The sequence below is a fragment of the Capricornis sumatraensis genome, chromosome 20 (assembly GCF_032405125.1).
Source record: "Capricornis sumatraensis isolate serow.1 chromosome 20, serow.2, whole genome shotgun sequence".
In the NCBI taxonomy this organism is placed as follows: Eukaryota; Metazoa; Chordata; class Mammalia; order Artiodactyla; family Bovidae; genus Capricornis; species Capricornis sumatraensis.
Window position 1 is genome coordinate 48,123,718 of NC_091088.1, and position 72,089 is coordinate 48,195,806.

The 72,089-nt window shown below is 46.4% G+C and overlaps 1 pseudogene; it reads right to left on the reverse strand.

The window, feature by feature from the left end:
* Positions 1–25,771: 25,771 nt before the first annotated feature.
* Positions 25,772–27,027, reverse strand: LOC138096564 (UDP-glucuronic acid decarboxylase 1 pseudogene; annotated as a pseudogene).
* Positions 27,028–72,089: the final 45,062 nt, after the last annotated feature.

Below are 72,089 nucleotides of genomic sequence, written 5' to 3' on the forward strand. Positions count from 1 at the left end.
ATAGTTACAGAAGAAATTACTCTTTAAGAAAATGGTAAATGACTGACTGGATCATTTAACTTTAAATCTATACTTTATGTGGCAGTATGGGAAGGTCATTTGATTGCTATGCATAGAAAAATGAGAATTCTAATATGTTCTCAAAGTTTCACCTTCATAAGACAAAATTTTCATTATAAAATTTTATTTAATGGTGAGCACACAGAACTTCTGGCTCAGCTGTCCATGAGGACACTTTCATAACCAGACAGCAAGCTTGCCTTAGCCTTTTCAAAGACAGTAGAATTACATCTTTTAACCAAATTATAAAAAAACAACTCTTTATTAATATTTCCTCACAACTGGAGGGTGAAAGCGTTAAGTGTGGGGGATAAATACTAAGCAAAGTTGCCTCAAAAGGCATCTCTGGTTGGAAAAGGCTACAGAGAAGCACGCTTTGCAGACAAGCAGGGATGCTGAACCACTTGAGGGATGTGCAGAGCTTCTTGTTGGGACCCAACAGGACCTGTAGCTGCATAGACTCCCATGGGATATTTACAGCAGCGCCACTTACAGCTCTGACGAAGTGAGGCTCAGGCAAGATGGATGGGGGCTCAGCCACTTTACACCAGGAGAAGCCATGTGATGACAGAGATCGTGGCCCCCAGAGGTCTACCTCCAGAGCCCAGTTAAACAGAAAACAGGAGATGGATTCAGGAATAAGGGAAGGAAGGGCAGATGATTCCACCTAGGAGGGAAGAGCAGGGGGACTTTGCCTCCATCAGCTCAAGGAAGCTCGCTGACTCACGAGACCCTGAGACCTGGAACACTGCATAGGGTCAGGGATGCTGAAGAAAACGAGGAAGATGCAGATTGCAACAATGGAGGGTCCAGCCTACGGCAAAGGAGGAATGGCCCTGGGGGAGCTACATGCCCTGAGCTGTGTTCAAGACACTGGGGGAGCGGAGCTGCCTTCCTGTAGCCAGGAGGCGGATGTAAAGGCAGAAACTCACATCGGACAGTGGTCACCAACCCCATCGGTCAGGGGTCCACACCCTTCTGGTCACTTTGACCCAAAGCCTTGGTTTGTATGTGTTTCACACGTGGCTCCTATTTACACCCCTCCTCTCCGCTGGGATTCCCTCTGGAAGATTCTAGGAGGGAGTCCCGAGGGGCTTAGCTGGTTCTTCCCAGCACCACTCCACTTGGAGCCCTGCCAGCATCAGTCTCCAGTGGTCCCCACCAGAACCTTGCCCAGCCCCCCGGCCAGTCCCCTCCCCCAGCCTCCGTGGTGCCATCTGTAAAGCCAGGGCATTGAGCAAATGCACGGGAAGGTGGCTGGGGTCCTGAGTGCCTGCAGATGTTTGAGATCTCAGTCCCTGCTAGAGAAGAGCTCTTTGAAAACCCAGTGGGAGCAATGGACTTTCTCCCCAGGGGGAAAAAAAAGCTGGAAGATTGCATACAATTTCAAGAGATCCATGGACCATCCCAAAACTCTTGCACGGACCCCAGGCTAAGAGCCCTTAAACTGACTCAAAGGCAACTCTCTCATCAACATGAGTTTTCATATCAAGGAAACTGAGGTTCCAGAGAAGAGGACCAAGTGTCCCAAAGTCCCCCGAAAGTTGGTGTCCACACTGGGGTGAGAACGGTTTCCTCTGCACCCTCTCCCCTCTCAGGCAGTCTCCTGAGCCCCCAGTTTGCTATCTGGACACCACCATCCTTCCCACGCCAGAGCACATTTCCCAGCAAGGGCAGAGAGGTGGGTGGGTCAGGGGAGTGGAAGAGGTGGGACACGGAGCCAGAAAAAAGTGCCACAGTTCCCCAAATGCCATTGTCATCCAGCGAGCCCCAGGTTGTCACTGTGGGGAAGGGGGGACATGAAGGGATCACCTGTGCCTCCCTAGCAGAACAGGGGGCCCTAAGTTGTCTCCAAAAGCACATTTGCTATCTTTAAAAAAAAAATGTGGAGGAGGAGGAGGAGGAAAGGATGCTCAGTCTAGATAAATTCAGAATGATTTGAATACATTATTGTAGTTAAGTTTAGTACATAAAGTACTGGGGATGGCTCTGCGGCGCATTTCAATGAAGCCCAAAATAATGAGGCTCTGGCGGGCTGTTGCCGCTTCGTCAGAGCGATTCTCCCCTAATAAGCGGGAAGGAGGTGTCCACGGCCTCCTGCCCCTGAATTGTCCTCGTGGGATTGGACCCAGCCTCAGAGGGATGGCAAACTTCTAATGGGTGTGAGAGGAGAGATTGAACACCTGGAGTGAAGGGCGAGCCACGGAGGTCATTTTCAGACCTGAGGCAGCAGCCAGTCTGCCCCCTAAACCTTCTGGGGATCCAGGGTGGCTGGCATGCCGGAAGGGGAGGGCGGCCACCAATGCTTCTGCCAGCTCTTCCTTCTCGCCCTTTGCCCCATCCTAGCCTATGGCACCCACAGGAAATGGAAGAGTGGCATCAACCAAGGGGCTAAGAAGTTCCTTCCAGGACTTTTCAGAGGGAGGGGCTTAGGAGAGAAGGAAGGATTGGGGAAGAGGGGGAAGAAGCCTAAAACAGAGAGACAGTCTTCCAGCTGAGCCTCCTCCTTCCTTGAGTCAAGAGACACGAGGTGGGGTTTTCTCCAGCACTGCTGGGCTCAAACAGCTGAACCTGCCAGAGTTAAAGGAGAAAAGACTGACTCCACCACCACCCAATGAGCCACATGCTCCAGGAAACATCCCAGGAGTCAGCATCCGGGGACAGGAAGGCAGGGAAGGGTAGAGAAAGAATGCTTGAAAGACTGGTGACCATCTGTGAGGACTCTTCCCAGATCCTGTTTGTGACCATTCCATACTCAGAAAGCTAGAGCAGAAAGAGCCCGTGAAGGCACCAGGACCACCCCACCCCTCCACCTAGGGCAGAACAAGCTTTCCTGTCCAATCTGACCCCCACCAGGGAAGCTCCGAGCTTCCCGTAGGTGAGCCTAGCAGATGCTACAAGCTTGCAAATAAGGGGTGAAAGTTACTAGCCTCTGTATAAATGGAAACCCACAGACTGTGAGTCAACCACTCACTGAGAAAATATAAATAGTTAAATGGGTAGAATCAGCCTCCTTTTCTGTTCTCTGGATATAACTTGCTCCTGGACTTCTGTGAATAGTTAACTGAAAAGCTGTTGGGGTGGACATCTGTTGTTTTTGCCTGCCCAGCCTCTTTCCTCCTTTTACTGGAAATAGCATCCTGATTTTCCTTGAGGAATCACTCCTCCCCCATGCTCGATCCATGTGGTCCTGGGTGGAGCTGAACCCACCCGCAGCTCCAGGGATAGACAGGTGACCCAGACTGAGACAATGAGGACATCACAACCCACTGGCCACCGTGACTGGCTCAGAGGTGGGTGTAGGACATAATCAGGACCAGACTGACTCAGTAACAGGTGTTTGTGCACAGAGAGAATCTTTTCCCTACAATTCCTGAGAGGATAGATTGCTGGAAGCCATTCTCACCACTACAAAGAGAGTCCAAACTGCCTGAAAATGGAATCAAGGCAGAAGAAATCAAAGCTGAACCCTGCCAACAGTGTTCTTGCCCCTGGATCCAACCACACCTGAAGCTTGCCTTTTCAGTCACATGAGCTAAAATAATCTATGGTTTGACAAGCTCATGTGACTTGGGCTCTTCTGAAAGAGTCCCGACTAAGGTTGTTATTCATTGATCGACTAATGGGTATATAACATTTCCTATGAAATCTCAGGAATGATGAGAGGCTGAAGGCTCTCCATTCCCAGGGAACAAAATGCCTACCAGGTTCCCAGGGACTTCAAAAAAAGCACCTGCTGGCCCAGTAGCATTTTGGGAGACACTGTGACTGAAGGTCTCCTTCCCTGGGAATCTATCACGCTGTGAAGTATTCACAGTTTTAAAATTACTCATCAAGAGCTAGGTTTTTTTTTTTTTTCCCACTCTGCTACCTTAGTTACTGATTATTTCCAGATCCATCAGATATACAAACTCTTGTTTTTAAAATGCAATCAGCACACCCACACACCCATCTATAGATAGTAAGGAACAGGTAGCCGAAGGTCCTAGAACATAATGTCATCACACAGGATGAAATGGATAGCATTACAAATGTATACTCAGCAGGAAAATACTATTTAGCTGGTAATTCAAGCTGGGGATGAATAATCAGTTCATTTTGAATAATGAACTAAGAAAGCACTGCCATTTATAAAACTTGGGGTCCATGCTTCTCCTGGAAAGCCTGGTATGGCTGTGTCACTCTGGTGCAGAAGGTCACCGTGCCTTCCAGAGGCCCCAGGCCACGGTCCTCAGCCAGCAGGGTGGCTGGTTGAAGACCACCCAGGCCGACTTCTCAGACTCTGCGTTTTCATCCGACTCCAGGTCTCTGGGAGACCATACGAGGTTTCCCATTTCAGCAGCTCTGCAGGACAAATGGTATGTGGCTCTGTGGGCTCAGGACATATTTAAAAGCCCCATTTACTGGTTTCTTCCCTGTGCATCAGGTTCCCTCACCGATCTGCTCATGGCCAGGATCTGCAAGGTCCTTATGGGGAGGGGTCCGTCCAATTTTTCCTGACATGGCTCCAAAAACTGCTTGGGTAATGATGTTTTTAAGATAGGACCAGCTACTTGAAGCATATACCAGAGGAGCATCAGCACAGGAAAATATCTTAGGAAAAGGAACTCACAATACACTGCTTTATAGCTGACTTTGACCCATTTTGGAGAAAGTTGCTCCCTTTGTTGGTGTGACCACCATATGACATGGGTGGCCTACACTTTGATTTCCTTTTCAGATGTGGAAATAAACAGACACTCCTGCCCGCGTGGCTGAGTCAGCAGCTTTGTCAGGCAAGGGGCCTGCAGCCTCTCTTGTGGTTGTCCAATCTCTTCAGCCAGTAGCCAGAGATCTCATCCCATGACCCAGGACCTTAGCCTGCCAGGCCAGGGGTCTGAAAAATCCACACATTCTGGACTTTGCTTTGGGCTGAAGCCATGCCCTCTCCAAAGGATTCTCAGCCTCCATAAGAAGCTTCAGAACTTTATTCTCATGAAACACTGACCTAATCTTTGCATGGAGACTGCTATTTACATTAAAATTGGTCACATAATGAAAAAAAAAAAAAAGAGTAGTTCATTAATATGCTAAGAAGTGCTAATTTGAACATTGCCGAAAAGCAATTGCAAATTCCATTTTGCAACTTGCAAATGTGATGCAGTGCAAATTAAGGCTGATGGACTCATCTTCAGACATTCAAACTTCATCTGGATACTTCCTTAGCATCCAGGTCTCAGCTGCATCCACCAGCTTCAAGACCCAAAGGGGTGACTTCTTCATTTGGTAAGAAAGAGCGTGCCTCCAGTAATGGGAGGGTTCCACTATAAGCCATTTCTACAACGACATCTGGTGAGTCCAAGTAAGGGCATCATGAGGGGTGCTGCTGAAACGACCCGTAATGAAAGAATAGAATAACTCCCAATCTTCACCAACACAAATCTTCTGTAAGATGGAGCCATACCAGGTTCGCAACTTCCAGCTGGATCCCAGCCTCCAGCTCTCTTCCGACAGGTGATCTGTGATGCCCTGTTGACCCAAACTGGCTTGAGAAGTAGCCTGAGATGCCCTCTCTCTGCCGAGGAAACCTGTGGGGATCAGAGCCAGATTGGCAAGTGTCAGCCACTGTTCTCCCAGAGGAGCACCAGGGGCAACTCTGTGGATGGGAAATAAATCCCTGAGGACTATGTCACCCTCAGCAGTTCCTTCCATCGTCCTGCCACCCTCCCTGCTGTCTACACAGGCAGTGGAATCAGAACTTACATGGAGTGAGGTTCCCAAGTCAGCACATACAGGGACATCTGTGCGGCCCTCGGAAGACCCTTAAGACAGGATAGCATTGGACACCAACATCCTTCTCCTGGTAAGTGCAGCATATTCACTTTCCTCCATCTTTGGTCAGTTATTCCTTCTTCTGCCAAATACCAGATGAGGTGCTTGGCTGCCTTTGGGGGCCGTACTATATTTTTGGAGTGTGTTATCTACAAATATGTAAAAACTCATTCAACATAGCAAGATATCCCAGCTCTGAGAGGGACCAGTCAGGGACCCCAATACTCACTGCCAAGGCTTGCCACCTTGGCAGGGTCAGCACAGGCAGAAGCTCCTTGTCATTGCCCCACTCCAGGTGGTTCCCCTGGAGGATGAGCATCCTCACCTGCTGTCCCTTCAAGTCAGGAGCATTTGGTCCTGACCACATCCTCAGCTAGGCCTCAACTAGACTTTGCTCCCTTGACTTCCTCTCCACTGCTTCTCGAAAGGATGCCCATCAGACAGAAGGATGAAGTAGAGAGATGAAGGGACCTGGGCAAGGCAAGAGCAGAAACGCTAGTATAGAGCCAGAAATAAGCGTAATACGGAGTCACGTGAACATGCAGTGCCAAGAGGGACATGAAAAACAGCTTCCCCGGAGGCAGAGCAAAGAGGGAAACAAGAGGCGTGAAGAACTCTGTCCAGAAAACTGAAAAGGCTCTTCTGCAGCTGAGGGCTAAGAGAAGTTTCTCTGGTGGGTCGCCTTCAAGGGAATGGACATTGAAGCGGAACCCAGAAACCAAGCATTTGGCAGGTCAGCTCCTGAAATGTTGCTCAGAAAACACCCACAGCAATCTGAAAAGGCCGTTTTCCCAGGTTGTTGCCTGTCCCTGAGACACAGTCAGACCTGTATGCGTGTATAGGTCTGACTGTGTCACTCAGTCGTGTCCGACTCTTTGTGACCCCGTGGACTGTAGCCCGCCAGGCTCCTCTGTCCATGGAATACTCCCAGCAAGAATACTGGAGTGGGTAGCCATTCCCTTCTACAGGAGATCTTCCCGATCCAGGGACTGAACCTGGCTCTCTTGCACTGCAGGCAGATTCTTTACCATCTGAGCCACAAGGGAAGCCCCAGTGAGACCTGTGTCTGTTTGCAGAGGACGTTTCTACTCTAAGATGGACACGAAAGGGAGATGACAGAGATCTGGCCACACGCACCTCACGATGGCTTCTGGGCCCCCCATGCTTGTCCAGCGTGTTGGTGCCATGACACCTGCTCGCCCCTCACACCAGCCACCCGGGAAGGTTCGGGGGGAGCTTGGGCAAACTGATGCTTTCTCATCACCCAGGTTTCCTCTCAAATGCACCCTGCTCTGTGACAAGTCTGCTCAAGCTAATGGCGCCTTCCTAGCGCCTACCACCATCTGGAACTCCTTCCCAACTACTAGAATGTAAACTCCATGCAGGCAAGAACTTATCTTGCTCAAGCTAAATCCCAAGCACAAGGAATTTTGTCTGGTGCATGACAGATATTTAATAAATACTTGTGAAATAAATGAACTGTCTATCACACCCTTCTATATAGCATGTTCTATGGGCCAGGCACTGCTAAGCCCTTTTAAAAAATAATAGCTCTTTCTCCCTCAGAGTAGCTCTCATACGTAAGTTTTATCACTAACCCATTTCACAGATGAGGAAACTGAGGCAGAGAGAGGTTTTAAGTCATTTGTCTAGGGTCATACCACTAGTTGGGGATAGGACCTAGAGATCCAGCTCCAGAGTCAGAGCTCCTGATCCCACAGCTGATATGTGATGGGGCCAGGATGCCTGGCTCACAGCCAGCAGTTTTCATCCTCTTCCCTGAATTCAGAAACCTTCTTACACTCCTGCCCCTCATCCAGAGTTGCTGGGCACACTGATTCCAGAGATAAGTAGTCTAATCCATTTAAAATCTTCTTTTTTAACGTTGTTGATTTTAGCTGAAATGCAAAGTGCAGCACAGAGGAGCCCAGACGGCATCCACTGGAGAGTCTGGGATTAGTTCATTAATAGGTTCGGCTGCTGCCCATGAGGCAGCATAACATTAGGAGCTAACTGCTTCCGACCACGCGCCACTTAGAACCGCACATTTGCAAATCAGCCCGAGATGCAGATCACCGTGAGAGATGGCAGTGTGAAAGAAAGGCATTTTTCATTTGTTCTCCTAGTAATAGCTATTATGGAATACAATTGGTATAGACAATGCAAAAAAGTAGTTTTTCCCATTTGTTTTCTAAACCAGCCAACATACCCCATTCATACAGCACAGCTCTGTGGGTAGCTATGGGCATCTCAAACAGAATTCCTCCAGGAAGCAGTCTGGACCTGGGCAAACCAGACAAGCCTGGCCTGGCCTGGTCCCCACATGCCTAGGTCCAATGCTGAAAACACTGACAGTTTCTGCAGAACCCAGAGAGGAGAACACATGCTCTGGGGAAGCAGCACCCTCCCTGTAAGGGAAGACCCAAGCTGAAGCCTGAAAAGTGGCCTGGCCCCCTTGTCCCAGAGACGCACACTCTGGTGTGACCGTGTCATGTCTGCCATTGAACAAACTCCACCCGCCACTCTGTGCATCATCTCCATCCTCACAAGATGCCCTATCTCTTCTTCATTGCTCTGAGTATCCCTGTGCTTTCTTTGCCTCCTAGTTTCTGCTGCTTCTGAGCTCCAGCTTTCTTGTGACTCCACCCTCCATGACCTCCCAAGGCCCCAATCACCTTGCAGCTTCCTTGCTGCCTTCAGCTTCAAGTGTGGTCTCCCACACTGAGAGCAAGCACTGCCTGGAAAAATAGCCAGAGAAACCAAGAAACTATCCTCTTCTCACTTCACCTTCCCAACTCTTTCCTGTGCAAAGAAGTATCCATGGGGTGTCAGGTCTCCTAGCATCCAGGAAGGCCAAGGAAACCAGTACCACTGGTTCCCCTCAAGCAAAGTTTAGTTTATCAGGCTTGTAGGAAATCGGAGCCAAACAGTAAAAATTAAGTTATTTAGAAGAGACCCTGCCTGAATGGATCTATCATTTGAGAAAAGTGGGCTGGCCCATTTCACTTACTAATGGAACTACCTGCCTATTGGGAAAGGTGGAAAACACTGTGGCAAGGAAATATCTTGGCTCCAAGACAGGCCAGCTTATGTTCATGCAGGAAGCCCAGTTTTCAGACTATTATCTTTCTCACTGTTAAGTAACACATTGAACTGGGTTTATGCATCAGTCTCACAACTTTGACTAATGTGAGTCTATACCTAAGACAGATCAACTTTCAGAACCTGAATAAACTCCAATTCCTGGATTGTGAAGTTGAGAATCAAACTCAAGCTGTGATAGATTGCTAGCTAACAGAGGCCACTCAGCAGCGGCTATCTCTGGTTAATGGTCTCCCTCCCTGCTCCGTACCAGGCCCTAGAAAAACTCATCCTGGAAAGGAGAAAGCACGCAAGCTAAAGCAAATGATTCTTACCCTTGGCTACTGAGTGGATTCAGCTAGACCTTACCCCAGATACTCTAACCTAATTGACCAGGCCTGCCCCGTGGGCACTGCCCACCTCGTGGTTCTGTTGTGCAGTGAAAACCACTGACTAGAGCTTGGAAGCCGTCAGGTCCGTCTTATCTACCAGGGAAGTGTAAAAGGAGGGACAACCCGCTGCAGTTCTGAGCAGAAGCCTCTAGAGATGGAGGAAAACTTCCACCAAGAGCATAACTCACCTTGTCCTCCTCCACCGCTTCCCCACCGAGTCCTGCCACGATGGCATTCCCCAAGAGTCAGGTGTCTGCACTGGCTGATAAGAGGAACTGTGAGCTCCGGCTAAAGTTTGGAACTGCCTCTGGATGCAAGTTAAACCTATAATTAGAATAGTAGAGGACTGACCCACAGCCCAGGACTCCAGTGGCACCAGCTTCAGGCCAGTGATTGAAAACCTCAGTGGACAGATCTGCCACACCTTACAGCCGTCTCCTGGTGGGCTGTCCCCTCTGATGTCCAATGAGGAGGAATTGAATTACAGCCTCGGATGCCAGAGAAGTCACGGGCAGGGGTATGGGTTGTGGTGGCCATTATGCATGGACCTGGGCGGGCCACTGGGGACAAGGCAACATGGGAAGACACCCGATCTCCCCTTAGTCCTTCAAGTCTCCTTCCAGAAACCCATCCCAGTGCCCGCTCCGGTAGAGAAGCAGCTGCCATGCTGGAAACAGCACAGTGGTGTGAGCTTCACCGAGAACCACCCCTGCAGTGGCAGGGTCAAGACAGCACCGTCAGCCTTCACATTCCCAAGTAATACATATGCTCAAATTAAAAATGCGCTTGTCCCACTCATTGTACCTCTGATATGTATCATAACATGTAAATACACATTCCACTTGTCTTTCACTTGTTATTTCCTTTCTGTTCTCCTGTTGGTCAGCAGAGGAAATAATAACCATCTTCCTATGTATGTATCTCAATATCACTAATATTCTTTAAATTTTATAGATTCTCCTTTAAGATTGAATGAAGGCTATCACCTTTGGCAGAGGATGCAACTGAAAATTTTGTGAATTATATGTCTAGTTTGCTCCTATTTTCCAAGATAAATATCTAAGATAGAATATTTAAGAATATTTTGTGACCATTCGAAAGTTCTTAACAATATGGTGAGAAGACGTGTGGAGCCGATACCATACTTGGAATCAGGAGACTCTGGTTTGAGTCCCAGCTCGTGCACGAAGCTGTTCTATGACTCTGGCTATTAGCATCTCCCTGGTTTTCCGTGTCCTCAGTGAACTGGGAACACCCTTACCTGGCCTGCCCACCTCGTGGTGGTATTAGGAGCATCAACAGGTGCCCTACGAGGTGAGAGGCTGCAGGAAGCAGAGAGCGAGCAAGCAGCAGGAAACCCGTCACCACAGATGGGGCCACAGAGAAGAGCGTGGGCTCAGTGAAGGGAGGTAAACAAGGAGCAGTGGGCTCCCCAGAGGGACCAGGGTGTCCCCAGAGCCCAGTATGCACTGGAACTTCAGAGGAAGGACTCCCTAACAAGAGCTTAAATTGGGGGTTCCCCAAAGCCAGGCGACTGAGACAGCTTGCCCACCTCATTCTCCCCCTGCCTATGGTTTCCTCTGTGGCTCACAATGGCCAAGTCCAGTTGGAACCAGCCAGCATGGACCACCCACAGGACCAACCTCCAGGGGCAGAGGGAAGGGTAGAGAAGGCTGGAAATGGATGGGGTGGGGGTCATCACCAGCAAAGAGGCTTACACACAGTCCAAATCTCCATTCAAACCCAGGTATAAAAGCCATGGCACTTGGCTGCAAAGGATTTTTAAAATGTCTCAGAATTCAGCTCCTCTCAACTAACAAAGACCCTCCTTGATGCTGAGTCGAAAGGGACGGGTCGTTCTAATCGGGGTACCGATGATGAATCGACTCTGCCTTAAGAAAGTTCAATACCCAAGAAGGCAAAATTTAGCATAGAATCAAGAAAGGTTCTTCACCTTCAAAGCACTCTCCTAGCGCGAGGATCCCTCCCAGGGCTCATTAAGCAGCAGGCCCCATCCCCTTCACTCACACATACATACACACACATGCACACACTGTCAGAGGCTGGCAGGGGCTGCAGGAGGGGAGCCAGGAGAGCTGCAGGCGAGGGAGGGAGCTTGCCCACAGGTCAGTCACTGGCCGCAGCCAGCACCCTGTACCTGCTTAGTCTCTGACACTGCAGTGTCAATGGAGAAATAGGACATCTGGCGCCGTTTTGCAGTGTGCGTACCTGTCTGGTCTCTGACATTTCACTGTCAGAGGAGAAATATGACATCTGGAGCAAGTTTTACAGCACCATAAGCAACCAGGGTGCACCCGAATGCTTGTTTTTGTCCTGGAAGTCCTCAGTAAACGCCCCGGTCATATCTTGGAATTTCACCATAAGAGAATATCATGATGTAGTAACTGGGTGGATCTCAGAGGGTCAATCCGATCCCAGCTTCTGTTTGGCAGATAAGGAAATTGAGAGGCAAAGAGCAGATGTGACTTGCTCAAGACCACAGACACAGAGCAAGTCAGGGATGAAAGAATTCAGGCTTCCCTGGCACCTAGTCCTGCGTTCCTTATCCCCCCATCTCCACCCCTCAATGAGTGAAGTCCATGTGAAAATACCCGAGGCTGGGGTCTCTGTTACGATATAAAGAGGACAAGAGTACAGGGTCTCAAATTTATCCACTTGAGTTCAAGCTCCATTTGGCTGAGTGAGTTTGAGAAACATGTTTCATCTCTTTTTAGGCCTCACTTGTTTCCTCTGTAAAATGGGTATGAAAAACATATACCCACTTTAGCAAATCATTAAAAGGATGAGATGGGTCATATAAAGTGCTTAGTACATAATGAGCAATAAGAAAAAATGCCCAGTTTTGCCTGTTCATCGGAATACCAACGTGAATGATGAGCATTTCCTCAGCCTAATCGAACATTCCAGGCATGGGACCCAACATAATTCAAGAACTCAGTGAATCAGCGGAAAGCAAAGCTCTTTCCATCCTCTCATGAAAAGTGAAAGTGCATTCTGGTATTGCCCTGGGGATGTGGAACCCAGGCCTGCAGGGGCAGGATGGAGAGAGGAGTATGACAGGCTGCTCCAGCCGCTGACCTGCCTGGGAAACTGCTCTGTCCATGTGTTACTAGCATCCAGGAGGCTGAAAAGGTGTGACATTGACTTTTTGTCATTTTATTTTATTTTTATATTGGAGTATAGTTGATTAAAAACATTGTGTTAGTCTCAGATGCACAGCAAAGTGATTCAGTTATACATATACATATATCCATATCTATTCTTTTTCAAATTCTTTTCCCAGTTAGGCTATTACAGAATATTGAGCAGAAGTTCCCTGTGCTATACAGTAGGTTGTTGTTAGTTATCTATCTTAAATATAACAGACTCACAGACTTAGAGAACAAACTTATGGTTACCATGGTGGGGGTGGGAAGGGATAGAGTGAGACTTTGGGATTAACACGTATGCACACGTTGGCCGTAAATACCAAAACTACGAGACTTGTAGTCCTCACCGCCTTGACTCTGGATCCTGACCTCTCCTTCTGCCCTCTGCCAAGCGCCTCCTTTATTCCTGGGAGTCTTCAAAGGGAGCTTTGGAAACACAGATTGCTTCATCCACCTACTGTGGACACCATCGCGCACTGCCATGCTCTACCCTCTTCAACGCCCCTGCCCCTCTGTTTCCATAGTCACTGCCTGGTGCTACCTCTCCAGACCTCCGGGGGGTGCTAGACCAGTACTCGTGACAGTGCTGAGGGAGGGAGGAGACTAGGCCTCAGCCTTTCCCTCTCACCCAGGTCCTTGGGTGTCTCCCTGTCACCTTCAGTAACTCTCAAGATTATCCCCCACCCCTCCTGTCCTCTGGTTCCTCCCCCCACTCCGACCTCAAAGCGCTCCCCTCTGGGTCCTCCACTATCAGTACACTTTGGGATCTATGCCCAGCTACCTGGAATTGATGAATCATAGAGTAAGGCATCCCAACATCTACTGAGGCCATGGTTAGGGGCCCCCCTGGCCACAGGACATGAAATTTAAAAATTAAAGAAAAATAAAATAAAATTGCTATTGTTTCTGGATGAAATATCCGGATAATCACAGGAAAGGAGATCTTAAAGCCATAATCATAATCATCTGTGGTCTTTGTTTGTGTAGACCTGGCTTAAGGCTTAAATTTAAACCCACAGTGATGCTAAAAACTCCACGAATAGCTCATTTCCCAACAAAACTGCCATACAGGGAGACAAATAATTTAAGTAGGGACAATGCTTCACCAGTATGCACATATTAAAAGTTGAAAATCACAACCCAGGGAAAGCCAACGCAAGCATGAAGGAAAAACAAACTTTGGTTTCATTGCTTCCAGCTGGAAAGATCACCCCTTTCTGAAACTGTCCTCAGTCTCCTGGCCAGAGCCCTTTTTTCCCTCTGAGCTGGGGTTCCAAGGGAGTGACTGTCACAGATGGAGTGTTGAGGTGGAAACCCCTCCTTGGAGGTGCAGAGGGGGGAATTTAGGAGAGAGACCCAGCCGTCAATTCACAACTGGAAATTTACAGTGGATGTGTCTCCCTCATATCAGACTGATGGATGGAAGTAAGGTCTCGTTTCTAACCCTAGGAGCACTTTAGCACTTTCATACAACATTATGTTTTCTGAGTGCTCCCCTTCCCCCCAGAATCAATGTATGGGTTATAGATTATTGATCACTAAAGACCCAGACCACAGCCTCTCGTTCAATGTCAGAATGAGAGCTATTGTTCTCCTTCCCAGGCTTCTAACCGTGAGTCATCGTACATTTTCAGACACACAGCAATTATTCATAGTCAAGTTATCCTACCCAAGCTTATCAAGAATTTAAACGGAAAAATATGTACATGTGCCTTCCTGTGGCAGCACTCTATAGATAAATGGGGAAAGTCAGGAAAAACGTTATTGGTCCAAGAGGAAACTTGAAACCGTTGGTTTTTAATACACAGCAGTTTCCACGAGACTAATATCGCCATCCTGTGAACCTGCCAGCAGATAGAAGTTACCACGTTATTGTGGTCTGTTCCTGAGGACAAATAAAGTATGCCGCTCTTTAGTGTTGTGTAGAGCACGCCACGCTCTAGACAGAAGTGTTTCAAGTCAACACAATATGAAAAAATTCAAAATAAAATGAAAAGTGTCTGAAAACAAACCAACATAAATATACAGCAGTCCTGTTAATTATGATTATTTATGATCCTAAGAACTGGCATCATTACTGTGGTTTCCTTTCCAAAATCTCACAAACTTGTTACTATACAGCAGTTTCGGAGTTCTATAGGCTTAAAAAGGTGGCGTGCTGGAGGCGGAAGTCATTCGGGGCCGGGACCACGTGTGTCCCGGCTGCGGGGACCGGCTTGTACACGTCCATATATGTGTGTGATGCTGACACACAGTAAAATCCTCTTGGACCTTGCAACGTCCCCTGCCCCCAACATTAAACTGCTGGTAACGCGTTACAGTCGTCTCTGATGAGCACCACCAATCTATTAAGCAAAGTGCTCCAATCTCCGGCAAGGGGCCTGAAGAATAATCCAGAAATCCGCCCCCTTGGGGGAAAACAGCCTAAGGAACATCACCGACAACACTGAATATTTCATCAGGGATGACAGGACTTTTCTCTTCCTGGTCCCCCACCCCCACCCCCTCCATCACCCTGCCTGCCAGGTACCCCCCCTCACTTTCCCAATTTTTTCTCCACTCACTTGACAACTAGTCACGGCCACATCACCGCCGTCCCGCTGTCCTTGCAAGCTGACCTCTGTAGTGTGCGGTGCCCAGTGGTCATGCTGTCCTCGTCTCTCTCCAACCACATCTGACAGGAGACGAGGCGATCGCCGCCGCGGCTCCTGGCACCTGAGACGCCCTGGGACTACACAGGTAAACCAGAGAGCCCGTGTTGTCTCTGGACCAGCAACAGAGGGGATGACATGACACCTCCAGCCAGGAGCCCACGTCCGAATATTCAAAAGTTTCATCATGCGGGTGATGAAGGCGGCCCTCCCAGCCTTCCACGATGAGGTGTGCAAGAGGCAAGGCCGGGGGGAGGGGGGTCAGGAAGGAGCACCGGCCCTGTCCTCAATCCAGGGTGAAGAAAAGCTCCGATGTAACGGGGCAGTGATGGCAAGTCTGGTGGAGGGTGTAGCGGAGGGAGGTGGTACTGACCCCACCCACTCTTGGAGCCCCTCCGGGCACGCTCCAGCCCCCAGACATGCCTGCAGCCACGTGGGAGCTCAAGGCCACACCTGCCGACCACCTAGACCCAAGGACACAAAGCAGGGAACTCATTCCTTTAAAAATGAGATGATGGTTTTTTGAGTTGCTATATTCTCTCGCAACTCCTTTTTGGCGAAGTGTCGGAGTGCAGAAAAACATGAAGTATTTTGACTGAAATAAATGCTTGCATGGAAAACAGAGAGCCCTGGGGAGTATTCTGAGACTTGAAGAACGTCATACTATTTTAAGCAGGTGACAGTAATGTCATCGTCTGAGAGGTTAGGGTGTTTTCTCTAGGCTTGCAAGAGAAGAGAGTAAGTTTGCAGCAAATAAAGTCAAGAAACACACTTCCCAGTTGCACGGATCACTCACAGGCTGCCAGGACAGGCGTCCCCCGCCCCCACCCAGATCTCTCCCTTGGAGGGAGCTAACCAGTCCTGTCAGGGAGAGAGCATTCACTGGCTCCAAGCAGAAAATCAAATAAAATACAAACACGCTTTCAAATCACTCTGGTTTTTCCAACTTTCATTACACCACCCGCATCAACACGACTGCAAGCTGTTTGTTGAAAAAAAAAAAAAAAAAAACTGTCTCAGCATCCACCGTGGTTATTGTGGACCGGGATCTGGGGCAAATCTGGACGGCATATTCCACGTAACCCTGAGCTTAATTTCACGTAACCCTGAGCTTAACTCTTACTCCACGCCATCTTCTCCTCCTTTTCCTTTCCTGCCTTGGTAACACTTAATAGTCAATAGTATCTGGTTGCTACCTACTTGAACCGCAGGCGCTGACGGAAGTCTTTCCTTCTTACACAGCACTAAAATATACACAAAGGAGTCTTGTGGGAATTTTTCTGGAAGGCCTCGCTAGAACTTTGTCTGCTTTACCCTGTTACAGATCAGGGTTCTTGGCCTTCCCCAGTCAATGGAAATTGCTTAGAGTCCAGATAAGAAATTCAGGCAAGGCTTTATTGGGGGCCCTGCTGCAGCAGCAGGGGTGAGAACAAACTCCCGAGGAGGGGCAAACTGGTTCCTTACACAGGGTGAGGGTAGGGGCGTGTCCAGGGGTCAAGTCGGAGGGGTGGCTTTAGGTGTTATGTTCAGAGAGTATGGGCAATACTCTGTTTCTGCTCCCAGCTCTTCAAAAGCGGCAGTTGGGGTTTTTGTCTCTTTGTATCTCTTTGTTATTTTTAGCGCCATACAGTTTCTTTGTATTTTGCAGCTAGAGGAGAGCTATGTCCAGGTGCAAGCGTTGCAGCCCTGTATGCAGCGAAGGGGCCCGGGGCCCAGGCCTGCCTCCACCCCATGCTTCTTGACATCATTCTGTAGGTGAGAATGGCTCCGGGGAGAGGGAGACGAGACGGGTGGCAGTCCCGTTCTCTGTTCTCTTGGGTTCCGTGCTGAGGTCAGACACCCCTCCTGCTCCAGGAGCTGGGGAGGGTGAGGATGCTCACATGTCTCCACCCTCAGCCTTCCGTGCACAGGTGTAACTTGTCTCACAGGGAGACAGAGCATCCACTCCAGCAGCCATACAGCAGCGCCTAGGGACACCAGGAAGAGAGGAGAAGTGAAGGGAGGTGACTGCATTGGGTCCTGTGCCTCTGAGCTCAGGAACACCCTGAAGATGCTGGGGGACAGGTGGGCAGGAGTTTGGGAGCACTCCTCTACCAGCAAAACGGCTGCTACTGCTAATGCATGAGAACCTGAAATCCTTGAGGCAGGACCAAGCTTGCATGCCTTTGAGGACAACGCAGTCCTCCCCAGGTGAGTACCAGCAATCTCCCTCTTGGGCCACACCCAAGTCCCTGGGCCCCATTCCTACCCAAGCCTTCCCAGGCCCGTCCCCCCTTGGCTGGTGGACCAGTCCCTTAAATGGGTTCAAGTGGATGGGCTGCGACGCTGAAGTCCCTGACGGGGTCATTGTTGAACTGGAAGCCCCTGGGGCTTCGCTGGGATGCAGAGCAGCCCCCACCTCTCGATCAAAGCCCCCCAGGTGGGTGTCCCTCCAGCCTTGGGATGAATCTCTTTCTCTTTTCTGGAGTACCCAGTGACACCGTTGATATGACTACAGGAACCATATTATGTGAACTATGATTACTTCTAACCACTAGGACCTCACTACATGTGCCCAGGGCTGACTCTAAGAGGGATGGCGGTGGGGAGTGCGCGGGGGGACCCAAGACCCAGCCAGGGCACTGCACATTCAAACCTCCACCTCCTGAGGCAGGAAAGATGGGGCGGGGCCCAAGATAACCTCCTCAGGCGTAGGCAGAAGGCAGAAGGCAAAGCTGCCTCCTTGTCTTGCACTTAATGAGGCCCTGAGGAACGGAAGAACGGTATGGAAAACAGAACCGTGGTAGCAGCTGAACAAGAAACTGACCGTGAGACACAAAGAGAACAGACTTATGGACAAAGCAGAGCGGGGAGGCAAGGAGCGTCGGACGTATGGAGAGAGTAACATGGAAACTTACATTACCATATGTAAAACAGCCAGCCAGCGGGAATTTGCTATAGGACTCAGGGAACTCACACCCAGGCTCTGAGACAACCTAGAGGCGGGGGATGGGGAGGGAGGTGGGAGGGAGGTTCAAGAGGGAGGGGACTTATCTATGTGTCATGGGGATGATGTGTGATTCTGCCGGATTCATGTTGATGTTGGACACAATATTATAAAGCAATCATCTTTCGATTAAAAATAAATTTAAAAAAAAAAAAGAAGAGAAACTCTGACCGTGAAAACCGTGGAGAAGGCACAGGTTGCTGATGATCCTGTACCACCTTTCATGTGTGGGGCTCCACCAGCAAAGGAGACTTTGAGGGAAAACAGCTCTTAGAGCAGCGCCTGGCAGCGACTTCAGGAGAAGGGAGCAGAGGCCCAGGAGACGAGGCCACCTGGCTCCATCCAGGCCACACCTCTCCTCTCCTTTCAGTGAGTGTTCCAACCGCGCCACACCTCTCCCCTCCTCTCAATGAATATGCCACCCCTGACCAAAAAGGCCACCCGTTCAAAGGGCTAAAAATAAGATAAAAATAGATGAAAAAACCCTTGCTCACGAGGACCTCACCCTCACTTTTCTTCATTTTTCTCTTTGTGCCTCAGCCTCAGTGGGTTTTTTTTTTTTTTTTCTTCTTTTTCTTCTTCTTTGCGTTCCTCATCCAAATTCTTCTTGGACGAGTTGAACAAGACCCTGGACTTTTGATAAAGCTTTTCCTCTATCACCCCCAGGAAGCTCATTCTGGGATGACTCTCACCAAGTGCGTGCAGAGTGGAACCGTTAGACCCTTTCTGTATTTGATTTCTTATTTTTCTTTCTTTTTGCTTTGTTTTGAGGGGGGTTGTTGTTGTTCTTTAAAACTGTAGAGGCTGCAGATGCTATCTCTTTTTAAAATATTTATTTATTTGTTTGCACCAGGTCTTAGCTACAGCCTCTTTAGTTGTGGCGTGTGGCATTTGGTTCCCTGACCCAGGACTGAACCTGTGCCCCCTGTATTGGGAGCCCTGAGTCTTAGCCACTGAACCACCAGGAAAGTCCCAGTTGGTTGGTTTTAAAAGCGGTGTTTCTGTGGTCTGTATATTCAGAGTCAGACGTAAGTTGTGCATAAGTTGCAGCTATGTGCATGTCACAAGCTCATGAAGAAAATGCGCCTGGGAAAGTTTAAAGCAGGTTTTGTCGACCCTGGTCCCATGGACTCTTTGGCTCAGGTGATTCTTTACTGTGTGGAGCTGCTCTGTGCATTGTAGCTACTTAGGCAGCATCCTCAGCCTCTGCCCTCCCAACGCCGGAGGCATTCATCTCCTAGTTGTGACAATCAAAAACATTTCCAGACAATGTCAAGTGTCCCTTGGGGGTGAGGTTCCAGTGGGGGCTGCCAAATGACACCATTTGAGAACCACTGCTCTAAACGTGTGCAGTCAAGACTAGAACCCAGATGGTCTAGAAGCCCTTGTCCTTCCCCTGATGCCCTGGGGGAAGGGCGAGGGCAGGGCTCAGCCTCCAGGCACTCACCCCCAACCCCACTCCCCTGCTATCATCATCCCAGCCTCCACCACCCTGATGCCACTCAGAGCCCATAACCCCACCCCCACCACAGAAACAGGGTTTTCCTCTGAAGGAAGCTAGCCTTCCAAGGAGCAGTGAAGGAATGAGACAAAGGCGTTGATAACCCATCTGCTGTCTTTAAAGCTGGGTCGCACAGTTTCACGCAGCATGCCAGGATGACAGGGCTTAGGTGGTAACGACTTCAGGATGCAATGCCATTCTACTGCTGCTGTGGACTCCCGCTCCCCACCCACGAGGTGGTGAAGGCACCTTCTGCCACACAACCCAGTCATCAGGCCAGGAGGGGGAACTCATCAGAGCGGAGTCCATAGGACCCTCCTTGCGCTGCGTGGCCTGGGTCCCAGAGGGGCTCCGGGAAGGTGGACCTGAGACTCACAGTATTCAGTCTAGAGCAGAGGGGAATTTCAGACTCATCTCTGAAAAAAAAAATCCAAACCCTGGCCAAGACTTCAGCCCCAAATCTCTCACAAGGTTGTGGGAGCAGCCCCCCCCAACCACACCCTGACCAGCCAGGTGCCCAGGGTGGGCCAACTGCCCTGGTTCCCCCAGAGAACACTCTGCTCCCAGCCCAGAATGCCGCTCATGGCTTTTCTCCCTACGTGGTGCTGTGAGATGGATTTTTATCCCAGTTACTCAGAGCATCCTCCTGGACTGTCTGCCAGTCTGAGCTCATGGCTTTGATCAGAAGGGTGAGCTCAGAACCAAATGTGCTGGTGGAGGGAGCAGCCCACTCAGGCCTCTCGGGGGGACACAGTTGGATAGAGACACCAAAGATAAGGACAAGGCAGCCAGCCACCTCCAGGCAGGGACATGAACAGGTACAAGGCCCTGGGGCAGGGCCGAGAGTTGTGTATTCAAAGTACAGAAGGACGACCCTGTAGCTGGAATAGAGACAGTTGTCCATCACATGAGAACTTGCAGGGCATGGTTAAGGGGAGATGTTTTCTTTTAAATGAATCAAAAGTCACTGTAAGGGTTTGAGCAGGTAGGAAGGATGCTCTGTTGTCAAAAAGACCACCTAGGCCCCAATAAGCAAAAAGACTCTGAGTGGGAAAGAGTAGATGCAAGGTGACTGGTGCTCAGGTACCAGGGGAGGCGGAGAGACATGGGCATGATAGGGATGAGCTTGGAGCGTAGGGGCAGGCGGTGAGGGCTTTGCAGAGGAGAAAAGAGTCAAGCATGGCACTGCAGTCTGCCACGGTGATGCTGTATGAAAACCCCTAAACTCAGGGGCTTCAGACAGTAAGCATTTAATTAGTTAACAAATCAGAACTGAGCGATTTAGGCTGAGCTTGGCGGGATGGTTCTTCTGGTCTTAACAATGCTCACTCTGACATCTGGAGGTTGGTTAGCTATTGGCTGGGCAAGCAGGCCAGCTGGCTCTCCTCCTCCAGCAGCCTAGCCCAGGCATGGCCTAATGAGGAAGGCCGAGGCAGAAGTGTGGACGAGTCCTGTCGAAAAACATCTTTGTGCCTCTGCTTCTATCTTATCTGTTAACACACTTCCCTGGTGGCTCAGACAGTAAAGCATCTGTCTACAATGCGGGAGACCCGGGTTCAATCCCTGAGTCGGGAAGATCCCCTGGAGAAGGGAATGGCAATGCACTCCAGTACTATTGCCTGGAGAAGCCCATGGACAGAGGAACCTGGTAGGCTACAGTCCATGGGGTCACAAAGAGTCGGACACGACTGAGCGACTTGACTTTCACTTTCACTTTGGTGGGAGCAGATAGAAACAGCAGCACCTTGAAGACAGACAGCAAAGGGTAAGGACTAAGGCCACTTCTGCAATTGATCTGCCAGGGGTGCCGTAGGCTGGCCTAACTGAGCTGCTGGAGCTACCGAGAGAAGAATGCACTGGGAGTTTCAGGAATTCTGCTTTGGCTTAGGAGTATGTATGGCAGCTGGTGGCTCAGATGATAACGAATCTGCCCGCGGTACAGGAGGCCCGGCTTCGACCCCTGGGTCAGGAAGATCCCCCGGAAAAGGGAACGGCAACCCACTCTGGTATTCTTGCCTGGAGAATTCCACAGACAGAGGAGCTTGGCGGGCTACAGTTCATGAAGTCGCAAAGAGTCGGACACAGCTGAGCAAGTAGGCTAACACTAAGGGCAGCTGTAAGTTCCCTAAAGCACTCAGTAAGGGCTCGTGGGAGCTGCCCAATGCTGATGGGCGATTCTCTCATTTCTAAACAAAAGCCACCAAGCTGGAATTCCAAAACTTCAAGACCACAAAACCTGCTGATGAGCCAGCTTGGCAGAGACAGGCCTCCTCCGTCAACTGTGTCCACCATTGTGTCTCCTCTGCGGAATGATGGAAAGTCTACCCTGAGAGACTCTGATTTTATGCTGATCGTTAACTAAGAATATTTCTCTCCAGAGATTTATTACATTAATGAGCTCTGAAATTACTCAGAGCAATTAAGTATATTGTTTTGAAACTCTTTAGAAATCATCAAAACACACTGGTTGTTTTTCAGGGAAACATAAATAAGGGATGCAGTTGGTACCCAGACAAACCCAGCCAGCTTGCCTCCCACTGGCTTTGGGAGTCCCTAGCTCCCGGCTTCTGAGGTAGACACACGCCTACCCCGCGGAGAGAGACTCTGCCTCCCAAACATAGTGGTAATTTCTTTCTGAAGAAAGGACTGGACTCTGAGTTCAAGTGGCCAGACCTTGGATGGCTCTGCTCCCTGGGGCCAGTATGAGAGCCAGGGCTTGTCCTGCAAACTGCTCCGCACTCACACACAAGAAGCAGAAAGCTGAAAGCCACTCACGTGGGTTCAGAAGGCCTCTCGTTCCCAGTAACTGAGTGGTTTCTACATCCCTTGCTCACCTAACACAGACCTATAGGAGCCACTGCCCCTCAACTGCCCGTGACACAAACGGGTCTTCAGATGGGGCCCCTGAATTGCACACATGACTCACTCCTCCGTAACAAGTCACCATCATCACAATCACCTTCACAGCCGCTTCCCAGGCCAGATGGAGAAGGGCAGGAGCGGGTTCAAGCTGCCTGACTCAAACACAGACCACGCCCCTCACTAGCTCTCTCACATAACGCCAGGACTCTATTAACGCAGCATACAGCCCAGAACTTGGTCCTCCTAAACACCTTGTAACGATAGTTTAGCAATTTGCCAACATTCTCTCATTTACTTTGTTGTTGCTGTTGGAGTATAATTGCTTTACAACAATTACTTTCTGCTGTACCACGAAGTGAATCAAGTACACATGTACACACATACGCTCCCTCTTGCACCTCCCTCTCAGCTCCCCCATCCCAGCCCTCTAGGTCATCACAGAGCACCGAGCTGAGCTCCCTGTGCTTTCCAGCAGCTTCCCACTAGCTTTGCATTTTACACATGGTAGTGTATATATGCCAATCCCAATCTCCCGTTTCATCCCACCCTCTCCTTACCCCAGCCCACTCCTTTTCTGAATGTCAGTTCTACACGTCTGCATCCCTATCCCCATCCTGAAAACAGGTTCATCTGTGGAATCTAGAAAAATGTTACAGATGAATCTCTCATTTACTTTTCACAACTATGAGATGGGAGACACTATTTTCCCCTGTTTTACAAATAAGGAAACTGAGACACATGGAAGGGAAGTGTTTTGCCTAAGTCAGCTGTAGGCTTGGAGTTTCTATAAATAAACTTGAGGGTCCTCTCCCCACACAGGGAGGCTGTCCTTATATGGACCATGTCATGGGCTTCTGGTCAATTCAGCCAATGGAAGCCCCCCGAAGAGAGCAGGAGGGTTAGGAAAAGTGGGACCCCTCATTCTCCCAGCTCTCTCCTGGCAGGGATGCTCCTTACTGGTGACTTCCTCTCTGCTCCTCTCTGCAGGCTCCAGGATGCTCTGTCCCCCAACACTCAGGTCTGGCCTTCCCCCCTGCCATACCCACAGACTCCTAAGTCCCACCTGCTCCTTTACAAATTGTCCTCTCGTTAAAATCCTCTAATTTGCACCCTGTGAGTGTGCCATCTGTCTCCTGCTGGGCCCCAAACTCCCAAGTCTGTACTCTAGGGACTCTGGAGAATTGCATAGGTTCTGGGCCCCAGAAAACAAGAGTGTTGACAGGAGCAAAACAAAATCATCTGTACGTTTTTCACTTTTGAGGCTAAAATGAAGACCAGGAAGGTCCCAGCTCTCTAAGCCGTTTGACTGGGCTTCCAGCTTCCTGCTGGATGATAGGGGTCAGAGGAGCCCTGTTACGACCACCAGCACAGACCCTGGGAGGCCATGGACACAGCCAGAGTCCTGGCTACTTAGATAGCAGACCAGGACAGTCCCAGCACCTCCTCTCAGCTCTGCTGTAAGCTCTGTGGTCCAGGAAGAAGGCCAATACTATGTGCAGAGGATAAGGGGAGACCCAAAACCCCAGATCTGGGGAGCAATCCACCAGCAAGCTCTTCCTAGAAGCCTACCTGCCAGGAAACTAGCGGACCTTTCAGAACCTCCAAGTCCCAAGTTCAACTGACTGTGGCCTGCTCACTCTGGGCCCAGGATGGCCAGAGGGCATTGCGTTTAGAAGGGAGGAGGCCTCTCTCTCTTACTCCCCTGCAGACAGACCCCTCCCCACAACACGGAGGGGAAGGCTCTGCCCTGGAGCTTACAAAGATAGCAATATCCTGAGAGACTGGGGTCCCAGGACAGGGGCGGGAATGGGCTGTTTTCTTTGTGTCTTTGCTCCCCTCCCCATCACCCTCTGGTGCCAATCACATCCATCTTCAGGTAAACATAAAATACACGTCTGTTAGTTTCTAGCACCATGAAGGGCCCAGATCGAATCCCTTTGCCTACACTGAGCTGGGCAAGGGAGTCCTCACTGAGTCCACTCAGACTTGCTAAGATGCCTCGTGCCGCCGTGTCCACCCCGAAAAACGCCATGAAGAGAACAAAACCTTCATAGTCTCACATATACCCACCTGCCTTCTAATGCCTGCAGGCCTGGACACAGCTCACTTTCCAGACATTCCAAATAACAGTCAAAACAAAGAAACTCGCTGGCTTCCCTGGTGGCCCAGTGGTCAAGAGTCCATCTGCCAATGCAGGGGACTCGGGTTCGATCCCTAATCTGGGAAGATCCCATATACCACAGAGGAACTAAGCTCATGCGCCGCAACTATTAAGCCTGTGTCCTAGAGCTCATGAGCTTCAGCTAGTGAAGCCCAAGTGCCCAGAGCCCGTGCTCCGCAACAAGAGAAGCCACTGCAATGAGCCCTTGCACCGGCACTAGAGCGTAGCCCCCGCTCACCGCAGCTAGAGACAAGCACGAACAGCAATGAAGACCCAGCACAGTCAAAAATAAAAGAAAATAATAAAATTATATATTAAAACTTAAAAAAAAATTACAGACTAGTGGGACAATAACAGCCATCAGAGACCATCTGCACCATTATACAGATGGTGCAGACTTTTTCCCAATGTTTTATTCAAATGGTATATTTAACCACTGTTAACCAAGAATATTAACTTCATCCCACCCACCCCACCTCCATATGCAGCACAACATAGTAGTGATTTCAAATATCCTTAATCGTGATAACCAACAAAAACATTTCAAAGTCAAGTTTGCAACTAAGAACTAGACCTTGGAGAAATTCTGCATTAGAAGAAACATCACAAAGCTCTCGAGCAGAATTCTTTTCTCTGCCTGAGAATTAATGAGGTATGCCACCCACCTGATATTACTCCTGGTCTGCTTTTTCTCCTCTATGCATAGAATAGCGTCTCATTTATAAGTACCCACTTCATAAATAAATCGGCATTTTCACCTCATTTAATGTTCCTTTTCAGCTTCACATAGAAACCAGTAAATAAAACCGTCGACGACAGTCACGACATAGGCTCTCACAGTAAGATAAAAAAAACTTGAAAAAGTGCAGAGATGCATCGACGCTCTTTTACATAAAAAGATTTTTCAGAAGTGCAAGGCAAAATCTGCAGGTTTTTTAAGGGAGTTTTTAGGCACATCCATTTCTTAAAGCAAGCTTCAGTATGAATTCCAGTTTTTTCTTCATAACACCTGTTTTAGTTAGTCTTTCTTTAAAAAAAAAAAAAGAATTCCTGGCAAATGTGAATAGGGCATCTACGGTCCCAAAAGGTGAGGTTTTCAGTTATGGCTTGCCTGTCCTGTTTTCATCCTTGCTGGCTTTGGTTTGGGCATGTCCTGGTTATTTGCATGGTATTCGAGTTCTGGAAGTAGAAGATGGCTTTGTTTAACCCTTCCTCCAGCGAGACCACTGGCTCCCACCCCAGCATCAGCTTCGCTTTCTTGATGTCTGGTTTCCTTCTCTGGGGGTCGTCCTGGGTTTCAGAAAGAAACTGAATTTTACTCCCACTGCCAACAGGGTTTTGATGAGCCGAGCAAATTCTAGGATGGTGTGTTCTTCCGGGTTCCCCAGGTTGACGGGGCTGCTGACATTGCTGTCCATGAGCGCCATGAGGCCGTGCACCAGGTCACTGACGTACTGGAAGGCCCTCGTCTGTGATCCGGATCTGTACACTGTGAGCGGTTCCCCCTGCAGCGCCTGCAGGATGAAGTTGCTGACAACCCGGCCATCGTTCATGTGCATTCGGGGCCCAAAGGTGTTGAAGATCCTGGCTACATGCACCTCCACACCCTCCTGCTTCATGGAAGCATAGCACATGATCTCCGCGACTCGCTCCCTTCGTTGTAGTAGGCTCAGGGTCCTATGGGATTCACGTGGCCCCTGTAATCCTCAGTTTGTGGGTGGACTTCAGGGTCTCCGTACACCTCTGAGGTGAAGGCCAGGAATAGACGAGCCCCAACTTGCTTTGCCAGCCCCAGCATGTTCAGTGTCCCGAAGGTGTTGGTCTTTAGTGTCTTGATGGGGTTGTACATGCAATTGGGAGGAGAGGCAGGAGAGGCCAGGAGGTAGATCTGATCCACTTCAACGTACAGCTGCTCCAACATGTCATGGTTGATCAGCTCAAAGTTCGCGTGGCCGATCCAATGCTCCATGTTCCCTTCCTGCCCATGAAGAAGTTGTCCACCACGGTCACTTCATGACCATCCATCATGAGCTTGTCCGTGAGGTGGGAACCCACAAAGCCCATGCCCCCAGTTACCAAAATTCTTTTACAGTTCTTTTCTGATAAAAATTTTACTAGCGAGTATTTCTGGGTGAAGCTCTTTTCCAAATCTCTGATTTTCTCCCATAGTGGTTCAATGATCTCATCAAGCCTGCTCTCAATTCTGAGCTCCCCATTTTCCTGAACGGACCTCATGTTAATCAAGTTGTCCCAAGCAGAGGCTATGTAGGCGAGCAGCACGATGCACAGCAGCAGCTTCATCCTCCTGCAGCTGACAGGGGATGCGAGGCGGAGCAGCGGCTGGCTCAGCATCCCAGGCCGTGCGCTGTGGCCCCAGATGGTACAGATTTTACAGATGGAAAAAACTGACGTAGCTGGGGGAAAGGGCTCAGACAAAAAGTCTGGATACAAAGACAAGAGGTCCAACCCCCAACAAAGGGCTCCCTGGGCTGTTACTCACTGCAGTCTGGCTATATCCATTTCCGTCTCTAAATTGCCCCAGAACCCAGGGAGAAACAATGCCATCTGGCCTCTGAGAGTTTGGGGAAAGCTCTCTTTAGCACTGGATGCCTAGTGGCACTGGGCTTTCTTTGAGCTGAGTAATAATCGATGTTTCCTGCCACGGTTGCCTCAAGGGTTATAAGCCAGGGCCAGCTGCAGGCCCAAGGCTGCACACCATTTGATTGCATCGGAAGGGGGGTAAATGTAAACGGTGCTGTGCTTAGTCACTCAGTCGTGTCCCACTCTTTGCAACCCTATGGACTGTAGCCCACCAAGCTCCTCCGTCCATGGAATTCTCCAGGAAAGAATATTGGAGAGGGTCGTCATGTCCTTCTCTAGGAGATCTTCCTGACCCAGGGATCTAACCCAGGTCTCCTGCATTGCAGGCGGATTTTTTACCATCTGAGCCACAAGGGAAGCCCATGTAAATGGTGGTTCTCCTTAAAAAGTGTCCCTTAAAACTTCCCTAGCAGTCCAGTGGTTTAGAAGTCACCTTGAAAGGTAGGGGACACAGGTTTGACCCCTGGACGGGCAACTAAGATCCCACCTGCTGAGAGGCAACTAAACCAGTGCCCCAGAACTATTGGACCTGTGTGCCACAACTAGAGAGAAGCCCAGGCAACCTCCACAGAGAGCCTTCAAGCTGCAATGAAGACTCAGTGCAGCCAAAAATAAATAAATATGACTATTCTTAAAAAAAAAAATGTTAAAGCATCCTAAGAAGTTTAGAGCCTAATGTGTAGATTTCAGCTTCTCCCACTTTCTGCAAGCTCTGTTCCAATTTATCGTAATGGTCTTAGTATCCTTACAGATTAACATAGAATAAAGCAATCCTTGTGAAGTCTCATTGAACCACCACAAAAGAAACCGACCAAAGGGGATGATCGGGGCTTGGCCAAGTAAATCTGGAGGGTAGGACCTCTGGTTATTAGAGTGTTCCTGAGTCCCAGGCTCTGGAAGCACTATTTGGGAGGGAGTCGTTTTTCAGTTTTCAAAATGAGACTTTCATCTGTCAGGGGAATTGCAAACTACCAACTCCACCAAGGAGGTTTTCTAAATTCAGAGAGCTCCCATTGGAAGCACAGCACCAGTTACCACATCCCAAACTCTGAAGAGCTATGAACTTCATCCGTGAACAACGATCAATGCAGCCAGGCCAGGAGGTGGCGCTACTGAGGAAAATAGGATCTTGACCATCCTCCCACTCATTCCAGTCCTATGCCCAGTTCCCTCCCGGCCACAAAAGCGAAGATTTTCAACAGCATCCATCCCCCTGCCCTATCACCTTCCCTCCCCCACCCCAGCCACACCTCCTCCTTCTAGAAGGTATAACTTTATTGGGAAGGTCCTTTGATGGAGCCAAAGAGCTCAAACAAAACAGGGCCAAGGATCCAAGTTGGGGATGACTCAGACACACATGACCAGTATTGGCTCAAATGTCCAGTGGAGCCTTTTACTAAAAGGAGCTCACCATGGCGCCACAGGCAGACCCTCAGCCGTGGCCAGGCTCATGGGCACCATGATATGACAGAAATAAAAGTAAATTATATCACTTGTCATCATTAAGAAAAATTTTCATCTCCGTTCTTCATTCGAAAAGCACTATATTTAATGAATGAGTACTGAGTCATGACATGTAAATGACTGAAATATTGGAATTATACTAAGGTCAACTAACGTATTTTTAAACCATGAAATTAAGGGATCTATCCATGCCTGTCGACAGTGCCGCTCTCAGTGACTATGATCTCTGCAAGGCTGCCCCTGGACACTGGGGAATGGTGGACAGTTCTACAAGACGTGGACCAGCTTCTGTGGAAACTCTCCTGTGATCAGATTAAAGAAATCTCGCTGACCTGTTTGCCCAGGTTCTGCAAGCCTCGGAACACTAGACATATCTAACGAAGGCATGGCTGGTCTTGTGCAAGGCAAGCCGCATTCCAAAGAGCATCTTGTACATTTTTATCACTCGTTGGAGAGGGAACAGTGGCTTCTGTGGTTCTTCCAAAATGGTGGCCCCCACAAGCTGTGCATCAGGACAGCAGCTCTTTGTCAGCCGCATTAATCTCCTCTAATTTTCTCTAAGAAAGTTAAGATGCCTCAACATCCAAATGCTGCAAAAATTTTGGTAAAAGATGGCAGAGAAAAGATAAAAGATGCTAAGGTCCACCAGGAAACCTGAGATGAGAAAAGTTATGGTGAGGAACTATCTTTCCAAGACCAGACACTTTCAAGCTAAACTGGGTATGTTTTCATTTTTGCACCCTGCAGCCATCTTCAATATTTTGGGAAAGTAATACTCCAAACTTCTTTTGATGAAGGACTCCTTTCTATTCTCGGTCACGAAGCTTGGGTGGGATCTACCCTGGATGCAGCACTTAATTTGGACACTAAGTGCCCTAAGTCCATCAACATGTGACTCTACCCTGACCACAGGAAGTAATGACCTAGTTCTGGCTATGTAGTTGATGATTATGCATAGATACAAAGCTTTTGATGTCAGAAACATTTGCATTCGTGAAAGGAAGTGTTTAGAGCTGTTGGGAGGGAGAGATATTATTGCACTGATGAGGAAGCCCATGCCAAGAGACCCCTTGGTGATATACCATAATCTGCTGGATCAAACCTTACCTGAAGCAGAACTGACTTGGAATTTTTTGTTTACAAAAACCAAAACATTTTCCTTTTTGTTTAATTTAGCATAAAGTGGGTGATTTTCTTGACAAGCCATATTCCCATAATGTGAAAGTTTCTTTCTAGAATCCTGTGTCCTAGAGTGCAGAGAGACTTTCGGATCCCTCCCTTTAACACCTAAACATGATTGGACACCAAGCAAGCATTCCACAAGAGCTGATAACAACACCAGAGAAAGGCAGCTGTGCTAGTACCGAGGACAAGGAGCCCATGGTTTTCCCAAGAGCTGGTGGCAAGGACCGATAGCCATTCAGGACTAACCATTCACCCCTAACTGTTTGTGGTTGACCTCTATTCTTGTTCATCAAATCTCAGGCCATCCCAGGCTATAACATTTGGAAATGCTATTGCCTTGAACTGTCCAAGTCTATTGCTGATTAAAGCTTCTACCTACCAAGTGTATTAGCTTTTCTGAAATTCTGCTGGAAGCATTTGAGGAAGAAACATGTTCAAATGCCCCCACTCAAGTTTTTCATTAAGGGATTGCATAGCTTTCTCTGAATGTGGTCACAGGCTATGAGGCCACCACAGTCTTGTGTGAAGCTAGACTTGCAAAAAGAGGGAGGAGAAAGATGTGTTCCAGAAGCCCAAGTCTTCAGCTGAGACTGCAGCCTGGAGGCAGAAAGGAGAGGCAGAGCCAGACTGCACTGTTGTTCTCTGATTCCAGCACTCAGATCAGGATACAAACTCGGAATTTCAAGCTCTGCCTGCGTAGAAAGGACCTTAAATGGCATTTACTCTGACTCCTCCCCAAGCTCTCCTCCAAGTGGTCACATAGCCTGTGCTGAACACCTCTGGTGATGAGAACTCACTCCCCAAGTCCTCTGGAGGCAATACCGTTTGGGGTTGATGCACCCTGTTCTGGGTACATTGCCACCTGTCTGAAGTTCTCAGTCCTCTGAGCTGCTCAGCACTCGCGGCCTCCTCTTCCTCTGGAAGCTCTTCAAACACAGAAAGCCAGAATTTATGGTTCCCAGTGTGTGTATATTCTGAGCTGAATATTTCCTATTCCCTCCTCACATAACCCTGGTCCTATGTATCTAAGCCTGTCCCAATCTTTACTGACCACAATAATTTTCAGTGTGATCTGATCAGCACAGTAGGACAGAGCTCCTTCTCATCACCTCCAATGTTCTTTATACTCTACTCCTGTTAATACAACCACAAATGCAGTGTGGTAGGAGAGACATACAGCAAGGTCAGATCAACAGAATTCCCTTCCTCATTTTTCAACGAAGGTAACATGCGTCCTGCTATTATATTTCAAAGTGTTGCCAGTGACTATAAAACCCCGTTCCTTGCTCTGTTCTACTTTTATACCATCCACCGTCCCCAGCATCTTGGGCCGGTGAGGGAGTGCGTGGCAAGGTAAGGGCACACCAGCATCCAGGCAGCGGGGTCAGGGGAGTCTTTTCTCAGCTTCTGAGATGAATGTGTAAGTAAAAGTAAAGGCTACCAAATTGAACCTGATCTATGTAGGCCACCCATTGTTAATTGCCACCCAGCTATTTCGCTGCCACTAGTCACATGGTGGGTGACAGCCACGGACATTGATGGATTCTGACCCGGACTAGAAATCTGGTTTCTAAAGAAGAGAGAGAGGAAAGGCAGAGGAGACAACGAAGTTAGTGCCCAGCGTGAGGGGAAGGGAATGGGAAGAGGGGGTGGCTCTGACAGGTCAAGCTGAGGAGGAAAATTAGAAAAGAAAGCCAGCTTCACCACCATATGTGGCCGGGACAGCTGGAAGAAATATCGCCCGACCCGAGTCCCTGGCCAGGATTGTGATACATGCCTGCGTACGGCTATCAATAACCCTGCATGATTAATGCTAATGATTTATGTTAATTTTGCCATAAGCTTTTTTTGTGCCAGTGTTGAACTTAAGGATGTCAAATCATTCCTTAGGAGGTTGTTAGAGATTTTTAAAAACAAAGTCTAAAATCTAACGCCTGACATTCCGTAGATCACGGCCCCAACCGCCTCAACATACTCTGGGAGACGAGGGTCACCATCCCCTGTGTAATTGCCTTTCGTTCAGCAATAAGTCCTTGGGAAAGGATTCCGCATCCTAAGAAGGATGGCTCCTCAGGGCCTCCAGGTTGCCCCTTTTTTGAGGGGGGAGTATGGATTTCATGGGCTTCCCAGGTGGCGCTAGGGATAAAGAACCTGCCTGCCAGTGTAGGAGACGTAAGAGACACGCCTTCAACCCCTGGGTGGGGAAGGTCCCCTGCAGGAGGACATGGCAGTGCACCCCAGTATTCTTGCCTGGAGAATCCCACGGACAGAGGAGCCTGGAGGGCTACAGTCCACCGTGTAGCAGAATTGGACACCAGTGAAGCAACTTAGTACATGCGCATGGATTTCAGAGCTAAGAAGGCAAAGTCCATCCCTGGTTCCCCAGCTGCTGTCCATGCACCACCATTCACTTGGGAGGCCAAGCAGGCAGACAGGCCCAGGGGACCTCTTCGCAGGTGGCAGCCACTGAGCAGTCAGCGTCAGCGGGGCAGGGGGCATGCCCAGCCCATGTTGCAGGAATGCTGGGAGTGCAAACATGGTAACACCGTGGAAGCACTTTGTTCTCTGTGACCTCCCCCCAGCACACCATGTCCTGCTGTCTCCAAGGATGCTCTGAGTTCCATTTGCTTTCCTGGGACCCAGGAGTGGGGGCTGGAGGTGCGGGCAGATGTGGCCCTGCAGGTGTCACCTGCCTGCCTCCCTCTGTCTATCCATCACTCATTGATCCAGGTCCCTTTGGTACCTCTGCTTTTCACTCCCAGACATTGGGAACACTCTGGGAGTGTGGCCAGCCCTGGACAAAATGAACAAGAAAGGTGGGGGCAACTCGAACCTCTCAGGTCTGGAAACTTAGCCCTTGAGACTGAACTGCAGAGCATAACGCCCAGGAGTGAGAAAGCTGCCAAAGGAATCAACAAGAGAGTGCCAATGCCAGGCTGGTGCAGAGCCACTGGATATGACAACCGTCCAGCAGCACCGTTTCCGTGGTCCAGGGGCTCTGACCTGACACAGTGCCCTGTCTGCCTGAACTCGTCTGTGAAATCTTAGCCCCCTCCCCAGCCCCTCCCCAACCCCTGCCCCACCAAGACTGGCACCACTCACTCTCTGTAGCCCCACCTCCAGCCATCAGTGTTCCCCCAAGGGCCCATCCACAGCTCAGGGGACAGTAGCTTCTTCCACCTGGAAACCAGTTACTCCATCAGTGGCTGCCCTGCCTTCAAAATAAAACCCTTCACATTCTCCCCTATTAGAGCCACAATCCAAGCCAGGGCCCAGCTAAACCCCATGCTGTGGGGGAAAATAATTCTTTGGTGTGAGGGAGAGTAAAGTCCAGATCCTTTCTGTCCCCCCTACCACCCTCTCTTGCTAGAAATTCATTATCTATAGCTTAAAAGCAACAATTTCTATGTGGATTTGTACCAAAAAAGGAAATACTCTCTCTGCTTTCCTAGCTTCCCGTGAAGGGGCTCCACTAAACCAGCTTGGTCTGGGCTGGACGGCGAACACCTGTCACAATGTATGGACCACGCCATTTATCAAATAATCTGCTCCAAGAACAGATAGGCACTATCAGCAATCTGGTATTGATCTGAACAGGCCCCTGCTATTGTTCATCCCTACATCCCGAATGGCAGCAGGAATTAATGAAAGAAACAAAACAATGCATACCAATCACTCAGCCCCACAACTTTGTTTGCTGCGCTCATTAAGTTGCGCCAAGTTTCCTGAAAGCTTGCTTGGGGAACGGTGGTCCAAGGAGGCCAACCCTTTGGACTCCCCAGCTGACTTCTCCTTCTTTCCATCAGCCATGGAGCTGTTGGGTGTTGATGCTCCCGACTCTTTGAAATCTATGGAAGTGGTCATGCTAATAGCATGAGAATCCCACATGGGTGCAGAAGCAGCTCTCCAGGGTCTGGGCAGAGATGGCCTTTCTCTGACTGTCCTGTGTGGTTGTGTTCAAGCTGCCCTTGTCCAACATGGAGAATGTCTGCCTTCCAGGAGCAAAGACTCAGACTAGGGACAACACCCACAGGGCAGGCTGGGCACCAAGGTGGGAAAAGAGGTCAAAATTCAGCCCCTCCGCTAAGGGAAGACTGTTAAGAGAGATGCCCATCAAGCCTCATCTCTGTCTCCTCAACACACAGAGGCTCTCCTGCCTCACCATCACTGCATCCGCACTGGAGCAGCCTTCAAGGCTCAGCTTAAATGGCACCTCCTGAAGCCCTCCCCAATCTGTCCAGTCAAACCTGATCTCTCCCTCTGCTCAGCATTCATCATGCTTTCCTTGAGCTGTAACAAATGGTAAACTTTGTGTCTCATCCATCCAACAAATTCAGAAGGAGTAGGGAGCCAGGCAAAACAAGCACATCATTGTGAGTCCTGCCTTCGGAAGGCTGGGGACAGATGCAGTCATCTTTGCAGCCCTGTGTAGTGCCTAACATTATCAACAACTGGATGGAAAGATAGATGGATGGATGAATGGACTGATGGATGGAGTGACTGATGGATGGATGAATGGGTGGACAGACTGATGGATGGTCAGGTTGATGGGTGGATGGATGGACAGACAGGTGGGTAGATGGATGAAGTGAGGCTTCAGGATGATGGGTAGATGGAGGGATGCATCTGAGCCAAGTAAGACAAGAACTCCAGTGTACCAGTCCCTTGGCAAGAGCCCAGAGTGATGGCATCCTGGTAATGACCAGCACTGTGGATTTCACTATTTTTCTCAAAGTATCTCCTCACACCTTACCCATAGAGCCTGGGAGCTTTCTTTCCCTGATGGAGCAAAGAGACTGAGGCTCAGAGAGGATGAGTAATTTGCCTTGGATCACACAGAGTCAGGCTTCAGACAGCAGATCTCCTGAAAGGAAAGAAACTTGCTCACTGGTCAATAGCATACTCCTAATCCTCTCTGACTCCCCAGTCAGGAAGTCTCCAAGGCCAAGGTGGGACCCAACCACCACCCCAGACCAGCTAAGCCAGCAATTGCTACACCTCAGCACACCACATTCCTGTTCCCCTCGAAGGGCTCCTACAGGGCTGGTTTGACTTCCAGGGTGGCAGGGTTTGGGGAGCTGTCTGTGTGTCCCTCAGGCGGCAAACACGACAGCCTTCCCTCTTCAGAGGCCTCATGCTGTTAAAGAAGCCTCACAAGAAAAACCACCAAGAAGCAAGGTTTCTGCTCAGCTCCAGGCTTATCAGGAACAGCGGTTCACCCCGGATTCGGAAGATGAAGCTAAAACACTACGTGCTGCTGACCAAGGCCTCGCTCAGCTGAACAGAGCCTCTGGGGGTGGCAAGAGACAGCTTCAGTCTGGAAAAGCTCCAACCAAGGGGCCTGGCCAGGCCAGCCAGGCATGCGACATGCAAGTCTCCGAGGACAGACAGCAAGGCTCCACCCAGGCAGGGCACGGGAAGGTCGATCCAGGTGTGGGGGCCCTTCCCCCTTCACCCCTGTCCTGAGACTCCCTACGGCATCACCTGGACATGGGACCCTCCTCAAGGGCCACGTCACATGTCTGCAGAGCTGGGAGGGAAGGGCGGCGACAGCTTCTGCTTCCAGCTAAGGAAGACAAGTGTGGATGATGAGGCTGGCCGAGCACTTGGAGGGGAAGAGATCGGAAAGGGGAGGGAATCAGAGAGTGACAGGAAAACAAAGCAAGCCCTGTTTCCTGTCCTTAGGGACCCCAGAATAGAGCAGGAAAGGAGAGCCGTAAGATGGCACAGTCAAGCAAAGCCAGAAGCCGAACCGCAGGTCCACGCTCAGAAGCATCTTTTCTTCTGGAATTCCAGGGATGTCAGAATGCTAGGTAAGATTCCCCAAATCCCTCCTTCCTAAACTTCCAAATATCTCGTGAAGGAGGATCAGAAGGCAGAGCAGGGGCCTCGCAAGAGAGGATGCCACACATGCACAGAAACGGAGAATGGTGTTTGGGGAAAAGATGATGACCGTTTCCAAGGAGTCCCACAACACTCCAAGGATGCATGCGTGGGAAGGGCCGTGGCATGAGGTCCAGACTCAGGGGACATATCCCGTGTCTCAGGGCATCGGGGCTCTAGCCGCTAGGACCCTCTCTGAGTCCACCTCTAAGGCAGTGGGAGCTGGCAAGGGGAGAGCCTACAGCCAGAGTGCTGCTCAGTGTTCCGGAGAAAGATAGTGGGCCAGGCCCCATGCTGTCATCAGCAGCTGAGGGCCGCTACCATCAGCATATCCTGGCCACGCAGCCACTTACATCAGCTGTGGAAGCAGAGGCCATGGAGACGGGACAGGCCACCGTACTCTGGGACTCCACCCGGACGCTGCGGGCTCATCGTCGGACTCTGCTATCCATCTGCCCAGCTGACAGATCTGCCGGCCCCACTGCCTGCACGCGCAGGGCCAGCCCCTCCGGCATCCACATGGGCCCCTAGGACAGGAGCCTCTGTCCCTGCAGCCTGCCACCCGGACACCCTGGGCCTCGGTCCAGCTGCCCTCTCGCTCCAGGTCAATTGCAAAAAAGCTGACAGAGCAGCAGAGTCGGACTTGGCGGCACCCGAGAGGCAGCGCTGGTGGCCCCGAGGCTGGCTGGGTGAGCCTGGAGCCGCTGTGCCCGCACATTACAGCTGTCTCTCTCTGTAACAGGATATTGCTTTTCAGATGGGTTCTGTTTGCTGCCTGCAGCCCGGTGAACCAAGCAGGATACTGCTTGGTGGGATCTTCTCAGGACCTTGAATGCCACACGCCCGCCTCTCCACAGGCAGACATCACCTCACCTTGGAAATGAGCTGCCCCTTGTTCCACGCACCCACCCTGGAAGGGCCAATCTCTCTCACCCTCCCTTCTCTTTCCTCGCTTTCTAAAGCCAGCAGCGCATCAGCACGTGCCTTCCCAGGAAAGTAGCTGCTTATACTGACGTAGAGCCTAAGGTGAGACACTGAACAGGCAAGAAAAATTTTCAAAGCTCTGGCTCCTGCCCTTAAGGACCTAGGATATAGTTGGGGGAGAAAGCCACAGGCTCACATGGTCAGACAAGGACAAGAACCCACGCCACAGACCCAGTCCCAGCAGCATCCCATCAGAGATTCCAGGGATACACAGAATGTCCGGTGAGATGCCCCCAAATCTCCCCTCTCTGAATTTCCAAATATCTCTCACCCCGGGCTCACCCTGGCTCTGACCCCCAGCCCACCGCCAAGCCTGGGTCTGGGAAGCCACTGCTTGGCAGGATGTTGACACAGAACTAGACTCTGCAGCTGGAGGCCAGGGAGGTGCCCAGGTGGACCTGCTCATCCCTCCTCGTGGCCCTGCTGTCATGGGAATCCCCCCAACTTTGGCAACTCGGACATTTCCTACTGCTCAACCCCAGACTGCTCCAAAGCTACAGGAACCCACTCAAGGCAGGTTAGATGAGACGCTGTCCAGACAATATTATCCCCATACCCTGCTGTGAGAGCAAGTACCAGATGCGGGAGACGTCAGAGAGTGGAAAGCCACAAGCCCGTGGTCCAGCATGGTTTGACACCAATTATTTTTTTCACTTTACCCAACACTTTAAATTCAAAAGGTGGTAACTTTTGTAACATCTGGGCCATCACTTCTATGTAAACTATGGAACACCTGAGGATCCTGGGTCACATTCCCACCTGGCAACATGGACTAGAGTAACGCTGGCCCTTCCAGCCCATTCCATGGGTGTTAGCCTCCCGCCTGGCCCTGGCAAGTGTCTGGTTTGCAGTCCTGGGGCAGGTGTTGGCCATAGATCTCAGCACAGTGAGGAGGACGAAGTTGGCCATAGTGATCCCCACTGATGCATCACCCTAAAAAATGTGACCTTGGAGAGACAGTTCTCTTTCCAATGAGGTCCTTCTGGGCCTGGCCAGATCATCCTGGACCCAAACTTTGCTGGTTGGGGGAGTAAATTTTTTTCAGAGAGGCAAGGCCAGGACTTTATGAGGCCTTCTGAAATGAGGCTGGCATCCTGGCTCCTGGGGTATTAACGGCAAGTGGGTCCTCAGCTGGTAGCTCTTTCTGGAGGCAGGCAGGCCTGCTTTAAATGCAGGGAGAGCTTGTGATTGACTGCCGAGAGCCAGTAAACAAAGAAGGTTAAAAAAATAAAGCCGGGCTTCCTGTCTGCCCTTTGCACACTAACAGCCACTGTTTGCCCAGGTTCCACGTGAGTAACACGGGTGCACTGATTTCTATTACACAGAACATTAATAAGAGAAGGACCTGACCCTCGATTTCTGAGAACCAGGTAAATGACGGGGAGGGAAAGGGGCAGAGAAATGGTAGGCAGTTTACACTCCACGACTTGAAGGGGAATGCGTTGCCTATAAAGATGACGGGTGTTGTAGCACGGAGGAAAAAAACATAATTTTTCATTGATGTACGGCAGCAGGGCTGGAAGGAACACAAATAGTACAGTAGATCCATTAAATAGATGACAAGAAACAGTGTTCACATGCACTGACTAAACTGTTTCTGATTCTTTAGTACCAACATGCAGAATGATCCTTACATTATGTTGCCAGGGAAAAACCTTAAAATGCATTTATTTCATAATGTAACTTTCTTGTATTATCATAATAGAGCCATAACGGTTGTTGCAAACACTATGGGGTCTAAAAAGAAAAAAAACACACACCTAAGGAGAGTTATGAAATTGGAAATTTTTTTAAACGGGAGAAATTGGGAGCATTTCCAAGATTATAGCTGCCAGGGGCGATGGGGAGAGTGGCCGTGATATCTCATCTTCGGCCTCTCCTTCTGGCCATCCAAGCTCTGGACTCTGAGCTCCGCCTGTCACAGCCAAACAGGACAGGGAGATCATGGGAAAGACAAGTGGAAGACACAGAGCCATCCGCGTGCAGTTACTTTGAGAAGGGGGATTTGCAGGGAGGTGCGGCTATCACTTTTTTGACTCTTCCATCTCCACCTCCACACGCTTCCCCCCCACTCGTCCACTACCTCTGGCCTGGCAGCCTGCATATCCTAGACGGACGATGGGTACAAAAGTGACTCTTCCGTAGCATATGCTAAGCACAGGGCCTGGACACGTGTTTGGTGTTCAATGGATGGTTATTGGCATCAGGATTATTCCTTGTCTTCCACACCCTGACCAGCATGATGGGAGCCCACCCCCATGGAAATCAGTGGCAGTCAGGGTCTGAACGAGTCCATCCCAGATTGGAACCTTGGTTCTGCTACATCCTCAGGACCTCGAACATGAAAGTTATCCTTACGGCTATTATAGCCAATATACCTGTTGCAGGTACCGTGCTCAGGTGTGTGGCGTGTCCAGCCCCACCTGCAGGGACCCGCGATCAGGGAGCAGAAGCATAAACTAAGGGTCAGAGGTAAAGGAGGAAAATGAGGGAATCCTGTCTAAGAGGCAGCGTCACGAGACCTGGGATTAAACAGACACACGAGGCGAAGACCTTCTGGCGAAATGAGCAGGTCGACAAAGATGTCTTGTGCAGGTGGGGAGTGTGTTTGTCTGGAGCAGCCAGAGCCCAGCCTAGAAGCTGGGCAGAGAAAGGCTGGTTTAGCAGAGGGGGGAGACTGATTCCAAAGCCATGCTTCTGGTCACTCCCACAGCTGCCATGATGGAATGGAAATGGCAGGTGGGACCAGAAAGAAGAGACAAGATGATTTGTTTTCTTCCTTGGATGCCTGGGTGGTTGGTATAAATGTGGGGAAGAAGAGCCAGTTTGGGGGAGGTGATAAGGTCAGGAAGATAGGAGCTGAAATGGAGGATGATGGCCGTGCAAGTCCCACAGTCGGTTTTTCAAGGGAATCAGTGAAAATACAAAGGGGTCAGTCACAGCAGGAATCCACATTCACTGAGGATCTGGGTCCAGCCAGTATGGGGGTGCCCACCGTGCATCCAACATCTCATCTTGGTCTCACCCCAGTCAGGCAGCACAGTGCCAGCCCCGCTTCCTGACCAGGAGGCCCTGGCGCAGAAAAGGTAGGTAAGTCATCCCACTGCACAGGGGGTTGGTTATAGAGCTTGAATTCAAACCCAGATATCACAGGCTCCAAAGCTCACTCTGTTAACCAGGACAGTTTCTTCACCATCTCAGCTTCTCTGTGTGCAGTGGGGAGAGAGGTGACGACCGGGGTGGGAGCCGTGAACTTCACAACACGACAGACCCAACAATAACATCACCACAGATGGGCTATTTGGAAAAAATAAAATGCATCTCTTACCATACTCAACACCACCATGAAAAAAATAATCCTAGGCAGATTCAAGATTTAAATGTGGCAAGACAAAACCATAAAATTCCAGATGAAAATCAGATGATCATTTTTGTAGTGACAAGGTGGGATTTACAAAATCGCACCAGATAGAGCTAGACCTGCTACCCAGATTATCACCATCACCTGTTCTTGGCTGAAAGGAGCTTGGTCTTCAAGCCTCTTTTATTAAGACACAGATTTAGGCTTCCCTGGTGGCTCAGAGGTGAAGACTCCACCTGCCAGTGCAGGAGACGTGGGTTCGACCCCTGATCTAGGAAGACCCCACACGCTGTGGAGTAACTAGGCTCCTGCACCACAACTATTGAGCCTGCACTCTAGAGCCAGCAACTGCAGCTACAGAAGCCTGTGTACCCTACAGCTCATGCTCTGCAGCAGGAGAAGCCCACACAGGGCAACTAGAGAGCAGCCCCGTCTCGCCTGCCACGAGAGAAAGCCTGTGTGTAGCAACGATGACCCAGCACAGTCAAAAATTAACTAATTCATTAAATCATCTTTAAAAAAGTAAAAAAGATGCAGATTCTCCCTAAGAAGAGGGATCACATTCTGCAGAAGTAGCTTATTGGCTTTCTTTCCAGTCCAACAGCACACAGGAGAAGGGACAGGCTCTGGGCAAATATGTCTTGATTGGGGTGGGGGATGGGAGCCAGGGGAGAGCAGAGGTTATCCTTGGAGTCCTGAGGTGGGAGGGCAGCCCATGGGATTTCAGGGTTGCAGAGGCTGTTTCCCTATAGCCCCCACCCAGATTCTACAAATCTTTGCTGAGGTCCTACTGTGTGTCGTGCCCTGTGCTGTAGGTAATGAAGTGGTCATTAACAACATAGATATGCTATCTACACAGGGTTCAGTGCAGGCAAGACACTGATGGAAGGTTGTCTGACCCCATAAGTTATGGACTCAGTCATGTCCTGGCCACAGAATTCCATGCCTTCCTAGGGACGGGAGCCTCTGTGCTGTGCTGTGCTAAGAGGCCTCCATCGGATCCAACTCTTTATGACCCCATGGACTGTATCCCACCAGGCTCCTCTGTCCATGGGAGTCTCCAGGCAAGAAAACTGGAGTGGGTTGCCACGCCCTCTTCCAGGAGATCTTCCTGACCCAGGGATCGAACCCGCATCTCTCATGTCTCCTGCACTGCAGGCGGGTTCTTTACCACTAGCGCCACCTGGGAAGCCTCTGAAGCCGCTCTACTTGACAGCCTCTCTCTTTCACCAAACTTCACAGAAGCTGCCAATTACTTCTCCACATTTCAATGCAATCAGATCACCTAACTTGGTATAAAAGGGAATCACAACAGGCCTTCGGCAGTGTAGGTAAAATTATTCATAACCCGCATAACTGCTGTGGTTTGGCTCTGGTGCTTCAAAAAGGTAACTTCCACACCAGTTTTCAAGCCCCAAATTTCTGTCGGCTGCCTGTAGAGATACAGAGACTTCATTGCCAATCCACAGTCCAAAGAGCAGAAAATGTTTGTGCCCTGTTTTGGTTTTTCTTTTTCTTTTTTTTTTTGATTTTCCAATAAACATGGTTTGCACTGAATATCTCTATCTGTATCTATATACAGCTTTGCACTGTTTCTTGGTGCCATATGAGTGGTAAACGCCTCAGAACATCATCGCAGGAAACCCAGCAAGCAGCCAGACCAAAGTTGCAGAGTCAGCCATGTGACTTCTTATCTGTCCAGAAGCCACTGTAAATTCACTACAAAAAGCAAGCTCCTTGCTCCCAGGAGGAGAAGTGTCGCCGAAAGAAAGTCAGGAGGATGCGGCTTTATTTAATTGAGAGCTAAATATCTTCGGGATTGCTCTCTCCTAAGGAAGGGCACTTTGCTGTACAAGCATGTCAATGCCTCCTTGGTGGTCTGTCCCCTGATTTTAGCCCAGCTCCCCACTCTGAATTATAGGTTCCTCTTTGGTTTGCAGAGACACTACCTGCCAAGGCAGTATTTGGGTTTCCAACACCATTCCCTATACCCTCGAGCCCCTCACGCCCACTTCTCCCCCTCAATCAGATACTCAGAGGCCCCCACTCAGAGTCACAGAGACTCGCAACGTATTAAGATGGCAATATCATCTTATTGGCTATTAACACAAATGTGCCAATAAACATAGTGCATAAAAATTATACATATTCCCTTGGAGTCCATAATCCTGAACTGCTATGGCTAATGCAGAACACACTTCCCAAAAGTAGTGCTGGAAGTCACAATGTACAAATTGAATTTTAAATAAATTTCCTGAAACAACACCAATGGCTCTAGCCACCCGAGCTATACATATTTGCTAAAAATAAAATACAGAGTAGTCATGCCCATCCCAGCCCCTAAGGGATGGGCTGGTGGGCATGTATGTTACTGCCTTGCCCATTGTTTTGGGGGAGTCTCACTACACAGGCATTTGGGTGCAATTATTAAAACAACCCAATAAATTCCCCTTAAGGGTTTCCCCTAATTATCAGGTATCATCAAGTTCCAAAGAAGTCAGCTTGTCTTCACCTCACTCTCCATCACAGAAGGAGATGCTAATTGCATTATCGCCTTGCCAACACCCTCAGAAATGCCGCAGTGATCGCTAGCCGTCTACCACAGAGTCAGAGTTGGCCCAAATTCTGAGCCAAACAGTGAAGTCATTCCCAATCCCACTGTCTGCAAACACGAAAAATACAAGACAGTCACCATAGAAAAGGGGGCTCTGGGGTACTTAAAAACAGACCTGCCCCCATACAACTGGGGGTGGGCAACACTCCACAATATGTCCAGCTGGTTGGGCTCTGGGATCCAACACTCACACACCCATAACCCAGGCACACACATGGGCAAAACAGTGGAAAACTGAAGCCCCCCAAGCCTGGTCATTTCACTCGCCCACCCCCAGCCCCAAAACTCTCTGAGTCCTTGACCGAGGTGGTAGTCCAAGGAAGAAAATCACAGCGAAGCTGAGTTGTCTTGTTGAAGGTTTATCAGCTTGCCTTCTTTCTTAGATAAGTAAGTGCTCATAGACTCTTTTACATGTTATTTGCAGCAGAGACCAAAACCAAAAATAGTTTGCCCTTATTCACTCAACTTATTTCTTTAAACGCATGAAGTGAGATTGTGATTTTCCTAGGTGTATTTCCCTTGACTCATTCAACCAGGTATCCAACTATCAAAATCCTTCAGTTCTTCAAGTCCCATCTCAAACCCCAACCTTTCTCAGCCCCATGAGAACAGAGAAGGTTAGCTGTTGAACTTTATACTATAGAGTCCTTTCCTTTGAAAGAGTTCTTGAGGAGAGCCCAGTGCTCAAGGGAAAAAAAGGGGACTGGTGCAAATGACCAGACGATTCTCAGTAGAAAAAATATACATATTCAGTAGACAGATGAAAACGCATTTTATCCCCATCATAAAAGAAATTCCAATTCTAAGTAGTTTCATCTATCAAACAGGCAGCTTTGTAACGATCATCTCCTGTTTGGAAAGCAAGCCTGCCACTCTTCCGCGTGGTTCAGAGGACAAATCTTCCCTGGAGATAAATTCTTCAAATTAAAGGGGCCTCACCATAGAGGACTTCTTCACCATAGAGGAATTCACCGTAAGGTGAAAGCAGAGATGCGCCCCATGGTTTATGTTCAAGTATATTTGTCACAACTGCACTGGTAAGGGCAAAAAGTTAGAAACAACTCTGCGTGTGTGTGTGTGTGTGTGTGCATGCATGTATGCGCATGTCTGACTCTTTGCGACCCCATGGACTATAGCCCGCCAGACTCCTCTGTCCATGGAATTTTCCAGACCAAACTACTGGCGCAGGTTGCCATTTCCTTCTCCAGGGGATCTTCCAGACCCAGGAATGGAACCCGCATCTTTTGCATCTCCTGCATTGGCAGGCAGATTCTTTACCAGTTGAGCCACCAGGGAATGTTTCCCAAAAGGGAAATGGTTAAATAAAATGGTACAAAACCATAAAATGCAATTCTGTTCATTCTTTTTTTTTTTAATTGGAGTATAGTTGCTTTACGATATTGTGTTAGTTTCTCCTGTACAACTAAGTGAATCGGTTGTAAGTATACATATATCCCCTCTCTCTCGAGCCTGCCTCCCAGCCCCACCCCCATCCCACCCTTCTAGGTCATCACAGAGCACCAAGCTGAGCTCCTTGTGCTCGACAGCAGCTTCCCATTAGCCATTTTACACATGATGGTGTATATATTGTCAATTCCAATCTCCTAATTCATTCCTCTACCCTCTTCCCCTCCCGTGGCCACATGTCTGCTCCCTGCACCTGCCTCTCTATTCCTGCCCTACAAATACGTTCATCTATACCATTTTTCTAAGGTTCCTAAAATTAAAAAAAAAAAAGTTTGTGAACACCATTAAGTACACGGGAAATGTATACAGTATGTTAAGGGGGAAAAGTGAGACATAAAAATGGTATAGTATAGTAGAAACCCAGTTTGGGAAAAAAAATAAATAATAATACATCTAAATGCTCATGGGCCTGTGAAGAAATACATAAAAATTTTAACCATGTTCATCTCTGGGTAGTGGGCGTTACAGGCAATTTTTATTTACTTCTGGAAACTTCCCTGTATTTTCATATGTTGACAAATAAATGTACATTCCTTCTCTATTCAGAAAGCAATGATTTGCTTTTGCTCTTAACATTCACTGAACCCCCTATGGCACTTGCTGTTGGAGAGGCTGACAGCAAATTGCCCATTGTGAGCCCACTTCTGGGGGAACTCGCTCTGACTTCTCCTCCAGACTGGGTCTCCCCCAGGAGGATTCAGTCCTCCTCCTCCCTTGCTCTTGACCCAAGGTCCATGGGCTCAGTTCCTTATTGCTGTTGTTTGCCTCCAATCTGACCACTTAGCCTGTACCCAAAAATCCCAGACAAGCTGCCTTGCTTTCCTGGGGCAGGCACCCAACACCCACACACACTGTCCACAAGAAAAAAGAGTCAGCCTCAGCTGGGCTGTCCTGGCTCTCCTGTGTGGTGTCCCATGGACCACAGTGGTCTTGTCCACCCAGAGTCAAAGGAGGCAGCCATGGCTTTGACAGGTACCCTTCAGTTTGTCACACTCTCAATCACATTTAACCATGAGCCCAGTGTTCAACCACATCTAACCATGAACCATGAACTCAAGGTTGGAACTCCCATCAGAAGGGCCTTCCAGGTGATCTGCTCATGGAAGGAGTGGGAACTGGAAGGAAACAGGTAGAGACAGTGGACAGGTGGAAGTAGGAGGTCTGAGAAACTCTCCTTGGTCCTGCTGGAAAATTGGCTGCTGTGCACTCAGGATGTGCACAGGCTTCATCCCGGGAGTTTCCCAATATGCACTTGTCATAACATAGAGTGGGGATGCTGCTGCTATGTGCTGTCCCATCAGTGAGACTCTATCCTGGGTAGCCTAGAAATGGAGAGGAGAATCTGCTGGTCCCTTGGTCAGGGTCTCAAACCTTCTGAGGCCCTCGTGGCCTCATTGTGCCACCAAATGATTATGATTCTAGAGATGAGCAGAGATATAGCAATCTATCCCATCACTAGAGTCAAATAGACTATGCCAGACTCTGGGTCATTCTCTAATGCAGTGCCTTCCCAGCAGGCTAGCAAGGAAATTGTAGCTTTTTTCTAATTTTACTTTGCATAGCACATTGACTTTCAACCCTACCTCCCGAGTACGTGAGGATGGGCCATAGCGTTCTGTCCTAAAGTATCCACTTCCCCATCCTGCCTGACCTCTGGAATGACTCTCAGAGCCCTGGATACCACGCCCCTCCCTCACACCCTCCCTCCCCCTCCCGTGGCCAGCAGTGGGACACCAGTGTTTCACAATGGCAGCACAGCCCTGCACCATGCATAGCAGGGTCCTGCCACCAGAGCCATTACTGGCCAGAGGTGGGAGGGGCCGCCGTAGAAGGGAGAGAAACGGATGACCTTTCCACCCTCTGATGAATGTGCTTGTTACATAATAAACACTCAGCAGCCAGAGGCTCCCCCCCAGACAGCTTTGAAAATGGCAATTTTCGCCCTGGGAGCTTCCAGAGGGGCACAGGTTCGGGCCAGGCTCTCTCTCTGGCTGGTTTGTAGAGGCAAATCTGTCACCCATTCTGACCCACAAAATGTCAAGGAGACTGGTCCATGCAGGTGAGTTCCAGTTAATGGCCTCCTCCAGTCCTAAAGGAGCATGGATGGCAGGTACAGGACCGCTCTGTTCTCCCCAAGGAGCCAGGTGTTAAGGAAAGTGTCTGACTCTTTGCAACCCCATGAATACAGCCCAACAGGCTCCTCTGTCCATGAAATTCTCCAGGCAAGAATACTGGAGTGGGTTGCCATTTCCTTCTCCAGGGGATCTTCCCAGCCCAGGGATCCAACCTGGGTCTTCTGCACTGCAGGCAGATTTTTGTACCATCTGAGCCACCAGGGAACCCCAAGATTTCTGACCTAAGAACCAGGAGATAACAGATCACTTCCGATAGGTTGTGATCGATCACTCCTGGGAATGCCTGTCTCACCGAGCTTTCAGAGGAAGCTCACCTGGGACAGGGTTATCGGCACCCAAGGTGAGACAGCAACAGGGTTTCACTCCATCCCGCAATTTCTGACGAGATGCTGCTGCCTTTCAACTTTCTCCACCAACAGGGTCAGCCCTGTCCCCTGGCCTCCACTGAAGTTAGCCTGACACACTGGGAGCCTCGAAACAAATTAAATGAGGCGAGGAGGCCATGCGGCGAACATTCCATTATGGCCCCTCTGCTCCCTTCCACGAGTGACTCACACAATCACTTTTAGGAGGTGAGGCATCTTATTGAATCAACACTTAATCTCCGTCTTGTCTTGGAGGAGGGGGGAGGGACGGTGGGTGCATTATCCCTGATCCTTCTATTTTCCGAGACCCTCACTGGAGACAGTCTGCTGGTGGTGGGGGCGGGGAGAATTGTGGGGAACCTTGACCCTGTTCCAGGTAAGCTTCTGATTTACAGTTCGTTGTGCTTTCTAACGAATAATTTTTATATAATAATTTCACCAGTGAGCACCAAACCTTCTTCTTGGGAATGCAATTAAGGGAAAAATTAGCAATAAATTGTTTTCAGTACTTAACCCAGCTCCAAATTTATGGTTGCGGCAATTTATTGTTTCAGAGGCCTGAAAAATGGCAATGAATTTTGTCCCATTGGCTGTCATTCACCCTCGAAACGGAAATGTAAATAAAAAACCGTTCAGGGCCTTGGGTTTTCCGGCTCCTTACAAACCTCAAAACCTTAAGCCCCTCCAGCCAGTTCCCACGACGGATCCCCCAGCCTTAGAAACAGAGCGATATGCTCCCGGTCTGCAGGCAGGCGGCTCCTCTCCTTCTGCGGCCCCGCGCGCCGCCCCATGCAGGACACACGGCGCAGAATGAGTGTAAATGAGAAAACACTAACTTCGCTCCTGACGGCGATGCAGGATGTATCCGTTCACCCTATAAATAAGCACTGATCACCTCCATTTTATTGAACTCATTTTCCAGGCAAGCAGAGACCACAAGATTCTTCAGCACATTTTCTCTTTACACCCTCTAGGACGGCTGCTAGTGTCAACTCCGACAGATTTATAGCCCATTCATTCATGGGAACAAAAACCCTGCCACGGCTGGTCATGGGACACGCAATAGCAGTTAGTTCAGAAGATAACAGCGGCAATACCTCACCTCTCCATTCAGGACTACAGAGCCGGCACCACTTTGGAGGTAATAAATGCTTCTTCTTGGGCGATTGGAGTCGTAATCCAGAAATCGCTGTGGTGGGCCTCCCCCCACCCCCAGCTCCGCCTCCAGGGGAACCAGCTTGTCCCCCCTCTACCCCAGCCTTAACTCCAGCCCCGTGTCTGCCCCACAAGGGACTGGCAAGGGGCTGACGGCAGCGCCTTGTGGAACCAAAAAGGACACTCAGCCTCTTGCTTCCAGTCCGGTCGACATGGGTTGTGGCTATTCTGTAGGACTCAAGCAATACTGCAAAGCCGAGAAGGCTGACTCCTTACTCGTGGTGAGTGGCAATGCAGGCATGCACATTTACTCCAGTCTGCCAGATGCCTTCTGTGGCCCCCAGCTTGGGCACGTTACCTCCCTTTATCCTCTCTCAAGCAGCAAATAAGAATGACCAAGGGCCCACACTTTCTTAACAGACCCAATAGTGGCCAAGGGTGCTCCCAGGTGGACCCCATGAACCCAATGAAGAATCAAAGGCAGGTTGGGTCTGACCTTAGAAATGGGTCAGAAACATCAGAGCTGGGGCGCAAGCCCAGTCCCCACAACAGGACGAAGCTGGTCTGACTAGTTCACGTCTGTCCCCAGAGCCTGAAACGAGCCAGGTACAAAGCAAACACAAAACAAGCATATGTTGAATAAACCATTGTTTTTTTTAAGCGAACAATCCAGAAAAGAATAAAGACAAATGAGGAATCTGAAGCTTAAGGTAAGGACAAAGAAGCAACAACTATGGTTAAGCATTCTGTCTCATTTTGAAGTCAGCTTCAACCACTTCCAAGCCTCAGTTTACTTATCTGTAAAAATGGGGGTATTAACTATACCTAACCCAGAGTATTATTGTTAGAATTAAATGATATATAAAAATATATTAAATGATACATAATGCATGAATATACAATAAATTATCATAAATGTTTATATACATAGATATGTATATAAAGGGCTTCCCAGGTGGTGCTAGTGGTAAAGAACCCACTTGCCAACACAGGAGACTTAAAGAGACATGGGCCCGATCCCTGGGTCAGGAAAACCCCCTGGAGGAGAGCATGACAACCCACTCTACTATTTTTGTCTGGAGAATCCCATGGACAGAGGAGCGTGACAGGTGGCAGACATGACTGAAGTGACTTAGCACAGCACAGCAGATATGTTATCAAATAAGTTCAGTTCAGTTCAGTCGCTCAGTCATGTCCGACTCTTTGCGACCCCATGAATCGCAGCACACCAGGCCTCCCTGTCCGTCACCAGCTCCCGGAGTTCACTCAGACTCATGTCCATCGAGTCAATGATGCCATCCAGCCATCTCATCAAATAAGTTAAATTAGTGTAATTGGAGAAACAAAAGATTCACACAAGACAATGTAAGATCAATAGAAGAGAGAAGATCATTGAGCATCAGATGAGGCTTCCAGGCTCATGCCTTCAGGTTTTGAAACCTCCCACAGGACACACCTCCGTACTCCGTGGCCTGTTTTCTTTAGAGATGTGTTGTTTGTGGCTGTTATTCTAGGGTTCTGACAGTTAAAGAAAGAAAGAAACTGTTAGTTGCTCAGTCGTGTCTTTTTGTGACCCTATACACTGTAGCCCACCAGGCCCCTCTGTCCATGGAATTCTCCAGGCAAGAACACTGGAGTGGGTTGCCATTTCCTTCTCCAGGGGATCTTCCCAACCCAGTGACTGAACCGGGCTCTCCTGCGTTGCAGACACCAAAGCAAGAACCTAATAGTCTTCCCTCAGGGATCCACCCACCTTCACCCATGGGTCACCCTCCTTGGAATCCAGGTGAGAGAGGAGTGTGAAGAGCCAGCGGGTCCAGGGCAGGTCATTGAGATGGAAGTTGAGAGCTTCCAGAATGTAGAAAGTGCCAGAGAGAGAAACCAAGGTTAAGCTCTGAAGGAAAACGCAAAATTCAGGGGGCAGGGGAGCTTATGAAAAAGCATAGAAAATGACACTGGGCATCAGTTGCTGTAAGTACATTCTTTGCTAATCAATCAGCTTTTATTGTGACGCCTCCAGCTCAGCTCATAACGCAGGGAAGCAGCCTCGGCAGCAGTTTAAAATGTTTCCAGTTTAATAATCCCTGCTAATTGAAAGCAGCTCAGAAACAGGGGTAAGGTTGGGGGTTGGGGACACTCTAGCACAGTTGATGGTAACAGAGCTGTTCCTACAGGGCGCAAAATAACCTTTGATGCTGGAGGGAAAACCTGCTTCCCCAGCCCTAAACAACTAATTCCTACAACTGTCTGCTTTGGCCCTGGATCCTTCTTGTGTTTTAATTGTGTAACGTTATGGCCGCGAATTGTTGTGAAACCTTTTATCTCTGGAAAATTAACCACCCCCTGCTGCAAAAACTAAATATTTTTTTTCTTCAAAAGAGAATTACATTCATTTTTATAATTGTTCTTTCCTTTCAAATCACCTAATATGACAAATGCTGGGTGACATTATAGTTCATCTGCTAAAGAGTGCCTTTATGAGTTGAGGCTTCGATGCTTTAATGGAGAAATTGCCTGATTTAAGTAAATCATGTCACCTTCACCCTTGCAATCATATTTGTTGCTGACGTCTGCTGACCTAACCTGCAGAGCAAAAACAAAAACCCATTTACATTTCCCGGCTGAGATATTTGGTTCACATGATGTACAAATAGGTCATAATGAAGAGTGATTTTAGCACACGGCAAAGGTACAATTTAAGGATACTTTTGACAGTTTTTACACATACAAAATTATTCAGTGTTGTAATTTAAACGATAAAAGACAGACTTTTAGCACAAAAAGCCTCTAATTCCTCAGCCCAGGTCTCTTTGACTTCCGTGGCAGAGCTACATTTGAGGATGCAGGTACAGCAAAGAGACGTCATCTGTTTGATGTGCCAAGAATCAGCTGGGTCCCTCCCTCTTCCCTTGGGTACATGCAAATCTATCCTAGAACATGGATTCGGGTACCCAGATCTTGATACCTGGTCCTGCTCTCCATGACACCCATTCTCCCCTTCATACAGCAAGGAATCCATACTTATTTGTTCAATGAATGAATGAGTATCCAAAATTTGGAAAACAAACTTTAAAAACATCAACCAATATGCAAGTGTAAATGCAAGTGTGCATTTCTCTAATGACGGAGATTAACAAACATCACAGGAAGCAGACAATCTCATCACTCAGACCTTGTCCTCCTTGAAACTGATTCTCCTCAGCAAATGTTTATTCAGCCAGGTTTGTGCACAGGGGTAGGGAGAGGCATTCCCCTCATTTTCTCTCTGCTTCTTCTCAACCCAGTGGAAGTCTCTGTGTATTAAAAATATAATCACGTCCTTTACTTTTCTTCGAAGGAAACCAAACTTTTAAGTGCGCTTCTTGAAATCTAGAAGAGGCTAGAGATCTTATCAGGCAGCAAAGTATAGTTCCTTTAGTAACAAAATTTACAAAGTAAAAGCCACTCAGTCGTGTCTGACAGTCCATGGAATTCTTCAGGCCAGAATACTGGACTGGGTTGCCTTTCCCTTCTCCAAGGGATCTTCCCAACCCAGGGATCAAACCCAGGTCTCCTGCATTGCAGGCAGATTCTTTACCAGCTGAGCCACAAGGGAAGCCCAAGAATACTGGAGTGGGTAGCCTATTCCTTCTCCAGCCAATCTTCCCAACTCAGGAATTGAACCGGGGTCTCCTGCATTGCAGGTGGTTTCTTTACCTACTGAGCTATCAGGGAAGCCCAACAAAATTTAAAAGCTATATGTAAACCTATTTGGTTAAATTTTTTGTTTTGCTGAAATAAACTATATATTTAGCTGAGTTTTGCCATATATTAGCAGTCTATCTAAAGACACTATAAAATTATAAGGCATTACAAGTGTTATGTTGCTCTAAACAAGGAGACTTTGAGCTTATAATCAGTGCCTCTAAAATAGTAGTCATGCTTCTTTCTCAAACTTCCATCTACCACCACCACTACCCAAGATGATTTGGGGGGAGGGGGGATGGTGTTTTTGTTTTTTTTTTAATTTATTAATTAAATCTTTTAATTTCTAAAGAAATTAGGAATAAAGAATTTTTAAAGTTTTTATTTTAATTCTTTTAATTTTAATTTTAAAAAATTTGGGATATTTACATTTTATCCTTAATCAAGGACTAGGCTTAGAGAAGTAAATTTCTTTCTTGGAATAACAGATTTATTTCTCCAGAAAATGATACTGGCACCACATCATGTGTGAGCAGTTAGAGCTCTACTTACAATCACGGTAGGAGGTGGGCTGGCTGGGCCAAAACCAGAGATACCCTAGGACTGGACACACTTTGGTGTTCGTGGTAGAGTCAGCAAAAGACTGAAAGACAGAAGCAGTGCCTGGTCCCAGCTCCTCCCGGCCAGACCTCCCACCTCCCAGCAAGACCTCCCAGACCCAAGGCATCCCTGGGAAGCCCTCCATTCCTTTCAGACTGGAAAGAAGATGCTCTGGGAGGTAGTTTGCCAATCATGGTGTCAGGGTCAAGAAGAAGAACATCCACGTCCATAATGACACCCTGGGATTCTGGTGGCCAGGAGCCCCTTCCCAGATCGTCACAGTCACTGGATGACCACACTGCACATACAGACACATCATGAGACACAGGCTTGTTTAATCTTCTGGGTCTAGAGTTTTAAAGAGTTCTCTGAATTCACCCTGAAGATGCAAGGAAAGAGAAGCAAAGCGTTTTTTTAACTTTGTATTTTATATTGGGGTATAGCCAGTTTACAGACAATGTTGTGATAGTTTCAGGTGAGCAGGGAAGGGACTCAGCCATATATACAAATGTATCCATTCTCCCCCAAACTCCTTCCCATCCAGGCTGCCACATAACATTGAGCAGAGTTCCACCTGCTAGACAGTGGGTCATTTTTGGTTATCCACTTTAAATATAGCAGAGAGTGCAGGCAACCATAAGTCCTTCTCTAAGTCTGTCTGTTTTTTAAGTAAGTTCATTTATATCATTTCTTTTTAGATTCCACATATATGGGCTGTCATATGATACTTTTCCTTCTCTGAGTTACTTCATTCTATAACAGTCTCTAGGTCCATCCATGTAGAAGCAGGACAAATGAAGCAAGAAAATAAATAATACTAACATAATATAACCCTTAGAATAAAACATATATCCATAAATCCATGTTGATATCTGTAAATAATTGAATAAATAGACAAATGGGGGAAGAGGACAGCTCTTCCTTACTATAAAATTTTCATTCAAAAGTATAGACAGAATAATGGAAATAGAAAGTCACCATTAAACAAACAAGATGGAGAAGCTCTATACAGTCAGCGAAAACAAGACCAGGAACTGACTGGCTCAGATCATGAACTCCTTCTTGGAAAATTCAGACTTAAATAGAAGAAAATAAGGAAAACCACTAGGCCATTCAGGTATGGCCTAAATCAAATCCCTTACAAGTATACAGTGGAAGTGACAAATAGATTCAACAGATTAGGTCTGATGGACAGAGTGCCAGAAAAAATATGGACAGAGGTTCATAACATTGTACAGGAGGCGGTGATCAACTTTATCCCCAAGAAAAAGAAATGCAAAAAAGTAAAATAGTTGTCTCAGAAGGGCTTACAAATATCTGAGAAAAGAAGAGAAGCAAAAGGCAAAGGAGAGAAGGAAAGCTATACCCATCCGAATGCACAGTTCCAAAGAATAGAAAGGAGAGAAAAGAAAGCCTTCCTAAGCGAACAGTGCAAAGGAACAGAGAGAACAATAGAATGCAAAAGACTGGAGATCTCTTCAAGAAAATTAGAGATGCCAGGGAAATTTTCATGCAAAGATGGGCACGATAAAGGGCAGAAACAGCAAGTACCTAACAGAAGCATAAGAGATTAAGTAGAGGTGGCAAGAATACACAAAAGAACTATACAGAAAAAAGATCTTAATGACCCAGATAACCACGATGGTGTGATCGCTCACTTAGGGCCAGACATCTTGGAGTGCAAAGTAAAGTGGGCCTTAGGAAGCACTACTATGAGCAAAGCTAGTGGAGGTGATGGAATTCCAGCTGAACTATTTCAAATCCTAAAAGATGATGCTGTTAGAGTGCTGCACTCGATATGCCAGTAAATTTGGGAAACCCAGAGGTGGCCACAGGGCTGGGAAAGGTCAGTTTTTATTCCAATCCCAAAGAAGGGCAATGCCAAAGACTATTCAAACTACCTCACTCATTTCACATACTAACAAAGTAATGCTCAAAATTCTCTAAGCCAGGCTTCAACAATATGTGAACCAAGAAGTTCCAGATGTTCAAGCTGGATTTAGAAAAGGCAGAGGAACCAGGCACCAAATTGCAAACCTCCACAGGATCATAGAAAAAGCAAGGGAATTCCAAGAACACATCTGCTTCATTTGACTATGCTAAAGCATTTGACTGTGTGGATCACAACAAACTGTGGAAAATTCTTAAACAGGTGGGAATACCACACCACCTTACCTGTCTCCTGAGAAATCTGTATGCAGGTCAAGAAACAACAGTTAGAACTAGACAAAGAACAACAGACTGCTTCCAAACTGAGAAAGGAGTACCTCAAAGCTGAATATTGCCACCCTGCTTAATTAATTTATATGCAGAGTACAGCATGCGAAATGCCAGTCTAGATGAAGCACAAGCTGGAATCAAGATTTCTGGGAGAAATATCAATAATTTCAGATATGTAGATGACACCACTCTTATGGCAGAAAGTAAAGAACTAAAGAGCCTCTTGATGAAGGTGAAAGAGGTGAGTGAAAAAGCTGTCTTAAAATTCAACATTCAAAAAACTAAGATCATGGCATCTGGTCCCATCACTTCATGGCAAATAGATGGGGAAACAGTGGAAACAGTGGCGAGCTTTATTTTCTTGGGCTCCAAAATCACTGCAGATGGTGACTGCAGCCATGAAATTAAAAAATACTTGCTCTTTGGAAGAAAAGCTATGACAAATCTAGACAGTGTATTAAAAAGCAGAGACATTACTTTGTCAATAAATGTCTGTCTAGTCAAAGTTATGGTTTTTTCAGTAGTCATGTATGGATGTGAGAGATGGACCAGAAAGAAGGCTGAGTGCCAAAGAATTGATGCTTTGGAAGTATGGTGTTGGAGAAGACTCTTGAGAGTCCATTGGACTGCAGGGAGATCAAACCAATCAATCCTAAAGGAAATCAAACCTGAACATACATTGAAAGGACTGATGCTGAAACTCCAGTACTTTGGCCACCTGATGCAAAGAGCCGACTCATTAGAAAAGACCCAGATGCTGGGAAAGACTGAAGGCAGGAGGAGAAGGGGATGGCAGAGGACAAGATGGTTGGATGGCATCACCAACTCAATGGACAAATATGAACAAGTTCCAGGAGATGGTGAAGGACAGGGAAGCCTGGTGTGCTGCAGTCCATGGGGTCACAAAGAGTCAGACATGACTGAGGGACTGAACAACAACAAATTAAACAAATATTATGGTAATAATTTTTTCACTTAAAAAAACACTTTAATTCATTGTCTCCCCTTATATAGACTGTCTTTTCATTTTATTACTTGATTTCTTGCTGTGAAGAAGGTTTGAGTTTAATGTAGTCTCATTTGTTGACTTTTGCTTTTATTGTTTATGCTTTTGGTATCATGTCCAAAAAATCATTGCCAAGACCAATTTCAATGAGCTTCTTCCCAACATTTTCTTCTTGCAATTTTATACTATCAACTCTTATGTTTGAATCTTGCATTCAAGTTAACTGGGGGGCATGGTGTGACATAAAGGTCCAATTTCACTGTTCTGTATGTGAATATCTACATTTCCCAGCAACATTTGTTGAAGAGACCATCCTTTCCTCTTTGGGTATTCTTGTCTCCCTTGCCAAATATTCAGTTCAGTTCAGTCGATTAGTTGTGACCAACTCTTTGCAACCCCATGGGCTGTAGAACACCAGGTATTAGTTGACTCTATATGCCAAAATTTTATTCTGGGCTTTCTATTCTGTTCCATTTGTTGATCAGTCTACTTTTGTGCCAGTACCATACAGTTTTTATTGCTATGGCTTTGTAGTATAGTTTGAAATTAGGAAACATGATACCTGGAACTTTGTTCTTTCGTCTCAAGATTGCTTTGGCTACTTGAGGTCTTCTGTGGTTTCACACAAATTTTAGGATTGTTTCTCCTATGTATATGTATAGTTAAGTTAACTTTGCTATATAGCTGAAACTAACACAACATTGTAAATCAACAACACTCCAGCATAAAATAAAAATTTTTTTAGAAAGAAAACATCCCATCAAATGGGACATTTAAGCCTGTGATTATTTGCTTTTCAATGTGGTAGCAATTGATAAATCTCTGCTGTGCTTTATTGCAATGTCCAAAATACCCACGTATGTGCTTAGATTCTGTAGTAATTTACTAACAAAGGATGCTACTTGGGTATCAGCAGTTCCTCTTCGGCACTTGGGTCTAAGAGTTAATATTCGTGCAGATGTCACAGTGACCAGCTCTAGGGAGGGACAGGGAAGCTGCTCTCCTGCCACATGTCCTGTCACTGTGCCCAGGTCCTGCTGCTTCTAGGCTGCTGTTGCCCCCAGTGCCAAGCTGAGTCCAAGTACCAGGCCACGCTGCTACCCAGTGTCACTTCTCTGCTCAGGTACATGCTCCATCGTTCCATCAGTCTTCATTTGCAAAATACAGTTCCAAGAATAAATTATTAGGAATTTTTAAAAATTTGAAAATTATTAAGAATGCTTCAGCACGGCATTGGCATACCCAGAATTTGATCACATGCCTGTGAAACCAGCTCTGCATGCAGATCTCTATTTTAAAGGTTATTTATGGAAGACCATTTTTTTTTTTGTCGAAATTTATTTATTTTAATTGGAGGCTAATTACTTTACAATATTGTATTGGTTTTGCCATACATCAACATGAATCTGCCACAGGTATACACGTATTCCCCATCCTGAACCCCCCTCCCACCTCCCTCCCCATACCATCCCTCTGGGTCATCCCAGTGCACCAGCCCTGAGCATCCAGTATCATGCATCGAACCTGGACTGGTGATTCGTTTCATGTATGATATTATATATGTTTCAATGCCATTCTCCCAAATCATCCCACCCTCGCCCTCTCCCACAGAGTTCAAAAGACTGTTCTATACATCTGTGTCTCTTTTGCTGTCTCACATACAGGGTTATCATTACCATCTTTCTAAATTCCATATATATGCGTTAGTATACTGTATTGGTGTTTTTCTTTCTGACTTACTTCACTCTGTATAATAGGCTCCAGTTTCATCCACCCCATTAGAACTGATTCAAATGTATTCTTTTTAATGGCTGAGTAATACTCCATTGTGTATATGTACCACAGCTTTCTTATCCATTCATCTGCTGATGGACATCTAGGTTGCTTCCATGCCCTGGCTATTATAAACAGTGCTGCGATGAACATTGGGGTACATGTGTCTCTTTCAATTCTGGTTTCCTCGGTGTGTATGCCCAGCAGTGGGATTGCTGGGTCATAAGGCAGTACTATTTCCAGTTTTTTAAGGAATCTCCACACTGTTCTCCATCGTGGCTGCACTAGTTTGCATTCCCACCAACAGTGTAAGAGGGGTCCCTTTTCTCCACACCCTCTCCAGCATTTATTGCTTGTAGACTTTTGGATCGCAGCCATTCTGTACCTCACTGTGGTTTTGACTTGCATTTCTCTGATAATAAGTGATGTTGAGCATCTTTTCATGTGTTTGTTAGCCATCTGTATGGGAAGACCATTCTTCTGAATGTGTCAGTCCACTACTCTGCCTTCCCTCACAGATCCCGGAGCTCTGTCCATATTCGCGCACACAGAGCTGCCTCGTCCCTCTAAGCTGCTGCGTGGTGTTCTACGCCGTCACTGCCCTGCTGATGGACATTTCATTGCTTTCAGTGTTTCATACTGTATCACACACTGTTCTGCAATCAACATCCTTGTGCATTTTTATGTTATTGCTTCTCTGGGATAAATACCAAGAAATGGAAGTACTTAGAGGTTTGTTTGTTTTTCAATTAAATATGTCTACCTTTTATAGAATTGTTGCTATGGGTCAGGCAGTATGCTAGGTGTTTTTTAAAAAAACAATCTCATTTACTGCTCTTACCATTTTATAAATGAGAAATCTAAGACTCAAAGAAGCCAAGTAAGTTGCTCAGGATATATAGTCAGTGAAGAGAAAATGAGAATTTTTACACCAGGCAGCTGGACTCCAGTACTTGTGATCCTGACTGCTTTGCTGCTCTGCCCATTGTGTGTATTTATGAATGAGTTTGCATCTATGAATCAAAAACCCAGTATGTGCCATTCATTGTGTAGCAAGAAGCTTGATGAAGTTATATCAGTGAATCATCTCAGCCAATGAGGTTGAAATGCTTGTCTCCACATATCAGAGAGCAGACTGAAGCTCAGTAACTTCACTCCCCTGTATCGGAGAGAAAACAGAGAAATCATGAGTCATGTGGAAACATTTAGCCATTCAAGATACAGACATCATCTGAGCAATTAGAGAAAATGTCACATTACATAGCTAGTGGAAGAAACAGGAGAAAAAGGTAGGTGTTCTTCCAAGAGAAACTTTCAACTATGAAAAGTATGGGAGTATTAAGATGGAAAAATCTGAAAAGACTGCTTCTTGGGTGAGAAATATGATTGACTCATTTTCAAATGGAGAATTAAAAGACCAGCTCAGAAAATATTATCAGGACTCAAAGTTAATGAATGACAAATGAAGAAGAAAAAGCAGGCACTTAAACTAGATTTAAAAGTAGTTCAAAGGGAAATAAGAATGGAGACGTAAAACTTTAAAAGAAAATGTCTTCTTTAGGCTCCATGAATATGGAAGGTCTTCAAGGTGAAAGGGCCACAAGATCCTCACCAAGAAAGAATTACATAGGAAATGCTTTAATTTCACATAAAGAAAAAAAAGCCCTGAAAGGAATTAAGCATAAAATGTAAATGAGTTAAATTTCTCTATTTAAAAACTTAGTATGGGTCAAAACCAATATCCAGCTTTGTGCTATTATAAAGGAACACACCTATAATAAAATGTCCCAGAAAGTTTTAAAAATTCATTTAAACATTTATTCATTGAACAAATAAATATTGAGCTCTTCCTACATGCCAAATAAAGTGATGGGCAAAGACTTACCATGCAAACACAAACAAAAATAAATCAGGGATGATGATATTAATATTTAACAAGGTAGAGATTGAAGCAAATGGTCAGTGTGAACATTTTTCTCTCTATCTTTGCCAGATATGGAAGAAAGGAGAGGATTTGACTGATATTATTAATAAACTTGAATATGTCATAATTAATAATATATCCAAAGATCTAATATGATATTTGGACAAAATAGATTTTAATAATATTAGTAAACTTGATTATGTGCATATACCTATATATATTTCTAATAAGATACACACATACACACACATCTGTCAAATCTTACACCCAGATATGGTGTAATATGGTAGCCACAAAACACAAGCGGCTATTTAAATTTAAATTTTAACTAATTAAAGTTAAATAAAATGAAAAGTCAGTTCTTTAGTCTTTGTCCTTCACTATCTCCCTGAGCTTGCTCAAACTCATGTCCATTGAGTCGGTGATGCCATCCAACCATCTCATCCTCTGTTGTCCCCTTCTCCTCCTGCCTTCAATCTTTCCCAGCATCAGGGTCTTTTCTTTTTTTTGTCGGGCGGGAGGGCAGTGCTCAGGGGCCCCGCGCCCCTAGGGTCTTTTCTAATGAGTCTGCTCTTCACATCAGGTGGCCAGAGTATTGGAGTTTCAGCTTCAGCATCAGTCCTTCCAATGTATATTCAGGGTTGATTTCCTTTAGGATTGACTGGTTTGATCTCCTTGCTGACCATGGAACTCTCAAGAGTCTTCTCCAACACCACATTTCCAAAGCATCAATTATTTGGTGCTTAGCCTTCTTTAAGGTCCAACTCTCACTTCTGTAAGTGATTACTAGAAAAACCATAGCTTTGACTATAGGGACCTTTGTCGGCAAAGTGATGTCTCTGCTTTTTAATAAGCTAAGTTTGTTATAGCTTTTCTTCCAAGGTGCAAGCATTTTAATTTTGTGGCTACAGTAACCATCCATAGATTTTTGGAACCCAAGAAAAGAAAATTTGCCACTATTTCCCCTTTTCCCCATCTATTTGGTGTGAAGTAATAGGACTGGATGGCCATGATCTTAGTTTTATTAATGTTGAGTTTTAAGCCAACTTTTTCACTCTCCTCTTTCACCTTCATCAGAAACTCTTCAGTTCCTCTTTGATTTCTGTCATTAAAGTGATAGTGGGGGCATATCTGAGGTTGCTGATATTTCTCCCAGAAATCTTGATTCCAGCTTGTGCTTCATCCAGCCTGGTATTTCAGATTATGTACTCTACATATAAGTTAAATAAGCAAGGTGACAATATACATCTTTGATGTACTCCTTTCCCAATTTTGAACAGTCCGTTGTTCCATGTGCAGTTCTAACTGTTGCTTCTTGACCTGCATACAGGTTTCTCAGGAGACAGGTAAGGTGGTCTGGTATTCCCATCTCTTTAAGAATTTTCCAGTTTGTTGTGATCCACACAGTCAAAGGCTTTAGCATAGTCAAGGAAGCAGAAGTAGATGTCTTTTTTGAAATCCCTTGCTTTTTCTATGATCCAACAGACGTTGGCAATTTGATCTCTGGTTCCCCTGCCCTTTCTAAACCCAGCTTGTACATCTGGAAGTTCTTGGTTTGTGTCCTGCCACAGCCTAGTTTGAAGGATTTCAAGCATACTATTGCTAGCATGTGAAATGAGTGCAATTGTACAGTAGTTTGAATAGTCTTTGGCATTGCCCTTCTTTGTGATTGGAATGAAAACTGACCTTTTCTAGCCCGGTGGCCACTGCTGGGTTTTCCAAATTTGCTGGCATTTGAGTGCAGCACTTTAACAGCATCATTTTTAAGGATCTGGAATAGCTCAGATGGAACTCCATCACCTCCAGTATCTTTATTCATAGTAGTGCTTCCTAAGGCCCACTTGACTTCACACTCTGGCTCTAGGTGGGTGATCACACCATTGTGGGTATCTGGATCATTAAGACCTGTTTTGTACAGTTCTTCTGTATATTCTTGTCACCTCTTCTCAATCTCTTATGCTTCTGTTAGGTACATACCCTTTCTGTCCTTTATTGTGCCCATCTTTGAATGAAATTTTCCCTTGGTATCTTCAATTTTCTTGAAGAGATCTCTAGTCTTTCCCATTCTAATGCTTTCCTCTATTTCTTTGCACTGTTCACTTAAGAAGGCTTTCTTCTCTCTCCTTGCTATTCTTTGGAATTCTCCGCTCAGTTGGGTATATCTTTCCTTTTCTCCTTTGCCTTTTGCTTCTCTTCTTTTCTCAGGTATTTGTAAGGCCTCCTCAGACAACCATTTCGCCTTTTCGCATTTGCTTTTCTTGGGGATGGTTTTGGTTACCACCTTCTGTACAGTGTTACGAAATTCCCTCCATAGTTCTTCAGGGCACTCTGTCTACCAGATCTAATCTGTTGAATCTATTCATCACCTCCACTGTATAATTGTAAGGGATTTGATTTAGGTCATACCTGAATAACCTAGTGGTTTTCCCTACTTTCTTCAATTTGAGCCTGAATTTTGCAGTAAGGAGCTCATGATCTGAGCCACAGATAGCTTCAGCTCTTGTTTTTGCTGACTGTAAAGAGTTTCTCCCTCTTCGGCTGCAAAAAATATAGTCAACCTGACTTCAGTATTGACCATCTGGTGATGTCCATGTGTCTTGTGTTGTCGGAAGAGGATGTTTGCTATGACCAGTGTGTTCTCTTGGCAAAACTCTGTTAGCCTCGTTCTGCTTCATTTTGTACTCCAAGGCCAAACTTGCCAGTTACTCCAAGTATCTGTTGACTTCCTACTTTTGCATCCAATCCCCTATGATGAAAATGACTTTTTTTTTTTTGGTATTAGTACTAGAAGCTCTTGTAGGTCTTCATAAAACCATTCAACTTCAGCTTCTTTGGCATTAGTGGTTGGGGCATAGACTTGGATTACTGTGATATTGGATAGTTACCTTGGAAACGAACAGAGATCATTCTGTCATTTTTGAGATTGCACCCAAGTACTACATTTTGGACTCTTTTGTTGACTACGAGGGCTACTCCATTTCTTTTAAAGGATTCTTGCCCACAGTAGTAGATATAATGGTCATCTGAATGAAATTCACCCATTCCTGTCCATTTTAGTTCACTGATTCCTAAAATGTCAGTGTTCACTCTTGCCATCTCCTGCTTGACCATGTCCAATTTACCTTGATTCATGGACCTAACATTTTGGGTTCCTATGCACTGTTGTTCTTTACAGCATCAGACTTTACTTTCACCACCAGACACACCCATAACACACCCACAATTTCTGCTTTAGCCCAGCCTCTTCATTCTTTCTGGAGCTGTTTCTCCCACACTTACCAACCTGAGGGGTTCACCTTCCAGTGTCATATCTTTTTGCCTTTTCATTGTATTCATGGGGTTCTCAAGGCAAGAATAATGAAGTGGTTTGCCTTTCTCTTCTCCTGTGGCCCATGTCTTGTCAGGCCGTGACTAGCAGGGACATGCCTTTCAGTTGCTCCACATAGCTGGACAGCATGCCCAGCACCCTGGATATCCCACTCCTGGTCCTTGTTGAGCATGTAAACCTTCACTGGGCACTGAGTGCCAGTCAACGTGCCACCTGGGAGCTGGGGCAAAGGTCCTGCTGAAATCGCTGGAAGGGGGTCCAAGGCAAAGGCCCTGCTGGAGTCGCTGGGAAGGGGTTCTGGGGAAGGCTGGAGCCCGAAGTTGGAGGACACCCAGAAGCTGCAGGCTCCCCAGCCTCCCTGCTGCTGGCCGTCCATTGGTGGATCTAGCGGATCACAGGCATCTAGTGGTGCTTTGCTGTCCTTAGTCGCTCAGTTGTGTCCAACTCTTTGTGACCCCATGGACTGTAGCCCTCCAGGCTCCTCTGTCCATGGGATTCTCCAGGCAAGAATACTGGAGTGGGTTGCCATGCTCTCCTCCAGGGGATCTTCCTAACCCAGGGATCAAACCCAGGTCTCCTGCATTGCAGCTGGATTCTTTACCATCTGAGCCACCAGGGAAGTCCAAGAATACTGGAGTGGGTAGCCTATTCCTTTTCCAGGGAATATTCCCGACCCAGGAGTCAAACTAGGGTCTCCTGCATTGCAGGTGGATTCTTTACCAGCTGAGCTACCAGGGAAGCCTTTTATCTAGTGGATCTGATATTAAGTAGTGCAGATACGTATCATTTCTTTCACTGCAAAAAGTCATACTGGATTACTTTAGCTGGATGTTCAGTTTTCTGAAACTTATATTTAGATACAGAAAAAATCTTTTCACAGAAGGGAAATAAAGTCCAATTGCAAACCCAAAGCATTGTTTACTATATGATATTTTTGGCCAGCTTCTAGGAAAATAAAAATGTATTGGCACTGATTTTTTTTCAATCACATACTCTTCTTTAAAAATAATGTTATTAAAGGCAAGTCAACAACTGAAAAGAAAAGGTTCTACACTGGACAGTGCTGCTATACAGAATGCAGTTTTTAAAATTCTACATAGCATTTACAAAATGCCCCTATAATATAACATGCACAAAAGAAGGATAAACTTTTTAAAAATTTAATTGAGATTAAAAATTAAAAATCAAGATCTTAGTACTAGATTTGCTTATTGCTACTGGTGTGTCAATGCATGCAGTTCCTCTCAGCAGACAGAGCTGGGGCTGCATGCACACACACACACACACACACACACACACACACACACATTACCTAGGCATTACTATTTATTTCTCTATCCATAGATCTACAGATGGATAGATAGATATTAAAAATCATGAGTTCATCTTCTACCTTCCATCTCAATCCAGCACAATAGAGTACATTTCTAATCTCTTCCTTTTCATATCTCCCCAAGAATGAGAAACTTGGTATCCATTGTCCTCAGGATATGTATTCATTTGCTCAACCCTAGAACTCATTGGAAAAGACCCTGATGCTGGGAGGGATTGGGGGCAGGAGGAGAAGGGGACGACAGAGGATGAGATGGCTGGATGGCATCACCAGTTCGATGCACATGAGTTTGGGTGAACTCCGGGAGTTGGTGATGGACAGGGAGGCCTGGCATGCTGTGATTCATGGGGTCACAAAGAGTCGGACACGACTGAGCGACTGAACTGAACTGAATACTCACAGAAGGAAGGTTCAAAATTGTAACTCATTGCCATCACAGAAAGGAAACCAACTAGGAGCCTACCAACTAGTGATCAGCATTTGCTTACAGTTTGTTTGTTTTAAATAAGTCTCCTTGGAAAAAAAACTGAGTTCAGAGCCAGGGCACAGAGAGCATAGGATATACCTGAAACATCTGTGTCAGAAAGTAAAGACGTACTCAAAGAGTCATGAGGACAAGAACCAGATTGAAGGGACTCCCCACTGCTAAATCCGGGGCAATCTGAACATCAAAATATATTTTTACATAATGACAGCACTGGATTATAATGCACTGAATAAATTAAGTCCATGTTCCATATGATATAAATAAATAAGTAAATTTTAAATTAAGAAGGTGGAGGGGGAAAAAAAAACTCTTCCTCATAGTACAGCTGGAGAAGGACATGGCAACCCACTCCAGCGTTCCTGCCTAAGGAATCCAAGGATGGAGGAGTCTGGTGGGCTGCCGTCTATGGAGTCGCACAGAGTCTGAAGTGACTTAGCAGCAGCAGCAGCAGCATAGTACAACACCATAATTCAGATGCTATAGACTGAATAATGAAGTTAGAAAATCATCAGTGTGTACCAAAACAAGTCAGAGAAATTTGATGAGGAAGTAAATGTTTACATAGTATAAAAATATCTCCCCACAAATGACTTATTAGTTGGTGTCGTTGTTGTTCAGTTGTTAAGTCATGTCCGACTCTTTGCGACCCCATGGACTGTAGCATCCAGGCTTCCCTGTCCTTCACCATCTCCCAGAGCTTGCTCAAACTCATGTCCATTGAGTCAGTGATGCCATCCAACCATCTCATCCTCTGTTGTCTCCTTCTCCTGCCACCTTCACTCTTTCCCAACATCAGGGTCTTTTCAAATGAGTCAGTTCTTCACATCAGGTGGCCAAAGTATTGGAGTTTCCGCTTCAGCGTTAGTCCTGCCAATGAATATTCAGGGTTGATTTCCTTTAGGATTGACTGGTTTGATCTTGCTGTCCAAGATACTTTCAAGAGTCTTCTCCAGCACCACAGTTCATAAGGTCAGTTCTTCAGTGCTCAGCCTTTTTATTGTCCAACTCACATATCCATACATGACTACTGGAAAAACCATAGTTTTGACTATACAGACCTTTGTCAGCAAAGTAATGGCTCGCTTTTTAATAGCTTCTCTTCCAAGGACCAAGAATCTTTTAATTCCATTGCTGTAGTCACCGTCTGTAGTGATTCTGGAGTCTAAGAAAAGAAAATTTGTCACTGTTTACATTGTTTCCATCTATTTTCCATGAAGTGATGGGACCAGATGCCATGATCTTAGTTTTTTGAATGTTGAGTTTTAAGCCAGCTTTTTCACTCTCCTCTTTCACCATTATCAAGAGGCTCTTTAGTTCCTTTTTCCTTCCTGCTATTAGAGTAGTATCATCTACATATCTGAGGTCGTTGATAGTTTTCTCTTGGCAATCTTGATTCCAGTTTGTGATTCACCCAGCCTGGCATTTCTCATGATGTACTCTGCATATAAGTTAAAGAAGCAGTGTGACAATACAGAGCCTTGACATACTCCTTTCCCAATTTTGAAACAGTCCATTGTTTCATGTCCAGTTCTAACTGTTCCTGCTTGACCTGCATACCGCTTTCACAGGACATAGGTAAGGTGGTCTGTTACAAAGGGGGAAATGGCAACGTTACAAAGGAGAAACCAGACTGATACCACCTAAGCGAGTGATCAAAGTTAACATCACCAATAGAACAACCAAGAGCATGTGCCTCACAAAAAGACGCACTGAGAAGGACACACCATCACTGTGTGACACTCCTGCCAAAAGTGTACAACCCTCATCTCTATGAGAGGAGCCACAAGACAAACCCCAAAGAGAGACATTCTGTGAAGTAACCGGCTCGTGCTCTTCTAGAATGTCAGGATCAAGAAACACAACAAAAGGCTGAGTTCCAGATTGAAGGAGATTAAAGACCTGACAACAAAAACATAATACTTGATCCTGATTCATCTCGATCCTGCAGAGGGGAAAAACAACATAAAAAAAAAGTATTGGGACAACTGACAAAATTTGAGTATTTTTCAAAATTTGTTTTAATTGGAGGCTAATTGAATTTGAGTATTGATTGTGGGTTAGATAATTGTACCATAACAGTGTTAAATTTCCTGATTTTTCCTGCGCTGTGGTTATATTTCTAAAAGTCCCTCATTCTTAGGAAGAACACTGAAGCATTTAGGGATAAAAAAGAATGTTTCCAATCTATTCTCAAATGACTTAGAAAGATATTATTAAAAATTCACATAGACACTAAATATTAGTGTATGCATACTAATTGATATGTATAAAAGCGAGAGAGAGAGTAAATGGGACAGACTTAAACAATTAATAGAATCCCTCAAACTATGTCTGTAACTCTTATGTAAGTTGGAAAGTAATAACAAAAGCTTAGCAAAAATTAAAAATATTGACAATGTAACTTTTTAAGTTAAACTACTAAATAAATTCAAGAATGAGTTCCTGAAAACAAAAAAATCCCTGTCAAATTTGATGAAGAAAAACATTTTAAAAGAACAAACAATTATTAAGAGTAGTTCTAGTTGCTCAGTCTTGTCTGACTCTTCGCAATCCCATGGACTGTAGCCTCCCAGGCTCCTCCATCCATGGGATTTTCCAGGCAAGAGTACTAGAGTGGGTTGCCATTTCCTTCTCCAAAGGATCTTCCCAACCCAGGGATCGAACCTTTGTCTCCCACATTGTAGGCAGACGCTTTACTACCTGAGCCACCAGGGAAGTCTAAGAGTAGAAAAGGAAAGTAATCACTGCTATAAGGGTGATGCTATGACAACTCCATACCAATAATTTTTTAACAAAATCCAGACTTGGATTTCACCCATTTTCCCAGTCAAGTCCTTTCTCTGTACTAGAATCCCACTCAAGAGAGCACAGGGCAGCTCTCTTTGGACCACATCTCTTTGGTCCCTCTGGCCTTTGACAATTCTTAGTCTTTCCTCCTTTGTCACGACCTTGAGGCATTCTAGCTAGGTATTTTGTAGAATGTCCCTCAAATATAAGTATTTAAAAATCTCAGTAAGATGTATAGATTTCTTGAAAATATATTACCAAAACTTTCAATGAAAGAAGTATTGGAAATTTAAAAGAATAAGAATAAGAGAGAAGGGATAAACTTAGAAGAGCTGGAAAAAATTGTCAAAGAATTGAATGCAAAAAAGCCAGTGGCTCAGTGCTAAAGAACATGCCTACCAACACAGGAGATGCAGGTTCAATCCCTGGGTCAGGAAAATCCCCTGGAGGAAGAAATGGCAACCCATCCAGTATTTTTGCCTGGGAAATCCCATGGGCAGAGGAGTCTGGCAGGCTACAGCCCATGGCATCACAAAGAGTTGGACACAACTGAGTGACTGAGCACGCAACGAATTACGTTTTAAGGGCAATTTCAAACATGAAGGCAAAGACAGTCCCCTGTCATTTAAGTTGCTTCAGAGGAAAGAGAAACTTAGGAATTTTCCCAGTTCATAGTTCAAAGCAAGTATAATCTTGACACCAAAACTTGCCAAAGATGGAACAAAAAAAAAAAACTCTATGAACCGACGACTTCCCAAAAAGTCCAATGGTTAAGACTTCTTTGTTTTCTAATGCAGAGGGTGCAGGTTCCATCCCTGCTCAGGAAGCTAAGATCCCACGTGCCTCGGGGCCTAAACAAACAGAACATGAAACAGAAGCAATATTGTAACAAATTCAATAAAGCCTTTAAAAAAGGTCCACATCAAAAAGTCCTAAGAGAAATCTATGACCCAATCTCATTTATTGAATACAGATGCAAACCCCCTAACTAAAATACTGCAATTCAAATCCAACAAGATCAAGGTTTTCTTGCCAAACTGCAAAAATGCCTCAACATTAGAATCATGTATTAACTATAATTCAACTCAACTTTTTCAGCTTTTCACTGGAAAGTCAAAGAGGAAAAACCAAGTAATCATCTTGACGGAACATGAAAGACATGGTATGAATCCAAATATCTTCCTGAAAGCTCAATAAATTTGGAAAAGAAGCATCTTAAAACGATACAAAAATACTTACTTCAAATCACAGACGGCGTCACACACGACAATGAAAACCCAGCAGCACTGCCACTCGGGTTAGGACAAGAATGCTCCTTATCACCATCAACAGTGTCTGCCTGCTCTAAGCAATTCAACGAGAAAAAGACAAGATACACAGTGCATGACTATTGGAAAGGTGAAGGCACTTTTTTGGTGTTTATTATGTTTGTTGACCTGGAAAACCCAGGAGAATCAATTGAAAATAAAAATTAGAACAACTAAGAGAGTTCAATCTGGTGGCCAGTTACAGGGTAAATACAGAATTTTTAAAATACACTTTTCTATTTATCTATATGATCAGTGAAAACTAACCATAATTAATGATACAAAACATCATCATCCACAATAGCAATATAAAATCTGAACACACAGAAATAAACTAGACAGTAAATATGGGGAGTTCCCTGCCAATCCAGTGGTTAGGACTCTGCAAGTTCACTGCTGTGGCCCAGGTTCAATCCCTGGTTGGAGAAGTAAGATCTTGCAAGTGTCACGTCACAGTATGGAGTAAATAAAAAATATATATATTTATAAATTATAATGTACTTATAAATACAATGTGACTTCAATCAAAATCTTCATAAAATACTATGTCCCTATAATTTTTGAAAAATTAGAATTATATGGGTATATCCTATCATATAATAAAATACATTACAGAACTATGATTTGTAAAAGAGTGTGAAAGAAAGAAAGTGAAGTTGCTCAGTCATGTCTGACTCTTTGTGACCCCATAGACTGTAGCCTACCAGGCTCCTCTGTCCATGGGATTTTCCAGGCAAGAATACTGGAGTGGGTTGCCATTTCCTCCTCCAGGGGATCTTCCCAACCCAGGGATCGAACCCGTGTCTCCCACATTGCAGGCAGACACTTTACTGTCTGAGCCACCAGGGAAGCCCAAAAAGTGTGAAACTAACCCATAAAAAGACAGCTATGACCCAGAAAAGACAGATCTGAACAAGAAGTTTATCTAAAGAGAAATAAAGTGGTCAATGACTATATTTAAATGATGTTTAGCCCATTCTTTGGGCTTCTCAGGTGATGCCATGGTAAAGAATCGGCCCGCCAACGCAGAAGGCACAAGAGACACAGGTTCAATCACTGGGTTGGGAATATTCCTTGGAGAAGGGAATGGCTACCAACTCCAGTATTCTTGCCTGGAGAGTTCCATGGACAGAGGAGCTTGGCGGGCTACAGTCCATGGAGTCACAAAGAGTCAGACATGATTGAACAACACGTTCAAGTGTGGAAATAAATGAAGACCACCCAAACCAGAACAAGAAAGGAGCTTGTTTAGAGCTTATTCAGAGCTTGCTCCAGCAAGGGAGTCAAAGACTCAAAGGCAAACAGAGGAGAGGGAAAACTTTACAGTGGAAAAAGGAAGCCTTCAGGTCCATCCGTAGGCACAGGGACGCTGTAGAAAGAGGGCATCCTTGGTTATTGGCTGAGGGTGGGGCATATTTAGCTTTTTACAATTGGTCCTAGATTGAAAGCTGGGGCAAAAATTAAGTACACTGTCAGTTATTAATCAAGTCTGAGGCTTTTGGAGACACAGGTTACAAGGGTTATGGTTTGGCTTCCTGAACTGGTTACTAAGGACAGCAGTGTGACTTCCTTGACCGGTTACTATGGATAACGGGTTTGTTTCCTGGGATGGATGTTGCAGATGGTGGGTGAGAGTTCAGTTTTCATCCCTGGCCTGATGTATCCGCATATTCAGTTTCTCATGAGCACTGAGAAAACATGCAGGGTTGAAAAGATACATGAAATAAATTGTTCTGAAGGAGATTATGGTCTGATGAAAAAGACATCCCACTATTCTGTAATTTCCTGGTTAATTGTTCTTGTTCTAGGGTAAGGATGTCTATCTGGTACTATGAGAGTGCGTTACACTTAAGATGAAAGCCACACTCCATCACCATGGCCTGCAAGACCCCTCAGTACTTGGCTCCTCCCAGTCCCTTCAACCCCATTTCTCCCTACCCTCTCCTCACTTACTGCTCTCCAAGCTGCCATACTGCCTATGGAAAACCAGCCGCCCTCAGACGCAAGCAGAAACAGAGTGCATTGTCTATGAGCATTTTATCATCATGTGCCAGCAACTCTAAACATGTTGGTGATAAAAATACTTCTTATGCGAAAAATCTTTTGTTGGTCTAGGTTCTAAACAGCTGCTACCATTACTTTGAGTTTTACCATTACTTCAAATTAATACACATCTATCATTTTAACATTTTAAATGCACACTGATTTCTATATGAAAATTAACTTAAATAACTCCCAGTTATATAGAGACCCCTAAGATACATGAACTCAACTATATGCATTTAAGAGTAAGTGACTAGCAGTTCAGAATTGTTTAAGGTCACTCTGGGCACAGGCCTTGTCTGTCTAATCCCTGTGGAAGTACATACACATCCCTGCATTTAAACGATAGATTCAAAATAAATAGTGACACCCCTGTGATTGCAACAAAGAAACAAAACTTACATGACTTCAATGCTGTCATCTTAAATGATCATTTGCAAATTCATTTATGTTTAAAGCTTAAAACAGAGTGTTAACTATTTGGTGTTACCTTGCTTCATGAATGCACATTTTAATTCATGCATCATTTACTGAAATTAAAGAGTGTCTTTAAGGTTGACATTCATGAGTTTTTCATTGTTTATTGTTTTTTAAACTAAAAGAGAATCAAGAAAATGAAATCTTACAACAACGGTTCAATCTAGGAGTTTTTATCTTAACGTGAAGTTATAGATGAGGTTAATGGGTCACAAAAATACTTGCCACCAGCCAAAACCTGCCTTTAAAAATGTATACAGAAACATTAAACTTCAAAACTGTTCCTTGAAGCAGGAGGTGCAGGGGGGCACAAATTAGGAGTTTGAAATTAACATATGCATACATATATAAAATACATAAACAACAGGGACCTACTGTATAGCACAGAGAACTATATTCAGTATCTTGTAATGACTTATAATGGAAAAGAATATATATGTATATGTATGAATGAAAAAGAATATATATGTATAATTGAATCACTTGCTGTACACCTGAAACTAATGTAACATTGTTAATCAACTATACTTCAATTTTAAAAAACTGTTTCTTAAAGATCTACGCCCAGAGATTGTACAGAAGCCCATTAACCGCAGCAAACAAATGCAAGGAAATGTATAATTAAATAGAAAAAGAATCAAATTTTAAAGAGTGCCAGGAAAAATAACAAAAGACACTGCTCTGAAAGTGCCAGAAAGTTTTGAAAGAATAAAGCTTGAAAGCCTTGATCCTTCTACACCAAGAACTGGACACTCAGCTCTAAGGCAGTAGATCTAACAATGTCATGTCACTCATATTCAGCCATCTTACCAGTTTTGTAAAAGAAGAAAAACTTCGAAAGTTTCCACTGAATAAAACAGAAATTTGTGACAAATTTTCCGGTGATGATATTTTACTGATTTTTAACTAGGGAATTTCTATATATCTATGCCAAGAGTATCCTCATGTTTAAGATTTTCATAACTATTTGTATATTTATTGCTTCATGTGAAAAAAAAAAACTCTTTAAAATTAATAAGGAAGTCTTCTTCAACCAAGTACGGGTGAAGACAGACTGACAAGTCTGGCTGCAGTGAATCCTGAATATGAATATATAAAAAAGTTGGCAAAGCCATTGGCAAATTTGCAGGAGTCAGAGCTCAAAATGAGAAACCATAATGTTATTATTCACTGCTGCACAGACCGATATGTAGGAATGTTTTTCCACATTAGTGTAATTTAATAGTATTAG